Consider the following 72,089-nt stretch of genomic DNA (forward strand, 5'->3'; position numbering starts at 1 on the left):
CTCTCTAAGCACAATTCCAAAGACGAGGAATCCGGCACAGTTCTGGGGAGAGTTCAGCTTTGCAGCCTCAGTGTCTTTGGGTGTAGGTGCCTTGCACCGGGGTCGGAAGGAAGGAAGGAGGGGGTTTTCCTATTGCAAATCCTTGAAACCCACAATGGGAGGGGGGGGGTGTCATGAGCACTCTGGGATGCCCCCTCAAGCATCACATTTGTGCCCAGAATCCTAGGCAGGCAGCCCTGCAGCTGTTTCCCCGGGCATTCTGGGAACTCTGTAGCCCCCTTCACTTCCTCTGATACCCACTGATGGAGCTGCCTTTCACTATATATCACTAAATCCATCCACTCAGGCTGGCAGGGCCTCTGCAGGACCTCAGAAGCCCTTCACATCACTCACTCCCCAGGTCTGTGAACTGGAGGTTGGACAGGAGACCTTCTTCATGCCAAGCAGATGCTCTCTGCCCCTGAGCCACAGCCCCCCCTCTCCTCATCCCAGCTTTCCTTTCAGCCTGCAGACGGTGCTAGTCCTCAGTGCTCTCAGGCAGCCACCCAGCCCTGGGGCCCATCACAGCCAGTGTTGTCTGCTCACACCGGCAGCAGCTCTGCAGGGTCTCAGTCCGAGGTCTTTTGCATTACCCACTGCCTGGTCTGTTTAACTGGAGATGCCAGAGGTTGAACTGGGGACCTGCTGCATGCAGAGCAGATGCTCTACCACTGAGCCATGAGCCTCTGGGCCACGGAAACAGGAAGGGGCGCTTTGCCTTATGCTGAAGACCATTCATCTCTCAAGAGTGCCCATCTTTCTGACTGGCAGCCGCTCTCTTGCATCTACCTGACCTTTTAAACTGACAACTGGACTGGGGCTCTTTTGCAGGCTAATCAGATTCTCTGTTGCTGAGCCCCCTCCCCCCAAGTTGGGTTTTTCTTCCCAACCCCCAAATTGATTCCTATTTATAAGATTAACCAGGCCCCCTCATTCCTCAACCGAATGGGCCAGAGGGCAACAGGAGCTGATCTCCTGCCTCCTTCGCAGGGAAGTCTTTGTCTTGGGCTTCCTGGTCTCTCCACTGCAGTTCGAAGCCCCGTCTCCTTTCCTCCAAGGCAGGAAGTGGGGAAGGAAAATCACAGCTGATGTGGTGAACAGGATTGGCAAGGGCGGAAATTTTTGTATTTTAAAAATTCCTCTCCATGAGTGGGTGTTGAACATGCAGACTGGCCTACTTCACAGGGTTGTTCTGGTTGTTTTTTCCCCCAAGCCTCCCAGTGGGGCACTGATGCTTACAAGCACAGGCTGCATGGGGGTGGGGGGGGGGCTCTCCTCCTTACAGTGGAGTGGCAGTCCCTTCTGTCATCAGGTAATTGGCCTCAGGTAAATCTTTAAGGAAGCTAGGAAGGCCCATTCAGTGGCAGCTTTCCTTCTTAATTCTGGTTTGGGGGCAGCAAAGAGGGCTGCCTGGTCCTAATTTTGCAAACAAACAGGAAAGAAGGCTGAACAATCACAAGTGAAACAATTTGTGATGTTATAAATTCACAATGCGGTGCTGAACACTTCAGTGCTGAAATACATTATTTCACTTCAAATCAAAATTGAATCAATGTGCGTAAAATACGCAGAAATGGGATGATCCTTAAGTGTTTCTGCCAGTTCGCAGATATAGTTGAATTCAAGGATGTGATGCACCCATTGTCAAAACTGAAGACGTGATGACATGCACCCAAGGTTGATATTTTTGCATGTTCCAAGAGAATCTCTCTTCTTTTGGTCAATTGACATGGAACTTTGGTTGTCAGAGAGAGACCCGATTGGCAAATGCTCCTTCCCTGCCAACGAGGCCTCAGTGGGTGGGGCACAGGTGTGAGGGGAACGGCAGGGGCTTCCCTCAGATGGGCACCCCCCCCAGGAGCCTTCCAGCCCAACACACCCCTCCTCCCCCCTTCAGCAGGAAAGGGCCATAAGTAGCTGCAAGCAACCCCCAAACCAGGGAAGGGCCCAAGTAGCCCCCTCCCCTCCCCAAGCACCCCCCACACCCCAGGAAGGGCACTGACAGGTGACCGATGAAGCTTTTGAGGCAAATTAAAGCTTCTATTTAAACAAGGTGGGAAGAAACCAACAGAGAGGAGGGAAAACAACCGCTCGGGAGGAGCAGTTTTAGTAGACTGAGCAGGGAGACATTATTTCCATGGCAACCCTGGACAGGCCTCCTCCCCGGGCACTGCTTCGCTACCTGCAGCCCAGGCTCCCAGGAGGCAACGGGCTTCCCTGGCTTGGGGGGACAACATGCCTTGAACCAGCCTGCATGCAAGCCAACCAGGTAGGGTTGCCAACTCTGGGTTAGGGGATTCCTGGAGATTTCAGGGGTGCAGCTTGGGGTGGGGAGACCTCTGCAGTTTTGGGATGGATGAAGGCTCCCCCACTGAGATTTATTATATTTAAAAGTTTTTATTAGTTTCAAAGAGTTGGGAATGGGTAATAGAAAGGGATAAGAAATGGAGGATACAAATCGATCTTAATCTGCAGAGAGTACTTTCAAAAAATACAAGTCTGCATCTGCTATACTTTCTTAAAATACATAGATTGTCACATATTATAATCTCTTAACTTCACATCATCAACATTTTGAAATTTGTAATATAAATAAGAACATAAGAGGAGCCATGTTAGATCAGGCCAATGGCCCATCCAGTCCAACACTCTGTGTCACACAAGGGCAAAAAAAAAATTATACACACACACACACTGTGGCTAATAGCCACTGATGGACCTCTGCTCCATATTTTTATCTAAACCCCTCTGGAAGGTGTCTATGCTTGTGGCCGCCACCACCTCCTGTGGCAGTGAATTCCACATGTTAATCACCCTTTCTCCATCCCATGCATTATCTTGTAAACCTCTATCATGTCACCCCGCAGTCGATGTTTCTCCAAGCTAAAGAGTCCCAAGTGTTTCAACCCTTCTTCATAGGAAAAGTGTTCCAGCCCTTTAATCATTCTAAATCAAAATCTTTTTGTTAAAACATTTATTGAGTTTGACATTTCCAATAAAGGCAATCTTACAATATAAAAGTCAAAGTTTATTAAAAACAGTAATAAGACCAGCATACAAAATAATATAAGATAATACAATATCAGAACATGGCAATAGACAATTACAGCCATAATTAATAAAATTCCGGACCGAACTAATCCTTCACTAATGACTCAACTTACAGTACGATCTACGCTTTTTAATTACCAGATATTCATAGTTATCTGGTAACAACCATGTAGTTCAAGATTCAGCAATCCACCTCACCCCACTTCAACCAGTGAAAACAGAGTTGGATGAGATCCCCGCCCTAGAAGAGACTGTTAAAGCCATCAAGCAACTGAAAAGTGGCAAGGCAGCGGGAGTTGATGGAATTCCACCAGAGATCTGGAAGCATGGGGGCACAGTACTACATAGCACACTTCACAAAGTACTTGTCACCTGCTGGGAACAAGGCAAATTACCACAGGACTTTCGTGATGCAATCATCACCACCCTATACAAGAACAAAGGGGAAAAGTCAGACTGCTCCAACTACCGGGGGATAACCCTGCTCTCCATCGCAGGCAAAATCCTTGCCAGAATACTCCTGAACAGACTGGTGCCCACCATTGCAGAAGAACTCCTCCCAGAGAGCCAGTGCGGCTTCAGAGCTAACAGGAGCACCACCGACATGGTATTTGTTCTCAGGCAGCTCCAAGAGAAATGCAGGGAACAGAACAAGGGTCTATATGTGACTTTTGTCGACCTTACCAAAGCTTTTGATACCGTTAGCAGGAAAGGCCTGTGGCAAATCTTGGAACGTTTAGGATGTCCCCCAAGGTTCCTCAGCATGATCATCCAGCTACACGAAGACCAGCGAGGCCAAGTCAGACACTGCAACGACCTCTCAGAGCCCTTCCCAATAGGCACAGGTGTAAAGCAAGGCTGCGTTCTCGCGCCAACTCTCTTTACGATCTTCTTTAGCATGATGCTTCAAAGAGCCGCAGTAGATCTAGATGATGACGATGGTGTCTACATCCGCTATCGCACCGATGGCAGCCTGTTCAACCTGAGGCGACTAAAGGCCCACTCCAAGACAATGGAAAAACTCATCCGAGAGCTACTGTTTGCTGATGATGCTGCACTCGTCTCCCACTCGGTATCAGCTCTGCAGCATATGACGTCCTGCTTTGCAGAGGCTGCCAAGCTATTCGGCCTAGAAGTTAGTCTGAAGAAGACAGAAGTTCTCCACCAGCCTGCACCCCAGGAAGATTATCACCCTCCCTGCATCACTGTGGGTGAATCAGTTCTGAAGACAGTCCAGCAGTTCACCTACCTGGGGTGCATCATCTCCTCAGATGCCAAGATCGACAAGGAGATTGACAACAGGCTGGCAAATGCAAACCGTGCATTTGGCCGACTGCACAAAAGAGTCTTTGGCCGACTGCACAAAAGAGTTTTCCCTGCAGCCACTGTGGCCGGACCTGCCTGTCCCGCATTGGTCTTGTCAGCCACCAGCGAGCCTGCAGCAGACGTGGACTATTGCACCCTTCTTAAATCTTCGTTCGCGAAGCCAAGCCGAGAATTCATAGTTATTCATACAACATAAAATACAGGAAAAAGGAGATATAAGTTCACACCAGAGAATCTTAAAAGTCTTGAGTATCTAACCAAGCACAGAATTTCAACCGATATTTTTTTGCTTCTTCCTTAGATTTCCCAGCCAACAGTTGGGATAACTAGTCCAGCTCCGCTGTTTCCAGAATTTTTCCCACTAAGTCCATTCTTGTGGGAATCTCCTGAAGTTTCCATTTCTGTGCCAAATGAATCCTGGCTCTTGTATTAGAATGTGCCAACAAATGTCCCATCTCTTTGAAATAGTCCTCAGGAAATATGTTCAATAAAAAATAGTCCTGGTTTGAATTGAATCTTTGTCTTCATGATTTTCTATAATAGTTTATGAACCATTTTCCAATAATCCTTCACCATCTCACATGTCCACCACATACGATAGAAGGAACCCAACTGTTTAGCACATTATGCGTGTTGTAGATAGGCTGATAGACAGTGCTGGGGAGGAGCCAGTGGTCGTGATGCATGTTGGCACCAATGATGTGGGGAAATGCAGTTGTGAAGTCCTGGAGGAAAAATTTAGGCTGCTAGGCAGGAGACTTAAGGCCAGGACCTCCAAGGTAGCCTTCTCAGAAGTGCTACCTGTTCCACATGAAGGGCTGGAGAGACATGCACAAATTAGAAGTCTCGATGTGTGGATGAGACGATGGTGTAGGGAGGAAGGGTTTAAGTTTGTTAGGCAGTGGGATGCTTTCTGGAACAAGCGTGAGCTGTATAAAAGAGACGGTCTCCACTTGTCCCCAGATGGAACCAAGCTGATGGCACTTAAAATCAAAAAGGTGACAGAGCAGTTTTGAATGGGGGCCTGATTTGTTGAAGAAACCTATGCCAACTGAATCTCTTTCCACATTCTGAGCATTCAAAGACATTTTCCCCCTGTGTGGGTACTCTGATGCAGATGAAGGGACACACTTCGACTGAATCCCTTTCCACACTCTGAGAATGCAAAAGGTTTCTCCCCTGCGTGGGTTCTCTGGTGCTGGTGAAGAGTGCCACTCTGACTGAATCTCTTACCACACTCTGTGCATTCAAAAGGTTTCTCCCCTGTGTGGGTTCTCTGATGCAGTTGAAGAGATGCACTTCGACTGAATCTCTTCCCACACTCTGAGCATTCAAAAGGTTTCTCCGCTGTGTGGGTTCTCTGATGCAGTTTTAGAGTGCCACTCCAACTGAATCTCATTCCACACTCTGAGCATGCAAAAGGTTTCTCCCCTGTGTGGGTTCTCTGATGCAGTTGAAGAGATGCACTTCGACTGAATCTCTTTCCACACTCTGAGCATTCAAAATGTTTCTCCCCTTTGTGGGTTCTCTGATGCAGTTTTAGACTGCCACTCCAACTGAATCTCTTTCCACACTCTGAGCATGCAAAAGGTTTCTCCCCTGTGTGGGTTCTCTGGTGCTGCTGAAGAGATGCACTTCGACTGAATCTCTTTCCACACTCTGAGCATTCAAAAGGTTTCTCCCCTGTGTGGGTTCTCTCGTGCTGCTGAAGATGGCTACTCTGACTGAATCTCTTTCCACACTCTGAGCATTCAAAAGGTTTCTTGCCTGTGTGGGTTCTCTCGTGCTGCTGAAGATGGCTACTCTGACTGAATCTCTTTCCACACTCTGAGCATTCAAAAGGTTTCTCCCCTGTGTGGGTTCTCTGATGCAGCTTTAGAGTGCCACCTTCACTGTATCTCTTTCCACACTCTGAGCATTCAAAAGGTTTATCCCCTGTGTGGGTTCTCTGATGCTTTAGAAAAAGGCCACTGAGACCGAATCTCTTTCCACACTCTGAGCATTCAAAAGGTTTCTCCCCTATGTGGGTTCTCTGGTGCTTCTGAAGATGGCTACTCTGACTGAATCTCTTTCCACACTCTGAGCATTCAAAAGGTTTCTCCCCTGTGTGGGTTCTCCGGTGCTGGTGAAGGAGTGCCACTCTGACTAAATCTCTTTCCACACTCTGAGCATTCAAACGGTTTCTCCCCTATGTGGGTTCTCTGGTGCTGCTGAATATGGCTATTCTGACTGAATCTCTTTCCACACTCTGAGCATTCAAAAGGTTTCTCCCCTGTATGGATTTTCTGATGCCGATGAAGACACACACTGCGACTGAATCTCTTTCCACACTCAGAGCATTCTAAAGGTTTCTCCCCTGTGTGGGTTCTCCGGTGCTGGTGAAGAGTGCCACTCTGACTGAATCTCTTTCCACACTCAGAGCATTCAAAAGGTTTCTCCCCTGTGTGGGTTCTCTGATGCCGCTGAAGATCACCACTGTGACTCAATCTTTTTCCACACTCAGAGCATTCAAAAGGTTTCTCTCCTGAGTGGGTTCTCTGATGCAGCTGAAGAGACGCACTTCGACTGAATCTCTTTCCACATTCTGAGCATGCAATAGGTTTTTCCCATGTGTGGGTTCTCCGGTGCTGGTGAAGAGTGCCACTCTGACTGAATCTCTTTCCACACTCTGAGCATTCAAAAGGTTTCTCCCCTGTGTGGGTTCTCCGGTGCTGGTGAAGGAGTGCCACTCTGACTAAATCTCTTTCCACACTCTGAGCATTCAAACGGTTTCTCCCCTATGTGGGTTCTCTGGTGCTGCTGAATATGGCTATTCTGACTGAATCTCTTTCCACACTCTGAGCATTCAAAAGGTTTCTCCCCTGTATGGATTTTCTGATGCCGATGAAGAGACACACTGTGACTGAATCTCTTTCCACACTCAGAGCATTCTAAAGGTTTCTCCCCTGTGTGGGTTCTCCGGTGCTGGTGAAGAGTGCCACTCTGACTGAATCTCTTTCCACACTCAGAGCATTCAAAAGGTTTCTCCCCTGTGTGGGTTCTCTGATGCCGCTGAAGATCATCACTGTGAATCTCTTTCCACACTCAGAGCATTCAAAACGTTTCTCTCCTGTGTGGGTTCTTTGATGACATTGAAGAGTGCTATTATGATTGAATCTCTTCCCACACTCTGAACATTCAAAAGGTTCCTTGCCTCTGTGTCCTTTTTTTTTTTTTTTTTTTTTGGTCCAAAAACTTTTTTATTGAATTTAATAAACATACAAATAAAGCAATCAATGACTGTATCTGCAATCATTCTTTGTGTATAAGCATAGCATACCAGCAGAACACAAAATATATATATATATACAAAATACAAACAAAACAACACATACATACATTCACACACACATACAAAATTGGCAGCTGAATTAAAAAATAAATACTCTGTCCATATATTAATTACATCAAATTAATAATGTCATAATATCTACCAGGTATACATGTACGCATCTGATCTACAGGACCAAAAGAAAATTTAAGAAATGGAAGCCACTTGTACATCAGAGATTCGTTACTTTCTGAATTGTTTATATTGCATAAACTATCTGCTATCTTGTCCATCGCATAGACCTCCCAGATTTTAGCATACCAGGCTTTAACTGGAGGAATATTGGGAGATTTCCAAAATTGGGCTAACACCATTTTAGCAGCAGCTAGTAAAAGGGATATCAGGGATTTATTGAGAGAAGTAATAGAAATATCTTTCCAACAGTCAAGCAAAATGAGTTCCAATCTTAAGGGTAAACTATAGCCCGTGATATCCTTGATTTTTGCCACAATTACTGCCCAAAACGACTGCACCCTCGGGCAAGACCACCAGCAGTGTGTAAATGTGCCCACCTCTCCACAATTTTTCCAACATTTGGAGGATTGATTTATCGCCATATGGCTTAATCTCTGAGGTGTTAAATACCACCGAAACAAAATTTTTTGAGTTTGTAATTGTATATTCAATGATTTTGAAACATACGAAGGAGATGACCAGATTTGTTGCCAAACATCCTCCTGAAAATTAATTGAACTATTCCTTTGCCAAATTTCTTGATAGGATAACAAATCAACAGCATCAGTGTCTAGCAAACCCTTATAAATAAATGAAATCAGTCCCTTCCGCTTTAAAAAAGGAGAATATAGCAAGTGTTCAAAGAAAGTAAGAGGTCGATTGAAATTGTATTTCTTTAAGAGTGATGTCACCAAGTTGTTAGTTTGCAAGTATTCAAACCATGGGATTTTTGTCCCACCAGTTTTCTCTTCCAAAGATTTTTTGTCGAGCATTTTTCCATTGGACAAAATATCCACAAACCTAGAAAGGTTATATTTTTTCCAAATTGGAAAAGACTTGTAAAAAAAACCCGGTTGAAACCAAGAAACATCCACAAAATGAGATAGTGGAGATATTGGAGGGGCTAAAGAGAGGCGACGTTTGTCCCAAATCTGAAAAATAGCTTTAAGAAAAAGGTTGGAGGAGATAATAGGAGGTCTATTCTTCGGAAATTCCCATAATATAGAGTGAAACGATTTGTTATTTAGATAGGTATCTTCTAGGGCCTTCCAACCTGAATTTAAGTCAGCATCATGGTATCTAATAAGACCACCTAAAATGGCAGCTTCATAAAATTTATGGAGATCCGGAAGAGCCAGACCCCCTGAGGATTTAGAACGAATAAGAGTTGCATACCCTATTCTAGACAAGCCCTTGTTCCAAATATATCTTAAGAACGAACGACGCCAACCCACAAATAAATCCTCAGGAATAAGAATAGGAATGGCTCGAAATAAAAACAGAAATTTGGGGAAAATAAAAGATTTAATAATCTGAATTTTTTCATTCCAGGGAATGAGTGAAGAATTTTTATTCTTTTGCAGGGTAAGAATGTCCTTAATCAATAAATGATGATTAACTTTAAAAATATCTCCCAATTTCAAAGGTATATTGATCCCCAAATATGTCCAATATCTATCAATTTTTTTAAAGTGATAATTAGAGTAGATGGAGTCTTGGAGAGCATCCGAAATTGTGATGGGATAAAGAATGGTTTTGGATGGGTTTACTCGAAGGCCTGATATAGAAGAAAATACAGATAATAAATCAAAGACAGCCGGTAAAGAAGACTTAGGTTTTGTAACAAAAAGCACTAGGTCATCTGCAAACAAAGACACCTTAATTTGTTTCTTTCTAATAGGGATACCAGTGATAATATTGGTATCACGGATAGCATTAGCAAGAGGTTCTATTGCGATCGCAAAAAGCAGAGGAGACAATGGGCAACCTTGCCTCGTCCCTCTGAAAAGATTAAATTCTTCAGAATCCAAATTATTAATAGAAAGAATAGCAGAAGGCGATTTATATAAAGAATGGATTATCTTCAGAAAATTCGGGCCAAAGTTCATTTTCTGCAGTAAGGTTGTAAGATAAGGAACTTCCACGGAATCAAAGGCTTTTTCAAAATCAATAGACAAGATAAAAGAAGACTCAATATTAAATTTCCGGCAGTATTGAATAACATCAAGGACCATTCTAGTATTGTCCGTTAACTCACGGTGTGGGATAAAGCCCGATTGGTCAGGATGAATGCAGTTCCCTATAAAGGTATTAAGCCTAGCCACCAGAGCTGCTGTAAAAATCTTATAATCACAATTAAGGAGCGATATCGGCCTGTATGAACTAGGGTCTAGTAAGTCTTTGTCCTTCTTTGGAAGAAGTATGATTTTTGCCTGTGACCAAGTAACAGGGAAAGAACCAGACTGTACAAACTGATTACAGGCGTCTGCCAAGATGGGAGCCAACAAAATGTTAAAAAATTTATAAAATTCTGGTATAAAGCCATCTCGGCCTGGAGATTTATTGGATTTCATAGACTTGATAGTCTCCTGTATTTCAAGTGCAGTAAAAGGTTTGTCCAAAAAGGATTTAACCTCAGGAGAGACAGGCTTAATAACTGAGTGAGTGTCTAAGAAAGATGAAATAAGGTCTGCTGATGGATGCTGGGAGGAATATAGAGATGAATAGTACTTTTTAAACACTCCTACAATATCCTTAGTGGAATGTTTCAAGGTACCAGTTTTAGAACGAATGGAAGAAATAGCCATTGAGGATACTCTCTTTTTAACCTTCCATGATAGGAGTTTAAGAGATTGAGGAGTTCGAAACCAATATTTTTGTTTTATAAAAGCCATTTGTTTTTGAATCTTGGAGACGTCAAGAGATTCTAATTTTTTTCTTTCTATAAGAAGTTTTGAATAAGTTTTTTTGCTACCAAATTTTTTAAATTTCTCTTCCAATTTGGTAATGTTAGCAACCAAATCAGATCTAATTTTTTCTTTTTCTTTTTTATACGAAGAGGCAATAGCCATAAATCTGCCACGAATTACAGCTTTAAAAGAATCCCAAACTATATGCTGGGGTACTCCACACTCCATATTGAATTGAAAAAATTCTTTAATGTCTTTTTCAATGGAATCTGTAACCGATTTCATAGACAGAAGTTTACTATCCAATCTCCAATTAAAAGAAAAAGATCTGTCAGTAACGCCTGACATATACCCTTCCAACCATGCATGATCAGACCAAATCATTGGGCCAATTTCTACTTTAGAAAAAAGATTAGAAATAGAATCTGAAACTAAAAGAAAATCTATTCTGGAATAAGTTTGATGACGAGAAGAAAAAAAGGTATAATCTCTTTCATTTGGATGTCTGCTTCTCCAAATGTCTGACAGATTATAGGATTGAAAAACTTGAGCTAAATCATTTTGGCCATTCAAATCTTTTGATTGAGACCGTTTATTGGCAGATATAGGTAGCAGGCTTTTTTGAGATCTATCTAAAGAAGGATTAACAACATAGTTGAGATCTCCTCCCAAGATAATGGGCCCTGTATGAAAGGTTTGAAGTTGTGACAACGTATCTTTAATAAATGCAATTTGCCCATCATTTGGAGCATACACCGATGCCAGAGTATAAGGGCTACCATTAAAGACCCCATTGATAAAAATATACCGACCCCTAGGGTCAATTGAGGAATTTTCAAAAGTGAATTGGACTGATTTACCTATTAGGATGGCCACACCTCTTGCTTTGGAAGACCCATAAGCTTGAAATTGATGAGCAAAAAATTTGGACTGGAAGACCCTGGGCTGGTTACCCTTAAGGTGAGTTTCTTGCAAAAAAATTATATCTGGTTTCTGACGAGAGATGGCAGAGGCAACCCGTTTTTTCTTAATTAAATTATTTAGCCCGTTACAGTTTAGAGAAAGAAATTTCAAGTGGCACTCTGCCATAATTGAAAGAGGAAAAAACCAAGGTTATCAAAATTATTACAATTTATAGCATTTAACCCAGGTGCCACCAGGATAGCTCGAGATGAATCCTGTAGATCAAATTTCAAAGGTATGAGGACAGATTTCAAATCAAAGGCTTTAAAAAACTTCCAGCTAAAACCATAATAATTCAATACAGTTATGCTGCCCATAACAAAAACAAAAAACCATAACCAACACCAGTGGTCTAGCATTAACAGACACTAGCCACTAACTCACCCTCCAACTCTGTTAACCCAAACTTGGGAAAACAACAACTACTTACTTAAAAGGTTAAATTTGAAGCGGAAGTCTTCCTTGCTGAAGACACCACACAACTAGCAACAACTACCAAATGGAGCTATTTAAAAAAAACCGAAGTTCTCCATTCTCCCTCTCTGCCAAAAATGCTTATATTTAACAATATCAACCCAGCAAAATTAAAATTTATAAACAAAATAACAGAGCCGAATGTATAGAGAGTTTTATAATGAAAGGCCACACAAAGCTGATTGAATCAAGGCTAAAATGCCTAGAAAGCTACATATAATAAAATCTGTGCCTTTTATCAACTCAGATTAGTGAATTAAAGATAAGTACAGGCAAACTAATATACCATGTGTAACAGCATCGGATCTCGATCACAAAGTTATAGTGAGACTTAAGACACTATGATAAAAATACAATGAAACTTTAAACAGAATTGTGAACACTATTAAATACTGATCTCCCCAAACACTCCCCACCAACTATCCTTCAGCCTCTTATAAGCCTATGTAGGGAGATGTGATAGTAAGGGAAACAAATTTCCAAACCCTCATAATATCATACGGCACAAACTGACACACACATACATTCCCTACCAACCCTCTGTCTCACACACTCATTTCCATTCAAGAATTCACAAAGGAAGGGAAAAGGACCTGACACTTCATTAACTCACAGTAGAAAGAAATATATTGATATAAAGCCCTGATCATACTATTCAAGTTTCTCACTCAGATCTACCCCCCCTCTCACTCTCTCTCACTCACTCCCACACCCTCTCTCGTCACCCAGCCTCCCCATTCAAACACCTACTTCCACTTACTTTTTAAACCATATATTCCAAGTCACTCCACTCTTCCAATCATGCATACCCAATCAACCAAGAAGATTTCCTTTAATGAGTTGATTTAAATTAATAACTCCCTCACATTCATAACATTGCTTTCAAAAAAATATAAATAACAAGGGGGAAAAAAAAAGGGGGGGAACCCCCCAATTTCATATATAAACACTGCTTCATAAGCACCACGTAGGCAAAGCTTATAAGTCAGCAGTTCGGTAGGCAAAGCTTATATGTCAGGGGGAAAAGGACGCCAGGAATCCTCAACAAAAAAAAAAAAAAAAAAGGGGGGGGGAGATTTCTGCATAGCAACAGTTCCAGCATTTAGCTTCTAGAAGAAACAGGCCGATCAGGACGGTTCAAAGGCACACGACGCCATCTAGTATCTGAAGTTATTGAATGAACATGTGAGGCTGCTTCCAGAAGGCCGGTGGGAACAGGAAGATTCATATCGCGGAGCATGCATAGGCCTGAGTCGAGATCTGCAGCTACAAATGACTGATCCTGCACTGTAACTTGCAGCTTGTACGAAGCAACCCATCGATATCTGATGTTTTCCCTGTTCAGGATTTCTATAATTGGCTTCAAATTTTTCCGCCTTTGCAAGGTTTCAGAAGACAAATCCTGTAGAATTTGGACGTTGTAATCTCCTAGAAGAAGAGGATTTATAGCCCGGGCTTTTTGCAGCAACTTGGATTTCACTGAGGCAGAAGAGAAACGGACTAAAATGTCCCTAGGCAACGAAGTTTTCTGTCTGCGCAATGGGCCAATTCTATATACTGTTTCCAGGGCACAGAGATCAGAGTCAGAAAAACCCAATGCCTTCGATAACCAGGAGACTATAAGAGTTTTTAAATCAGAGGGGGAGGCAGAATTCTCGGGGAGCCCACGAATTTTAAAATTCCCCAATTTCAGTTGGTTCTCAAGTGCAATAATTTTATCAGTGGCCCATTCATCTCTTTTATAAAAATACTGAGAGTCCTCCTGCACAGCACTTGCCATGTTAAAAGCAGAATCTGCCGTCTCTGCCACCTTCTCTAAGGACGTTTTGAAACCCTCCAATTGAGCAGAAAGGGGCTGGATCATGGCAGATATTTTGTCAGTCATATTTTGTTCCAGTTTTTGAAAAGCCTCCATTACCTCAGAACGAAATGAAGCTAGGTCTGCTGCTGTGTTTTCCCCTCCTTCCGACGCCATCTTGCTTGCAGGGCTGCTTGCTTTTCCTGAGGCCTTAGCCTTGGGCTTTTTTGGAAAATAGTCTTTAACAGAGTTCCTTGAATTTCTTTTTGATCTGGGCTTTTGACCATCTACTGTTCCCATACTAATTAAAGAAAGAAAAGAAAACAAACAACAACGCTGGGCGCTTGCTTAAGTGGATTTGGCAGGGGTAAGTAAGGAGCTCTGCTTTCAGGCGTCCATTCCCTATGCGTGCGACGCCACGCCCCCCTCTGTGTCCTTTTTGATGCACAAAGAGCTGTGATCTCTTTTTGAAGTACTTGCTACACTTTCTGGATGTACATGCTTTAATTATTCTCTGCTTTGGAAAATGTACATTAAACCTTTTTCCTTTTCTCTTCTCATCCATACGGCTGCCTTCCTTTCTCTTAGGTCTGCCTCGGTTTCTATTGTTTTCTCTCATATCTTGAACTCGATCTGGCAACTGCTGGACAAGTTCTTCACCCTCCTCGTTTCTCTGATCATCATCTCCTGGAATAAAGAGAGAGATCCCTTTAACGCCTGGGAAGGCAGGTAAGGTCCAAAGACATCTCTGTGACTGCGGGTAGAAAGGACTGACGGCTCTTCAGCCTCCTCCAGCTTCCCTGATCTTAACCACCTCCCCGCTTTCCCCAGTGTCTAGTTTTAAGGATACCTCATCCCGTCAAGAGCCACAGCTAAGCTTGCAATGCCAATTACACCCCCCCACACACACACACTCCCAGCTCATGCAGCCAGAAGCAATGCAAGGTTCCAACAACACAGAAAGATTTATTGAAGATGGTGCTTGGCAACTGAAAAGAATAAGAAGTGACTTAAAAATAACCAACCAGACAGTACAAACTAGCTCTCTTCTAGTGCCCTTAGGCAGACTTACAGGTCAAACCAGATGCTAGGGTCTTGCTTTCTGGCTGGCTGGATATCCCAGGAGATGTGGAGACTCATCCAGCAGTGCCCCTTGGTGCAATACAGGAAACTGCCCCCCCCCCCCACTAGGGAATAAGGCAGAAGCCTAGGGTTTTATCAGAAAGGACCAGGAACCCCCAGAAGCAACTGAAGGGCTTTCCCCAAAAGACTCACTGCAACAATGAACCCGCTGCTGTTTCGCATGGCAGCATGGGAAAGAAAGCTTTGAGATCAAACTCCTGTAGCTAGAAGGGAGGGGCCCTGTGAACACAGCACTGGATTCTCACCCAGCCAGCGGTGCAGTAATGCTAAATAAAACAGAGAAACCTAATTGCACAACCTGAAATAGCACGCTGGAGGATGAAAAGCTTATTACAGTGTTCTTGCTCAGGAGGAGTTCCTAACTCTCCGAATCCCAGACTCCAGAATGCCTCATTCGCTCCTTACCAACGGCGTGCATGACTCTACCAAATGAAACATTGCTCAGAAGTTAAGCAAAAAAGCTGCATGGCTGTTCCTTGACTGTTCCCTGGACATAACCATGCAGGATACTCACTTTCAGCCAGCTCACTCGGGAAAGAAATGTGTTCTTGGGATCCCCTTGAGAAATTCTCCAGCCTTTCTCTGGATATGAGGATGCTGTCTTTCTCCAGTAAAGACTCTCTTATACTTCTGTCTTCTTTTGGGGGAGGAGGGGGAGAGAGAGAAATCATTCTTATATGGGGAAGGAAAAAATTCAAAAGTATAAATTCTTCTGGAAGGATAAACCAAAAAAAACCCTTAAAATAAAAGACACTTAAATCGTTAGCACTCATTGGTCTTAAAGGTGCTTTCTTTGTATCTCTCCCATGTGATCCAGGGAACTGGGCAAAGGAAGCTCTGGCTCTTTCCTTCCTTCCCCAGGGGCCAGGAGGCAGAGGAGCCTCAGCCAATAGAAGGAAGAGAAACTTGGCTCAGCAGCTCTGCTGTGCAATTGAGAGAGTGACAAGAGAAAACTCTGTGACAACCAGCCTCAAAAAAGGAAACAACGAAATATAAATAAACAAATTCTATAATCGGAAACACTCTCATACAAAATATCCTGTATTAACACACACTGATGTACAGAACACCCATGTTTAATGTAGAGGAAGGACAGAAATAAAGATAAGTCTTAAATTTCAACAAATAGTCCTTCAACTTTACAGGAATCTACGGTCCAGCAGCTCTTCAGGAAACCACGGAGAGCTCCAAATCCCAAGTAGTCTAGTACAGCAGATAAATCTTGCACACAGCAGTCTTGAACACAGTGATGAAGTAGTGGTTTATATCCCCCTGTTTCACTAGAAGCTTTGACCAGCTTTCATACAGAGCATGGCAAGATTCCGATATTTTTGCACACAATTAAACTACAATCTCCAAGGTCTTGCCAATTGTGCAGTTGAGAGAGCCTGGCAAAATAAGCTCTCCCTCCCCCCTTCCTCCCCAAGGGAGGAGCCTCAGCCAGTGGAGAAAACAGAGACTTTGATCTGTAGCTCCTGTGCAACTGAGCAAGCCTGGCAAGGCAAGCTGTGATGCAGAAGGAAGCATGTTTCACACCCCTGACTAGGCTATAGTTGGAATACTTATGTAGTAACAAGGAAAGGAAAGGAAAGGTCCCCTGTGCAAGCACCAGTCGTTTCCAACTCTGGGGTGACGTTGCTTTCACAAGAGGTACTGCCAAATATCAGGTATTTCATGTGTAAGATAAAACAGTGAGCTTTTCATGATTTTCTGTTGCTGAGCTGTAGAACTGTGTCTCGGTTTTACATCCTTCATAAAACTTTCTATGTTTTAGAAGGGCCGGGATTAGGAAAAGAGAAATCAGAATCTAGCCCATCCAGCGTCTTTCTGAGTATCTCTGTTCTGGCCTAGCCTGACCACAGCATGAAATCTTCAGGGGAGGAGGACTCCTCAGGAGATGGGGAGCCACGCATGGCTGGCTCTGAGTCAGCAGAAGCCAGTAAAGAGGCTGATGAGCTGCAGGCTGACCAAGACTCACCACCACCAGCTGATCCAGAGCCACCACCCAGCCCTGATGCAGCAGGGGAGGGTCACGTGATTAAGAAAGGCTGAGGGACTTGGGAATCTTCAGTCTGGAGAAGAGGAGGTTGAGGGGGACGTGACTGCTCTCTTTAAGTATTTCAAGGACTGTCGCTTAGAGAAAGGTGGGGAGCTGTTCCTTTTGGCAGCAGAGGAGAGGACTTGTAATAATAGGTTTCAATTCACATGCTGGATATTAGGGGAAACTTTTTAACAGCAAGAGTTGTTCAGCGGTGGAATTGGTGGGAGCCTAGATGTTGTGGAAGCAACAAGTCATCCTCTTAGACTTTATGACCACAACACCTGACCCTTTCTTTGTTTGACCTTGGGCTCTGACTTCAGCTTTGTGACTCTCTGGCTTGTGCAGGACCCTTGGACCTCCGGGCTACACTCTCTGGTTTACCCCTTCTCGTAACAACTCTTTGGCTGGTGCACTTTTGGTCTGTGGACTTCTGAGACTGAACTCTGGAATCTGTGTGAGCACCTGAACATGTCTGGCTTGCTGGCTCTCATCCGTACCCTTGCCTCTGGCCAGGACACCATCTCTGATTAGGGGTGATGGCCACATCACTGGCCTCAGTTGCCCCTGGGCAAGTATCTAAAGAGGCCTTAAAATGATGCATTGCTGTGCAATAGTTTGATTCATGCATCATCCCATGCGGAACAATTTACGTACATCCCATGCGGAACAATTTGGCTGTGGAAGATCCTCCTTACCCAGAGAGATTACACTCCAACAGTTCTCCTGCATGACTTCCCTGTAGAGGGTTTTCTGGCCCGGATCCAGCACGTCCCATTCTGCTGTGGTGAAACGGACAGACACCTCCTCAAAGGAAAAGGGACACTGGAAGAAAAAGCAGATTCCCTCATCAGAGATGATGCCAGGCAGAGACTGCACATTGGAAGGGAGTTGTCTGGGGTGGAATAGGATGTATGGGTTGATATGGGTAAAGGAAGTGATGGTCAGAACCTCACTCACCTGGAGCATTGTAGAAACTGCAGGAGCAAAAGCCCCCACGAGAAAGTAAGAGGAAACCCAGGCTGTCCCCTGCTCATTTCCCCTACCTGGACTAGAGGTAAAGTGGCTGTTTCCACACCTCTCGAAAGATGATGGATCAGCATCTCTCCACTGCCTGTTAGGAAGAGAAAGGAGGAAGGCTGTTTGTTGAGACTCTTATTCCACTTGCTTGTTTGTTGCTCACTTCACACACTCCCTTCCCAGGAGTTGGAAACCTTGTGCTGTGCACACTCAACACAACCTTTTGCTAAACTGTGGGAGAGGCAGAAGAGAAGTATCCATGAGCCTCAGGGGGTGATAAATGCTGCCAACATGTTTGAGACTATTGTGTGACGTGAAAATGTTCCCTGTGAACTCTGGAGTTCCAAAGGTCACAGCATCCCTGCTGGATCAGACCAAACGCCCAGGAATCCCCTTCTCCAGCCAGCTGGCAGTGGGCCCGTCAGTCTGGACTGGGGGTGGAAATGATGTCACATGACATGTCACCCTCACATTCAGCCCAAAATCCAGACCCACTTGAGCGCTTCTGGAGAATCCAGGATAGTATCAGAGCCAAGCTTCACCCCAAGGCCCTCCCCCAAATCTCTGGGATTTGAGGCGACAGCCGCTCATCCCTCCTGCAGCACCCTATTCCCTTCAGCGGCCTGCCAGGTTCCCCCGTAAGAACAGGCACAGAAGCAGAATTTTCCCATGGTTATTCGCTCCCTACAAACTGGTTTCCAGTGCTAAGGGCTGTCCCAGAAGGCAGAGGCTCCCTGTATTCACCCGGATGAATAGCTCTGCCCGGGTTTGTCTAACTTCAGTTTTCTTGTTTGAGCCACCCTACGTTCCTCCTATGGAAGGAGGGTGAGACATGAATATTCTAATTAATGGGAGGAACTGCCTTCTATCATTCTGTCTAATCCCCTTTCAGAAGAATCACAGATAGTGGAACTTGTGAATATGTCTAATCCCCACTTTGAGAAGAACAACAGTGAGTGGAGATTCAGTGCTGTGTGTTATGTGAAGAAGTACTGAATGTATTAGCTGACCTGAACTCTCTACCCATCACATTCATGGGATGCCCCAAGTATAAGGAGGCAAAAGAAGCCCTTACCACAAGAGAGGGCATCTTGGGCACTCTCCTGGGCCTGCGCCCTCTGCCTTTCCTCCAAGGAACCTCGTTCTGCCTCAGGGAATGGAGCTTCTCTCTCCAAGGATGGTCCCCACATCTGAAAGAGCAGCGAGTGAGAAGGGGAAGAGATGGAACGGAGAAGAGACCAAGCAAGGGATCCTGCCCCACTCCCAGACTCTGCACTCTTCCATCAGCAGACCCTGGAGAGAGAAGAAATTCTCCAGTAGAGGAGGCTGCTGAAAGAGGCTTTGAAAGCTCCTATTCAGATGATTAACACTTGGGCCAATATCTCTCAGGGAAACTTTAGGATGAGGTCTGATATCATTGCTTGAATTGGACACAGCTGGAGGAAACCCCCTCACCTGCTCTGCCTGCCTCTTCTCCTCGGCCTGACTCAGGAGGAAACCTTCGGCCAAGGCCACCGCCTGGGAACTGGTCTCCGGCCCACATTCCCTGACCCAGCGCTGCATTTCCTGGGGCAGGAGGGCTAGGAACCTCTCCAGGATCACCAGGTCCACCATCTGCTTCTTGGAGTTCCTCTCTGGCTTCAGCCAGTGGCTGCAGAGTCGATGGAGCCGGCTGCAAACCTCTCAGGGCCCATCAGCCTCACGGTACTGGAACTGCCGGAAGTGTTGGCCATGCACCTCTGAGATCTCCATGACCTGAGAAGGTGTCTCTGGCATGGGGCTTTCCCAGCCTTCACCACAACCACCAGCTTGGGTGGGAGGGGGGCCTTTGCTTGCTGTCTTGTCAGCTGCAGCTCCTTCTGGGTCCTGCTCTTCCATTTCCCTCCCCTTCTCCTGGGTCACCTCCGACTGGATAGAGATGCCTTTAGTCACTTGACTGTAAAGAGATAGAGACAGTAACATTATCAGAAGGAAAGTGAATGAGAATTGCCCTGGTAGATAAGAAATAAAATGGTCTTGTGGTTTGTAGACCTGGTTTAATATAATTTTGTTATATGACATAGCAAGCTATTTTAGACATGCCTGCTTCATTCTTTGGAAAAGTTAATTGTGTCTGTTGGGCTCTTTAAGGATGTTACAAGCTTAGCCTCTCATTATATGGGTTCAGTCTGTCCAAGGGGCTCATTCTTAAGGGAAACTTGAGCCGCAAAAGGACCAGGGGGACTGGTGACCGCTTAACCGTTGTCTGTATCTCTTCAGTAGACCTGAGGTCCTAGGCGAGAGCACCTCTTTCAAAAGCCATGGGGTCCCCCTTTGAACTGCAGGGTTCACCTGGTTAGATCTTCAGCAAACATGTCTTTTGGGGAGGCTGAAAACCAGCTCCTCATGGCTCTCGTCACAACTAGAAGGAAACTCTCAGGGCAGTTGCAGGACTGGATATCATGATAATGTAACCACAAGGGCTCAGTGAATTACTCTCAACATTCCACAGTTAAGAAGATACATTGACATATTGATCTCCAGTTCTGATATTTGCGCCTCTATGATTCTCCCCCGAATTAAATCCAAACAAACGGTGACCAGGTAAACTGAGCTTGCTATCTCTGTTTGGTCCTTGCATCTCTTAAGCATCTTCATTACATTGTATGATAGTTTGCTGGTCAGTGGGAACAGGCCATAACTAGCTTCCAGTAACCACTCTGGTTTGGGGTTCGACCCAGGCAGGGCCTAGAATAGCTTTCACCTTCCCAAGCCCGCCCACCCCCCGTCCACAAACCACGGGGGGGGGGGGGGACCTGACAGGTGACTCCTCAAGTGTCAGAAGGACCCAGGCCCATAAAGGCTTCCGTGGAGGAGGGGGGGATCGAACCCGGCTCTCCCAGATAAGAGTCCCTGCACTGAACCACACGACACCCCACTGGCTCTCACCTGGTCCCGGGCAGTTCAGGTGTGCGGGGAAAGGGGGCGGGGGGGTGCAGCAGAAGACGTGCGGGAGGAAGGGGATGGAGTCTGGGGAATGGCCGGGGTCCCTCGACGCTCTTGGCTGCAGCAGCATCCAGGGGGCTCCAGGCGCGCCTCCTCCCCTGCCTCGTCTCCCTTGGGTGCTGCAAGGCCCCCTTTCCTACCTGGCCGCCTCGCCTTCCCCTCCTTCGGTCCTCGTGGCGCTCGGAGCTGCTGCAGCCTTTGAAACCTAGATGGGGATCATCAGTACTTTGGGCTGCCCAACAAGCATAACTTTTGTGCCCAGAATCCTAGAGAGGCAGCCTGGCATCTGTTTCCCTGGGCATTCTGGGCATTCAGGAAGACACCTTCACTTCCTGTGGTACCCACCTGTGATGCTGCCTTTCCCTAAATCAGACCCCTCCCCTTGGTCCATCCAGGCCAGAATTGTCCACTCAGACTGGCAGGCCTCTGCAGGACCTCAGGAGTCCTTCACATCATTCATTTCCCAGGAGGGTCTTTGAACGGGAGGTTGAACAGGAGACCTCAGTTCTGCATGCCAAGCGGATGCTCTGTCCCTCAGCCACAGCCCCCCCTCTCCTAATCCCAGCTTTCCTTTCAGCCTACAGACGGTGCTAGTCCTCAGTGCTCTCAGGCAGCCGCCCAGCCCTGGGGCCCATCACAGTCAGTGTTGTCTGCTCACACCAGCAGCAGCTCTCCAGGGCCTCAGGCCGAGGTCTTTCACATAATAATAATAATAATAATAATAATAATAATAATAATAATAATAATAATAATAATAATAATAATAATAATAATAAAAAAATTTATTTATACCCCGCCGAAGCAGGCTCAGGGCGGCTTACAAGACATGGAGGGTCACCCACTGCCTGATCTATTTAACTGGAGATGCCAGAGATTGAACCAGGCATGCTCTACGACCACTGAGCCATGCTTGCCATCTTGCCAGCTGCAGCTCCTTCTGGGTCCTACTCTTCCATCTCCCCCCCCCCCTTCTCCTGGGTCACCTCCGACCAGACAGAGATGCCTTGAGTCATTTGACTGTAAAGAGATACAGAGACAGTCACATGTCACAAGGGAAGCGAATGAGAATCGACCTGGTGGATCAGAACTGAAGTGCTTCTTGTGGTTTGTAAACCAGGTTTAATATAATTTTGTTATATGACATACCAAGCTATTTTAGATATGCCTGCTTCATTCTTTGGAAGTTAACTGTCTCTGTTTGTCTTTTTATGGATGTTACAAGCTTAGCCTCTCACTATATGGGTTCAGTGTGTCCAAGGGGCTGATTCTTAAGGGGAACTGGAGCCCCAAAAGGACCAGGGGGACTGGTGACCCCTGAACCATCCTCTGTATCTCTTCAAGAGACTTGAAGGGCTAGGCAAGAGCTCCTCTTTCAAAAGTTATGGGGGGGGGTCCATAACATTTAAAGGGACAGCACGCCTTATAAATGCCTTCCCTCCACAGCAAATAATAACCAATAGGGGCAGTTTCTTTTGGGGCTCACAGAATTGAACCCCCCCATTGAATCTTTTTGAAACTTGGAAGGTATTTTGAGGAGAGGCATCCAATGCTGTGCTGCAAATTTGGTGCGTCTACCTTAAAAACAGCCCCCCATTTACCCGTGGATTAATTCTCCATTGTACCCTATCGGAATAGGTTTTCACGCAGGGGAGGGGGAAAGAGGGCACCAGCGACCTCCCTGGAAGGAGCTGCTGCAATACCCACCCCACCCCCCTCTTTCTCCTTCCCTCCAGGCAGGGGGTGGATTGGGGGGGGGTTGCAGGCGGGAGGAGCCCCCCCAATCCTGGCAAGCCCACTTCCTCCTGCCCCCCTCCTCCTGGAGGGCACCGGGGAAAGGGCGGGGGGGGGGGCTTTCCCTGCAGCAGCAGGCTGGGGAGCCTGGGGGGGGAGGGAAGGCTTTCCCTGCAGCCGCCCCCCTCTCCCGTGTCCCAAAGGCGGAGTCCCTCCCTGGCCGCCTCCTCGCTTTCCTCTGCTCCGTCCCCGCCGGCCTGTGCGGGCGCAGCTCTCCCCGTCGGGGCGACGGTCTGGGAGGGGCCGCCTCGCACCGCCGACAGGAGGAAGGGAGGAGGGTGAATCCTCCTCGGGATCCGCCGCTCAGCACTCCGGGACGCCCCCTCGAGCAACACACGTGCGCCTAGAATCGCAGGCAGGAAGCCTGCAAAGCGTTTCCCCGGGGATTCTGGGAAGAACTCGGGAAGCCCCCTGCACTTCCTGTGCATCCCCACCTGCCTTGCGTGAAAATAGACTCCCCCCCCCTTAATCCAAGCCAGTATTGCCCACTCAAACTGGCAGGGCCTCCACAGGGCCTCAGAGGTCCTTCACATCACTCCCTCCCCGCAGTCTTTGGACAGGAGACCTTCTGCCCGCCAAGCGGATGCTCTTCCCTTGAACCACAGCCCCCGCTCCTCAAATCCCAGCTTTCCTTTCAGCCTACAGACGGTGCTAGTCCTCAGTGCTCCCAGGCAGCCGCCCAGCCCCGGGGCCCATCACAGCCAGTGTTGTCTGCTCAGACCGGCAGCAGCTCTGCAGGGTCTCAGGCCGAGGTCTTTTGCATCACCCACTGCCGGTTCTGTTTAACAGGAGATGCTGGGGATTGAAGCAGGGATGCTCTACCACTGAGCCATGGACCTCTGGGCCTGGAAAGAGGGAGGGGCGCTCTGCCTTGTGCTGAAGGACCATTCATCTCTCAAGAGTGCCCATCATTCTGACTGGCAGCTGCTCTCTTTCATACACAGACCTTTTAAACTGGTGACTGGACTGGGGCTCTTCTGCAGGCAAATCAGAGTCTCTGTTCCTGAGCCCCCCCCCCCAAGTTGGGTTTTTCTCCCCCACCCCCAAAGCGGTTCCTATTTATAAGATTTACCAGGCTGCCTCATTACTTGACCCAATGGGCCAGAGGGCAACAGGAGCTGACCTCCTGCGTCCTTCGCAGGGACGTCTTTGTGTATGCCAAGCAGAGGCTCCGCCACTGAGCCATTGCACGTCCCCTGTGCAGAATAGGACTTTGGCAATAACGTCTGTATAGTAGAAAGGGCCATCAAGGCACAGGTAACTGGGAGGGTTAAGCCAGGAGACCTTCAGAGGTGGTTTGCCACTGTCTGCCTCCGCAGAGTGACCCCGGACTTCCTTGGTGGTCTCCCATCCAAGCGTTAACCAGAGCTGACCCTGCTGAGCTTGCAAGATCTGAGGAGATCAGCCGGATCTATCCAGATCATGGCAAGAAGTGCCTTCGGGTTGCAGCTGCCTTCCGGCAACCCCAGCTGGGTTTCAAGGCCAGAGACTTCCAGGGGGCCTTTGCCATCGTCTGGCTCTGCGTGGCCACCCTGGACTTCCCAGGTGGAGGCGGCTCAGCTTCAGCAATCGGGTGAGGTGGGCCGTCCAGGTCAGGGCAAAGGTATGGATGGGTGTGGAGGCAGCAAGAACCTGCAGCCAAATACAGGCACCTGCTTTGTGTGCACAGAGGAACAATCTATAGGCTCAGAACCACACACTATGGTCTGTATGGGAGATCCATGTGGATATGTCTTCCATGTTTGGAGCAGACGACTATAATCTGGAAAAGCAGGTTTGATTCCCCACTCCTTCACATGCAGCCAGCTGGGTGACCTTGAGTCGGTCACAAGTTCTTTCAGAGCTGTTCTCTCAAGAGCAGTTCTCTCAGACCTCTCTCAGCCGCACCTGCCTCTTGGGGAGTCTGTTGTGGGGACGGGAAGGGAAAGGAGGTTGTAAGCCACTCTGAGACTCCTAGTCCTTGGATTTATATCCTAGTGAAGGACAGGATATAAATCCAACACCATCTTCTTCTGTGAGATATGAAGTGGTCTTCTGGACGATTCTTTTTTGCTTTGGAGCTACACAGAATTCACCAGGATCCCAGAAAGTGAAGGTTCTCTGCTAGATATGGGAGAAAACCTACTTACACCTGAATATTAGCTGAATCCTAATTTTATTTTAGGCTCACAGAACCATAAAGTTGGAAGGCGCCTCCAGAGCTTTTCCTATTAAGCACGTTACCAGAAGATTATTCCAGACAGGTCAAAGTGTTCTTAATACAAGCGGTGACCGCAGCTAGAATAATTTTTGTTAAATATTGGAAATCATACAAAACACTGACGAAAGAGGAGCTATTAGCTAAACTTCTAGATCTTGCAGAAATGGATACATTGTCAGCCAGGTTGGAAGATGTTAATGTGTATGAAACTAAGAAAATCTGGGAACCGTTATGTAGTTGGTTACGGTATATTATATGAATTTCCAAAATAAGATAATAATGTGATTTATGACAAATATTGCCGTGTAAAAATATATTCTTGTTTTAGGAGTGTTAAGTGATATTAATGATTAATGAGTTATAAATCGTAATTGCAGAAAAATGTTATGATGACTGATGTTGATTATGAGCATATGAAATAAATAATGCATAAGTACAAATGTTACAAGATTTTATTTCATTTACCCCATCCTTTCCCCTTCCCTTGTAACCCCCATTCCTATTTTTCCTGAAAACCTAATAATGGTAAAGGTAGTCCCCTATGCAAGCACCAGTCGTTTCCGACTCTGGGGTGACATTTTCACAGCGGACTTTTAATGGGGTGGTTCCCCAGTCAACCTAATAAAACCATTTAAAACTAAAGTTGGAAGGGGCCTCCAGAGTCATCTAGTCCAACCCCCAGCACAATACAGGAAGCTCACAAATCCCTCCCTCCCCCACCAACACATCCCCAGTGACTCCTGCTCCATGCCCAGAAGGTGGCAAAAACCTCCAGGATCCCTGGCCAAAGCGGCCTGGAGAAGTATTCTTCAGGATTTCACAAAGTATAGAGCCTGCATCCCGGGCGCTATAAACACACAAAGAGTTTCCCCACAGTTGTCACTTCCCAGTCTTGACGAACCTCAGCCGCTAATACGCCTTGTGACCATGGAGCCCTCCCTTCCCTTTCCTGGTCTTCCTGGCATATTTCTACCATGTCGAAAGAACCTTCTTCTGTGTGCCCTGGGAAGGAAACAATGCCCCAGATGCGGTTTTACTTTCCATGCCAATGGAAAATATATGCTTATCTTCCAGGACCACGACTGAATTCCATACAAGAGATCAGTTCCCCTGGAGGAAATGGCTGCTTTAGAGGGAGGGATTTTTAAACTGAATTTGTACACGATTATTTTATGTGTATACATCACCTTTAATGTAGTTTTAATGTTGAACTGCTTTAATGGTTTGATGTTTGTCACCTAGGGAGAAACTATGGGGGTGGAAAGATGGCCAAAAGAAAAGCTAGGCGGGAAGTCAAAAGGAGTAAAATATTAGCCCAGAGAAGACAGGAAACATTCGAGCAATGCTTCAGGAGAGACAGATGTGAGTCAACGCAATCAACAAAGTGGCGGGGCATTCAGAAATCTATAATCAGAGCTGAACAAAATGTTGGTCTTAACACGACACATTAAATGACACAATCCTAGGTTCACAAAGCTACACACAGCAGCACAGACCATGGTCCCAAATGATTTCTCCAATTTCACTTTGTGAGACATTCTGGACACTGCAATTCTGCCTGCCTGTGTAGAAAAGCTCCATTGATCCAGTCAGCTTTGCAGAGTTTCTTGACCTCTTAAGGCATGTCTGTACTGTCAAGCATGCTATTTCTAAGTGCTGGTTTATCCATACCTTTCTTCTCATTCCCCCCACTCTCCACTCTTTCCCTTCCCCCCTGTGAATGCATAATAAATCCTTCTCTTCCCAGGATGTGTAGCGCAACCCTGTATTAAGCAGTGTAAAGTGCCTCTCCCCCAGATTCACACAGCCATGTCTTATCAGCTAGCAGGGAATGTGTGAGAAATGGAGATGTGAACATTCCTTAGTCATAGAAGAGATAGTAGTGAATAGCCTTTGAACCTTCAGCCCCATTTGCATCCTTATGTTATTCTTTTGAAGTTATCTGTAATCCTGCCTTCTGAAGTAGTCTATAAAATACTATGAAACTTTGTATTCAGTATTCCTTCCAAGGTACTGTATTTTTCGCTCCATGAGACGCACCTAGTTTTTAGAGGAGGAAAACAGGAAAAAAATATTCTGAACCAAATAGTGTAATAAAATATTTAATAAACTATAACAGAATAACATTTGAACCATGTAAAGTGAACAGCAGTCAACAGTGGCATTAAGAACCATTATCACTGTCATTAACAAATGGAGAGACTTAAAGGTTTGAGTACTCTAGTTTTCTGGAAACCCCAAGAACTCATCATCGCTAGAGTCAGAATGTAGGAAGCTCATTTGCTCACAATCACTGACATCACTTTCTTCGCTGTCTTCATATAAGATACCGTCTTCACTTCCATCTAAGGCATTGCTAATGCCGCATGTTTTGAATGACTGTACAACAACCTCCTCCTTCACTGAGTCCCATGACGTTTTCACCCATTCACAAACTTGAGTGATGGTGGGCCTCTTCATTCGTCCAGTAGGTGTCAGATCATGATTACCAGCAGCCATCCATTTGTTCCACTCTTCTCTCATTAAGACCTTAAATGGCTTCTTGATGGAAACATCAAGAGGTTGCAACTGGCTGGTAAGACCTCCGGGAATTACAGCTAGATGAGTCTTCACATTTTTGAAGCACTTTTTTGTTGGTTCGCTAATAGGTGCTCTAAACTGGTCAAGCACTAATAAGGCAGGTTTTTTCAGAAGTCCTCCGGGACGTTTGGACCACACCTTTTCAACCCATTTTCTCATTCCGTTTTCATCCATCCATCCTTCCTCATGTACATGTACAACAATTCCTCGCGGAATCACTTATTTTGGAAATGTTTTCCTTTTGAAAATCAGCATGGGTGGCAATTTGGTGCCTTCGGCACAGCAGGACAACACAGCTGTGCAATGGATCTTCTCATGCCCTGAAGTTTTCACCGTGATGGTTTTAGCATCCTTCAGATCTACAGTCCTATTAGATGGCACATCAAAGGTTAGCGGGACTTCATCCATATTCCCAATCTGGCCAATTTCAAAGCCATTTTTCTTCCTAGCATCAATAACAAGTTTATGAAAGGACAGAATTTTAGATTCATATTCTTTTGGCATTTTTTGCACAATTCTAGTTTTGATCCGCATAGCAAGACTACATCGCCTCATAAATCTGTAGCACCATGATAGTGATCCTGTAAAATCCTGAATGCCTTTCTCTATAGCAATGCGTTTCGCTTCAAATATGATCATTTTTGTCGAGACACAGAAGCCATTATTCCGGTGACGTATGATCCATTCTTTCATATCAACCTCCAACTGTGGCCACTTTGCAGCATGCTCACAGAAAGTGTGCTTACTTTTATCTGCTTTTTGCAGCTGATCCTCCTGTTTCCTCCACTCTCTAATCATTTTTTCAGTTGGAGGAGCCCCAAAATGTCTCTCTGCTGCTCTGTTTCCATGCTCCTTAGCATATTTTACTACCTCTAGTTTAAAATTTTTTTAATAAGCTAGCCTTTTCTGCTTTATCATCCTTGCACTGGTAGAATGAGGTATTTTTCTGCAAGAAATGAAGGAACTGTCAGTATCATTTCTTCAATGTTTACCATTGAGCACTAACCATTTGCGTTGTCACTAAGCGCTGAACATTTGCATTACCACTGAGCGCTGACCATTTGCGTTGTCACTTACCGCTGGCCTGCGCATTATCACTGACCATTAACATGCACTAACCTGCACTGAGCATTGTCTTAAATCAATGAGAACAACATTAGAATGTGTAGAATCTTTTGGGCTCAAGTGCCGTGTTCTACTGGAGAAAGTTTTTCTTCCAGACGTTTTGTTCTCAGCTGCGGAGAACATCCTCAGTGGCGTTGCAGCCGCAGCAGGCGCTCTGACCTTCTTGGCTGCTGTGCATTGAGTGAGGCCAGGGCTGCTGGAGAGCTGCTATTTCTAAGCTGGAGGGGGTGTGGTGAAAGGGCAATTGGTTTGTGGATGTGCCCATTGTTTGGTGGGCCTTCCTGGAAGGGTAGTGATAAGGAAACTGGCTATTGAATATGACCATTGTTCTGTGTTAATTGCAGGGTTGGAAGGGGTGTGAAGATAAGGAAGATGGTTGTTGACTGTGCTGATTGTTCTGTGGAATGTGCTGGTTGTTCTGTGACTTTCTGCAATTTATAGTCTGTAGGGTGTTTTGCAGAGCTGGGAACCAAGATTGGTGGATGAAAATGCCTTCTTCCTTTCTGTTAAAATTGTGCTGGTGTTTGTAAATCTCAATAGCTTCTCTGTTCAGGCGGGTATGATAATGTGAGACCATAGAAAGGACTTCAGTTCTTTCAAAGTGGATGACGTGGTCTCCTTCTTGAAGTGCATGTTCAGCTACAGCTGATTTTCCTGGCTGAAACAAGCGACAGTGTCTCTTGTGTTCGGTGAGGCGGGTGTTGATACTGCGTTGGGTAGTGCCAATGTAGACTGCACCACAGGAGCAGGGTATTTTGTAGACTCCAGCAGCTCTCCAGCAGCCCTGGCCCCACTCAATGCACAGAAACCAAGAAGGTCAGAGCGCCTGCTCCAGCTGCAATGCCACTGAGGATGTTCTCCACAGCTGAGAACGAAACGTCTGGAAGAAAAACTTTCTCCAGTAGAACACGGCACTTGAGCCCGAAAGATTCTACAAACCCTAATGATGTTACCAGCCGTGAAAACCTGAAATCTTTGATAATGAGAACAACAATCAGCCATATTAAAATTTGTAACATATTTAAGACCTAAAAACAAACACGAAATGGACTTTGTGCATCATGCGTACAGTATAAATTAATAATTGATTCCAGTGACCTGACTTTGTACATCATAATTACGGTAATATTGACCACTAAAGTTTAATATGGCAGGTGTTTTGTCATATATTTAATGCTCAAAGTGGAACATCATATGTATGGGGTAAATCAAGATTTAATGAGTGATAAAGTTTATTTTTTTTAATGAATTGTGCCCCCTGCAGCCAGCATTCGTAGTACCTCAGACAAGCCAAGCCGTTGAATGGAGAGTAAAGCGCATGTGCACTGCTGTCCCCGCTGTCTCCTAGGAAATGCCGCCTATTACAAACTCTTCTCCAATCAGCGTGACGATAACACAGCAAGCAACAGCACTCACTCCTCGCTTGCAGCCTTCTCTCCTCCTCTGTACGATCTCCTCCTTCTTGGCCGGGACCCGCTTCTCCACGCTGCCACCATGGAATTGTAAGTTTCCTGCCTGGACCGCTCTCCTTCCATGTAGTCCCTGCTTTCTGATATGGCTGCAGGCTTCCCCACGGCATCATTAAGGTCCCCAACGTGCACTCTTTTTTGCATATTCGCACCATAAGACACATACACTTTCCCCCACACTTTTTTGGGGGGGGAAAGTGCGTCTTATGGAGCGAAAAATACCTGTCCTTGAAGTCATGGAGTTTCAATAAAACAAGTCTTTGATTTAAAACAAAAGCTTGATTATTTCGAAATATCGATGCTTGACAAATATGGCCAAGCAGACGGCTGATGCTGTGCACATTGCACTGGTTACCAGTTGAGTACCGGATCCGCTTCAGAGTTCTAGTACTGACATTCAAAGCTGTAGGCGGCCTGGGACCGACATACCTGAGGGACCGCCTCTCCCCATGTGTGTCATGTTCTCAGGGCGCAGGCAGGCAGGAGTCCAAAGCCAGTCCGAGGTCACAGTTCGGGAAATCAAACAGGAGCCTTGTCACCGCAGCAAAATCGCAAACCAGAAGTAGTGTCCAAAGCCAAAGGGGTCAAGGTGCCAAGGAGTTCAAACCAGTCAGGAATTGGAATCAGGAAAGAGCGTGGATGCAAGCCATGGAATTGACTTGTTGCTTCCACAAGGTTGCCAAGTCCCAGGTGTGAGTTATATGGGAGCCTCAATCAGCCAGCTCCCTGGGTGGCCGTAATACTCCTAGTATTCGGGGCTAAAAGACCAGAAGTATTGGGGCGCCTTGTGTCTGCGTTCTGAGAATCTATATATATATTTGGCCACTGTGACACAGAGTGTTCTACTGGATGGGCCATTGATCTGATCCAACATGGGTTCTCTTATACTTATGTCACCTTTCCGTAGGGCCTGTAAGACGGAGCTGTTCCACAGGCGTTTGGTTGAGGCAGGCGGACGCCCTTTGCTTTACTGTGTATACCATCGGCTATCCTCCCCCACAGTGATCTGTTATTTGAACTATTGCATTTGGACCACTGATTACACTCCAACTTGCACTATGAGCTCGCCCACCTTTGTTATACTGTACTATGTTGTATTGCTGTTTTAACTGTATTTTACTGGTTTTATTGTACTGTATTTGCTTGGTTTTATCTGAATGTAATCCGCCCTGAGCCCATCTGGGAAAGGATGGAATATAAATTCACCAAAATAAAAAAGTAAAATAAAAGTTGTTCCCTAACAGGTGTATGGCTGGATGTTGCTTTTGCCCATTTCCAGGGCTGGCACCTGCGGAAGACCTCACCCAGAGGAGCAGAGCTGTTGTGGGGGCACAGAGAGGGATAGGCAGTCTGGCAAATACAAGTGTCCAGGGCCATGAAGGGCTTTCTGGGTAATAGTCAACACTTTAAATTGAGCCCAATAACTTATGGGTAGCCAGTGGAGAGGCTGTAGAATGGGAATCGAATACATGCCCCATCCAGCTCCCATAATAGCTGAGCTGTGGCATTTTGTCCCAACTGGAGTTTCTGAACTCACAAACTCTGATAACATCTTTAATGAGCTCTGACTATTTCTTAGCAATTTTCTGATTCATAAACACTTAATCTAGGGAGGGGACTGCTGGGAGGGGAAGTGTGCAGTCCCTTTAACAGCATGTGGGATAGTGGGATGTGTTTGAGGACTGCAAACATGGCTAATGTTCCTGCCAAAGTCTGAGCATTTTTAACATTTCTTCCTGTTTAGCATAAAATTTCTGTGTACATTCAAGCTTTTTAAAAGAGCTCTTCTGATGTGCTAAGCCATTACACAATTACTCATGTAGATTCTTAGATGCTGTAAAAGATATCCATGGCAACTGAATCTCTTTCTATTTTCTGAGCATTCAAGGAAGTTTTCCCACTGTGTGGATTGTCTGGTGCAACTGAAGAGTGCTACTCTGACAGAATCTCTTATTCTGAACATTCAAAAGGTTTCTCCCCTGTGTGGGTTCTCTGGTGCAGTTGAAGATGGCCACAGTGGCTGAATCTGTTTCCACACTCTGAGCATTCAAAAGTTTTCTCCCCTGTATGGGTTCTCTGATGCCGCTGAAGATCGCCACTCCAACTGAATCTCTTTCCACACTCTGAGCATTCAAAAGGTTTCTCCCCTGTGTGGGTTCTCTGATGCCGCTGAAGATCGCCACTCCAACTGAATCTCTTTCCACACTCTGAGCATTCAAAAGGTTTCTCCCGTGTGGGTTCTCTGATGCAATTTTAGAGTGCCACTTCGACTGAAACTCTTCCCACACTCTGAACATTCAAAAGGTTTCTCCCCTGTGTGAGTTCTCTGATGCCACTGAAGATGGCCGCTCTGACCGAATCTCTTTCCACACTCTGAACATTCAAAAGGTTTCTCCCCTGTGTGGATTCTCTGATGCAGCTGAAGATGGTAACAGTGGCTGAATCTCTTTCCACACTCTGAGCATTCAAAAGTTTTCTCCCATGTGTGGGTTCTCTGATGTTGTTTTAGAGTGCCACTCTCACTGTATCTCTTCCCACACTCTGAGCATTCAAAAGGTTTCTCCCCCATGTGAGTTCTCTGATGCCGCTGAAGATCGCCACTCCAACTGAATCTCTTTCCACACTCTGAGCATTCAAAAGGTTTCTCCCCTGTGTGGGTTCTCTGATGCCGCTGAAGATCGCCACTCCAACTGAATCTCTTTCCACACTCTGAGCATTCAAAAGGTTTCTCCCCTGTGTGGGTTCTCTGATGCAGTTTTAGAGTGCCACTTCGACTGAAACTCTTCCCACACTCTGAACATTCAAAAGGTTTCTCCCCTGTGTGAGTTCTCTGATGCCACTGAAGATAGCCACTCTGACCAAATCTCTTTCCACACTCTGAACATTCAAAAGGTTTCTCCCCTGTGTGGATTCTCTGATGCAGCTGAAGATAGTAACAGTGGCTGAATCTCTTTCCACACTCTGAGCATTCAAAAGGTTTCTCCCCTGTGTGGGTTCTCTGATGCAGTTTTAGAGTGCCACTTCGACTGAAACTCTTCCCACACTCTGAACATTCAAAAGGTTTCTCCCCTGTGTGGATTCTCTGATGCAGCTGAAGATGGTAACAGTGGCTGAATCTCTTTTCACACTCTGAGCATTCAAAAGGTTTCTCCCCTGTGTGGGTTCTCTGATGCTTTCGAAGATCACCACTGTGACTGAATCTCTTCCCACACTGTGAGCATTCAAAAGTTTTCTCCCCTGTGTGGGTTCTCTGATGCTGTTGAAGATGGCCATTCTGACTGAATCTCTTTCCACGCTCTGAGCATTCAAAAGGTTTCTCCCCTGTGTGGGTTCTCTGATGCCGTTTTAGATTGCCACTATTACTGAATCTCTTCCCACACTCAGAACATGCAAAAAATTTCTCCCCTGTGTGGGTTGTCTGATGCAGTTTTAGAGTACCACTCAGACTGAATCTCTCTCCACACTCCAAACATTCAAAAGGTTTCTCTCCTGTGTGGGTTCTTAGATGGCTGTGAAGATGGCCTCTATGTCTGAATCTTTTCCCACACTCTGAACATTCAAAAGGTTTCTTGCCTCCGTGTACTTTTTGGTGCACAAGGAGCTGTGATCCATTTTTTATGTATTTGCTACACTGAGTGAATGTATGTGCCTTAATTATTCTCTGCTTTGGAAAATGCACATTACACTTTTTTTCTTCTCTCTTCTTAACCATATGGCTGCATTCCTTTCTCTTAGGTTTGCCTTGATTTCTATTTTCTTCCATATCTTGAACTTGATCTGGCAACTGCTGCTCAAGTTTCGTAACCTCTTCATTTCTCTGATCTTCCTCTGCTGGAATAAATAGAGAGATCACTTTAACACCTAGGAGGGCAAGTAAGGTCCGAAAACATCTATGTGGCTGTAGAGGGAGCATATAATCATAGAGTTGAAAGGGACCTCTAGGGACCCTCTGTACAATGCAGGAAACCCACATATATCTACCCCAAATTCATAGGGTCTTCATCGCTGTCAGATGGCCATCTAGTCTCTGCTTAAAAACCTCCAAGGAAGGAGAGCCACCACCTCCCAAGAAAGCTGGTTCCACTGAGGAACTGCTCTAACCATCAGAAGCCACACAGGGTTTCGACAACAGAAAGATTTATTGAACATGAAGAAGAAGAATTGCAGATTTATACCCACTCTTCTCTCTGAATCAGAGACTCACAGCAGCTCACAATCTCCTTTATCTTCCTCCCTCCACAACAGACACCCTGTAAGGTGGGTGGGGTTGGAGAGGGCTCTCCCAGCAGCTGCCCTGTCAAGGACAACCTCAGCCAGAGCTATGGCTGACCCAAGGCCATTCCAGCAGCTGCAAGTGGAGGAGTGGGGAATCAAACCCGGTTCTCCAAGATAAGAGTCCACACACTTAACCACTACACCAAACAAGATGGTGCTTGGCTACTGAAAAGAATAAGAAGTGACTTATAAAATAACAAAGCAGACAGTGTAAACCAGCACTTCTAGTGCCCTCAGACAGACTTACAGGTCAATCCAGATCCTTTTCTCTGCTGGCTGGCTGGCTATCCCAGGAGAGGCGGAGAGTCATTCAGCAGTGCCCCTTGATGCAATCCAGGGGACCACCCCCAACGGGAATAAGGCAAAAGCCTGGGGTTTTATCAGAAAGGACCATGAACTTCCACAGCCGATCAAAGGGCTTTTCTCAGAAGACTCACTGCAACAATGAACCCGCTGCTGTTTCGCACAGCAGCACGGGAAAGAAAGCTTTGAGATCAAACTCCTGTAGTTGGGAGGGGCCCTGTGAACACAGCACTGGATTCTCCCCCAGCCAGCGGTGCTAGAATGCTGAGTGAAACAGAGAAACCTATTTGCACAGCCTGAAATAGCACACTGGAGGACGAAAAGCTTATTATAGAGATCTTGCTCAGAAGGAGTTCCTAAATCTCCAAATCCCAGTCCCCAAAAGGCCTCACTCCCTCCTTAACCAGTGGGCTGCATGATTGTACCAAACTAAATCTTGATTAGAAAGAAGTGAATGAAGAAAACCCCCATGGCTACTCCTTGTCTGTTCCCTGGACATAACCATGCAGGATACTCACTCTCAGCCAGCGCATTTGGGAAGGAAATCTGTTCTTGGGATCCCCTTGAGAAACTCTCCAGCCTTTCTTTGGATGCGAGGATGTTGTCTTTCTTCATCAAAGACTCTCTCACACTTCTGTCTTCTTTGGGGGGAGGAGGGGGAGAGAGAAAAACAATTCTTAAATTCAGAAGTAAAAATTCTTCTGGAAGGATGAACCAGAGCCCCAACAGATAAAAGGGGGATGGATCTGTGAGGCAAGGCATCCTAGTTCCCCTCAAGGGTTAATGTGATAATTGTGGCCTGGTTCATGATTTGACTCTCTCTGCAGCTATCACCCTCATCTTTTTCCTAAGAACTTAAGAGAAGCCATGTAGGATGAGGCTAATGGCCCATCCAGTCCAACACTTTGTGTCACACAGTGGCCATTATATATATATATATATATATATATATATATATATATATATATATATATATATATATATATATATATATATATATATATATATATATATATATATATATATATATATATATAACCACACACACATATACACACACTGTGGCTAATAGCCACTGATGGACTGATGTTTCTCCTATTATAGCTGTGCAATTGAGAGATCCTGGCAAAGCAAGCTCTCCCTCCTCCCCAAGGGAGGAGCCTCAGCCAGTGGAGAAAATAGAGACTTTGCTCTGTAGCTCCTGTGCTATTGAGCAAGCCTTGCAAAGCAAACTGTGATGCAGAAGGAAGCAAGAGAGTGGGAGAAGGAAGCAGATGACAGCCGGACTCTTATGCTGCAAAAAGAGGTACTCTCTACCGTCAGGTATTTCATGTATAAAACAGACCAGTGAACTTTTCATGGTTTTCTCTTGCTGAGCTGTAGAAACTGCACTTTTTAGTGGTGTCTTGGTTTTACATCCCTCGTAAATCTTTCTGTTTTAGAAGGGCCTGCATTACATGTGTGCATTCTCCCTGTGAACCCAATGAACTGGTTCAGGTACAAAGACTAGTGACCCAGGGGGACCCAGCCTTGAGTTCTTGACAGGATCACTTAAAGTGGATTTTTGTAATCCCATCCAGGGGGAAGAGTTTGTTGTATATGTTAGTAAAAGAGAAATCCAGATCTAGCCCCTTCCAGGGACTTTCTGAGCATCCCAGCTCTGGGCCAGCCTGAGCTCAGCATGAAATCCTCAGGGGAGGAGGACTCCTCAGGAGAAGGGGAGTCACTCATGACTGGCTCTGAGTCAGCAGAAGCAGAAAACAGGCTGAGGAGCTGCAGGCTGACCAAGACGCACCTCCACCAGCTGATCCAGAGCCACCACCCAGCCCTCATGCAGCAGGGGAGGGTCGCATGATTAAGAAAGTCTGAGGGACTTGGGAATCTTCAGTCTGGAGAAGAGGAGGTTGAGGGGGGACATGATTGCTCTCTTGAAGTATTTCAAGGGCTGTCACTTAGAGGAAGGTGGGGAGCAGTTTCCGTTGGCAGCAGAGGAGAAGACTCATAATAACAGGGTTAAAATAAGGGTGGGAACATACCTGCTGGATATTAGGGGAAACCTTTTTACAGCAAAAGTTGTTCAACGGTCGAATTGGTGGGAGCCTGGATATTGTGGAAGCAACAAGTCATCCTCTTGTGACCACAACTCGTAAGCCTGCTTTCTTTGTATGACCTAGGACTTTGACTTCATCTCTGTGACTCTCTGGCTTGTGCATGATCCTTGAACCTCTGGGCTACACTCTCTGGTTTACCCCTTCTGGTAATGACCCTTTGGCTTGTGCACTTTCGGTTTGCGGACTTTTGAGGCTGAACTCTGGAATTTGTGTGAGCCCCTGAACATGTCTGGCTTGCGCCTGCTACATGACAGTCTCTCATCCCCACCTTTGCCTCTGGCCAGGACACCTTTTCTGGCTAGGGTGATGGCCACAACACTGGTCTCAGCTGCCCCTCGGCAAGTACCTGGAGAGGCCTCAGAATTATGCATTGCTGTTCTATAGTTTGATTCATGCATCATCCCAGGGGTAGCAATTCACACATTTGGCACTTGTGAAAGATCCTCCTTACCCAGAGAGATGACGCTCCAATAGTTCTCCCGCATGACTTCCCTGTAGAGAGTTTTCTGGTCCGGATCCAGCAGGTCCCATTCTGCTGGGGTGAAACAGATAGACACCTCCTCAAAGGAAAAAGGGCACTGGAAGAAAAAGCAGATTCCCTCATCAGAGATGATGCCAGGCAGAGACTGCACCCTGGAAGGGAGCAGTCTGGGATGGAACAGGATGTATGTCTTGGCAAAGGTCGAGGGAGTGGTATTCAGAGCCTCTCTCACCTGGACCACTCTAGAAACTGCAGAAGCAAAAGCCCCCCTGAGAAATAAGGGGGGAACCCAGGCTGTCCCCTGCTCATTCCCCCTACCTGGACTGGAGGTGAAGCAGCTGTTTCCACACCTCCAGAATGACTCAACAGCATCTCTCCACTGCCTGTTAGTAAGAGAAAGGAGGAAGGGTGTTTGTTGTGACTTCCATTTGAATGTTTGTTTATTTATTTACCTTCAATTTATATCCTGTCCACTCCAAAAGTGGACTCAGGGCACTCAGTTTGTTCCTCGCTTCACACACTCCCTTCCCAGAAGCTGGAAACCTTGCCCTGTGTACACTCCACACAAACTTTTCCTAAATTCTGGGAGAGGCAGAAGAGAAGTACCCATGAGCCTCAGGGGGTGATAAAAGCTGCCAACATATTTCAGGCTTCTGTGAGACCTGAGATGTTCCCTGTGAACTCTGAAGTTCCAAAAGTCGCAGCATCCCTGCTGGATCAGACCAAAAGCCCAGGAATCCCCTTCTCCTGCCAGCTGGCAGTGGGCCCTTCAGTCTGGACTGGGGGTGGAAATGATGTCACATGAGACGTCACCATCACATTCAGCCCAAAATCCATTTGAGTGCTTTTTGAGAATCTAGGGTGGTATCAGAGCCAAGCTTCACCCCAAGACCCTCCCCCAAATCTCCTGGGGTTTGAAACCACAGTCGATCATCCCTCCTGCAGCACCCTATTTCCTACAGTGGCCTGCAAGGTACTCTTATAAGAAGAGGCACAGAAGCTGAATTTTCCCATGATTATTCGTCTCCTACAAACCGTTTTTCAGTGCCCTGAATTCCCCCAGTTGAATAGCTCTGCCCAGGTTTGTCTAACTTTGCTTTTCTTTTTTGAGCCACCCTGAATTCCTCTTATGGAAGGAAGGAGAGATATGAATGTTCTAATTAATGTGAGGAATTGCCCTCTATCAATTAGCCTAATCCCCTTTGAGAACCATCACAGTCAGTGGACATTCTGTGCTGTGTGTTATGTGAAGTACTGAATTCTTTTCCTGACTTCAACTCTCTACCCATCACATTCATGGAGTACCCGTCATATACAAGCAAAAGGAGCCCTTACCACAAGAGAGGGCATCTTGGGCACCCTCCTGGGCCTGCGCCCTCTGCCCTTCCTCCAAGGAACCTCGTTCTGTCTCAGGGAATGGAGCTTCTCTCTCCAAGGATGGTCCCCACATCTGAAAGAGCAGCGAGTGAGAAGGGGAAGAGATGGAACAGAACAGAGAACACGCAACGGATCCTGCCCCACTCCCAGACTCTGTGCTCTTCCAACCCGGTGAGTTATCTGGAGTGAGAAGAAATTCTCTAGTACAGGGGTAGCCAACGGTAGCTCTTCAGATGTTTTTTGCCTACAACTCCCATCAACCCCAGCCATCAGTCATGCTGGCTGGGGCTGATGGGAATTGCAGGCAAAAAAACATCTGGAGAGCTACTGTTGGCCACCCCTGCAGAAGAGGCTGCTGAAGGAGGCTGTTAAATCTCCCATTCGAATGATTAACACCTGGGCAAATATCTCTCAGGGAAACTTTAGCATAAGGTCTGATATCATTGCTTGAATGGGACACAGCTGGAGGAAACCCCTCACCTGCTCTGCCTGCCTCTTCTCCTCGGCCTGACTCAGGAGGAAGCCTTCGGCCAAGGCCACCGCCTGGGAACTGGTCTCCGGCCCACATTCCCTGACCCAGCGCTGCATTTCCTGGGGCAGGAGGGCTAGGAACCTCTCCAGGATCACCAGGTCCACCATCTGCTTCTTGGAGTTCCTCTCTGGCTTCAGCCAGTGGCTGCAGAGTCGATGGAGCCGGCTGCAAACCTCTCGGGGCCCCTCAGCCTCACGGTACTGGAACTGCCGGAAGTGTTGGCCATGCACCTCTGAGATCTCCGTGACCTGAGAAGGTGTCTCTGGCACGGGGCTTTCCCAGCCTTCACCACCACTCCCAGCTTGGGTGGGAGGGGGGCCTTTGCTTGCTGTCTTGCCAGCTGCAGCTCCTTCTGGGTCCTGCTCTTCCATCTCCCTCCCCTTCTCTTGGGTCACCTCCAACTGGATAGAGATGCCTTTCGTCACTTGACTGTAAAGAGATACAGAGACAGTCACATGTCACAAGGAAAGCGAATGAGAACTGCCCTGGTAGATGAGAACTAAAGTGCTTCTTGTGGTTTGTAAACATGGTTTAAAACAAGTTTGTTATATGACATAGCAAACTATTTTAGAGATCCTCCTGAGTTCTCTGGGAAAGTTAATGGTCTCTGTTTGGCTCCTAACGGGCGTTACAAGCTTAACCTCTCATCACATGGGTTCAGTCCTTCCAAGGGGCTGATTCTTAATAATAATAATAATAATAATAATAGATTTTATTTGTATCCCGCCCTCCCCGCCTAGGCGGCTCAGGGCGGCTAACAACATTTTATACATTTACAGTAATGAATAAATAAATTTAACAATAAAAGATTAAACATTATAAAAACCAGTTAGTATATTTAAAATGCATAATTTAAGTTAATTTAAATTAATCTGGCAGTGAGTGATATTCTGACGCTGGTTCTGCCAGTTTAAATAGTTCCATAGTAATGTAGGTCCCTAGGCAGGACCATGCTGGCGGATCCTATATTCACAACAATTCAACAGTCGATGTCAATATATGCTCGTTTAAAAAGGAAGGTCTTGCAGGCCCTGCGGAACTGGTCAAGGCTCCGCAGGGCCCGCACTTCCTCCGGAAGCTGATTCCACAGGGCAGGGGCCACAGCTGAAAAGGCCCGTGCTCTGGTGTTCTGGAGCCTGACCTCTCTCGGCCCAGGGATGGTCATTTTATTTTTTCCGACTGACCTCAGTGCCCTCTGGGGTTCATATGGGGAGAGACGGTCCCTCAGGTAGGCTGGTCCTCGGCCATATAAGGCTTTAAAGGTAATGACCAACACTTTGTACTGGACTCGGTATGTAACTGGCAGCCAGTGCAGTCCGCGCAGCCCAGGCCGTATGTGCTCCCATTTCGGGAGCCCCAACAGTAGCCTGGCGGATGCGTTCTGCACTAGCAGCAACTTCCGGGTCCGGCACAAAGGTAGCCCCAAGTAGAGGGCATTACAGTAGTCCAATCTTGAGGTGACCGTTGCGTGGATCACTGTTGCGAGGTCGCGGCGTTCCAGGAAAGGGGCCAACTGCTTTGCCCGCTTCAGGTGGAAGAATGCTAACTTGGCAGTGGCTGCTATCTGGGCCTCCATTGATAATGAAGGCTCCAGTAAAACACCCAAGCTCTTCACCTTAAGGTAAACTGGAGCCCCGAAAGGACCAGGGGGACTGGTGACCCCGTAACCATCGTCTGTATCTCTTCATTAGACCTGAAGGGTTAGGCAAGAGCACCTCTTTCAAATGCTACGGGGGTCCCCCTTTGAAATGCGGGGTTCACCTGGTTAGATCTCCAGTAAACATGTCTTTTGGGAAGGCTGAAAACCAACTCCTCGTGGCTCTTGTCACAACTTGAAGGAAACTCTCAGTGCAGTTGCAGGACCAGATATCATGATAACATAACCACAGGGGCTCAGTTAATTACTCTCAACACTCCATAGTTAAGAAAATACATTTACATATCCATCTCCAATTCTCATATATTTGTTTCTCTAAGATTCTCCCCGGAATAAAATCCAAACAAACAGTGACCAGGTAAACTGAGCTTGCTATCCCTGTTTGGTCCTTGCATCTTTGAAATACGTTTGCTGGTCAGTGGGAACGGGTCATAAATAGCTGCCAACCATCACTCTGGTTTGGGGTTCAACCCAGGCAGGGCCCAGAATAGCCCCCCTTTTCACCTTCCTAAGCCCCCTGCCCACACACCAGGGGGGGACCTGAGAGGTGACCCCTCAAGCCTGAAGTGTCAGAAGGACCCAGGCCCATAAAGGCTTCCGTGGAGGAGGGGGGGATCGAACCGGCTCTCCCAGAGTCCCTGCATTAACCGCACGACACCCCACCGGCTCTCAGCTGGTCCCGGGCAGTTCAGGTGTGCGGGGAAAGGGGGCGGGGGGGGGGTGCAGCAGAAGACGTGCGGGAGGAAGGGGATGGAGTCTGGGGAATGGCCGGGGGGCCCTCGGCGCTCTTGGCCGCAGCAGCATCCAGGGGGCTTCAGGCGCGCCTCCTCCCCCCCCCCCCCCCGTCTCCCTTGGGTGCTGCAAGGCCCCCTTCCCTACCTGGCCGCCTCGCCTTCCCCTCCTCCGGCCCTCGTGGCGCTCGGAGCTGCTGCTGCTTTTGCAACCGGGGGAGGGTCGCAGGAGGCCCGCCTGCTGCTCTTTCCTTCGGCCCCTCCTGCCCCACCGGCGCAGCACCCCACGCCCGGCAGCAGAGCTTGCACGTCTTCCGTTCCGCAACTCCCTTTGCAAATGCCGGGCCCGGCATGCAAGACTTCCTCCCCTTCCCTGCCGCAGCAGCAGTGCTTTGGAAGGGGCTCCAGCGCCCCCTGGGTCCGGCCTCTGCTCTGCTGGGACTGCAGCTCTCCCGGACGCCTTCCCGGTGGGGCGGGGTGGTTTTGGATTGCACAACAACAACAAAATAATCCTTCCCCTTTTGTGGGGAGAGTTCAGCCTTGCAGCCTCCGTGTCTTTTGAAGCTTGTTGCAGACGACCGGGAGGTTTTTTCCTATTACAAACAAGGGAGGGATTAGAACAAATTAGGAGTCAAGTGGCACCTTTAAGACCAACTTAGTTTTATTCAGAAGGTAATCTTTCGTGTGCTCTAAGCACACTTCCTCAGAGGAGGAATCCAACACAGTGAGCAGAGCCACGCAGAGCTGATAGGCAATGGCCCAGAATGCAAAGTGGTACAGATTTAAGATCCAATGACAGAATAGTAAAATTATCTGGTAGGCAGTGGTTTAGAATGTAAAATGGTACAAATATAAGATCCAAGTGGTACAAAGACTTCTGGGAAAGAAATGCCTTCTTTTTGACCCAGGTTTATTAGCAATAGAATAATTAACAGGCATTCTCACATTCTGACATGTTACTGTTTGATGGTTTCCCATGCTAATGCAACCCAGATCAAAAGTTTTCTGAATTTGTTAATTTTACTATTCTGCTATTGCAGGGGTGGCCAACGGTAGTTTTCCAGATGTTTTTTGCCTACAACTCCCATCACCCCCAGCCATTAGCTATGCTGGCTGGGGCTGATGGGAGTTGTAGGCAAAAAAACATCTGGAGAGCTACCATTGGCCACCCCTGCGCTATTAGTTTTTAACTTTGTACCGCTTGGCATTCCAAACCCCACCAGCTATGTGTGGCTCTGCTCACTGTACCTCATTCCTCATTTGAAGAAGTGTGCATGCACACGAAAGCTTACCTTCTGAATAAAACTAGGTTGGTCTTAAAGGTGCAATTGACTCCTATTTTGTCCTACTACTTCAGACCAACATGGCTGCCTATTTGAATCTATCTAAAGGGAAGGATTAATCCTTGAAACCCCCATGTGGGGGGGGCAGTCATCAGCACTTTAGGCTGCCCAGCAAGCATAACATTTGTGTCCAGAATCCTAGAGAGGCAGCCTGGCAGCTGTTTCCCCAGGCATTCTGGGAAGCCCCCTTTGCTTCCTGTGGTACCGAGTTATGGAGCTGCCTTACACAAAACCCAGCCCACCCCCCCCCCATCCATCCAGGGCAGTATTGTCCACTCAGACTGGCAGGGCCTCTGCAGGACCTCAGGAGTCCTTCACATCACTCACTCCCCAGAACTTTGAACTGGAGGTTGGACAGGAGACTTTCTGCATGCCAAGCGGATGCTCTGCCCCTGAGCCACAGCTCCCGCTCTCATCCTCGCTTTCCTCTCAGCCTACAGACAGTGCTAGTCTTCAGTGCTCTCAGGCAGCCGCTCAGCTCTGGGGTCCATCACAGTCAGTGTTGTCTGCTCAGACCGGCAGCAGCTCTGCAGGGTCTCAGGCTGGGGTCTTTCACATCACCCACTGCCTGGTCCATTTGTCTGGAGATGCCAGAGATTGAACTAGAGATTGAACCAGCAGATGTCAAGTCTGGCTTTAACTCTGGCTCAACCAAAGAGCATGCTGGGTAGAACCAAAGTATAACCAAATGCTGCTAGCAAACCTTTCCCTGTTCCCCCCCTCCCCTCCTTAGAGAATCTCCCTGCTTTGAAATGGTGATGTGTGAAAAGTCGTATCTGAACCTTCTCAGCTCAGGCCCGGGGGAGAGGAAGGAGCCTGAAAAGCATCAAGGCCAGCAAGCCTCTAATCAACATGAGAATGTGTTGGTAACATCTATGTGTGAATGTCCCCTGCACAATTCCTCTACCCTTAGGAATGCCTTTGAAGTACTCCTTATATGCAATGTATCTACTGTATGTCTTTAGTCTTTTCAAGCCTTGGCTTAGGCCGCGAGTATTCAGTATCAATAAAATAGTTTCTTTGTATCTACATCGACTTGTTATTGAATCTTGACAGCTGATGCTCTACCACTGAGTCATGGACCTCTAGGGCAAGGAAATAGGAAGGGGCACTCTGCCTTATGCTGAAGGACCATTCATCTCTCAAGAGTGCCCATCATTCTGACTGGCAGCCACTCTCTTGCATGTACCTGACCTTTTAAACTGGCAATTGGACTGGGGCTCTTCTGCTGGCAAATCAGAGTCTCTGTTGCTGAGTCCCCTCCCCTATTGCATTTCTCTCCCCCACCCCCAAAGCGATTCCTATTTATAAGATTTACCAGGCCGCCTCATTACTCGACCAAAAGGGCCAGAGGGCAACGGGAGCTGACCTCCTGCGTCCTTCGCAGGGATGTCTTTGTGTCTGGGGCTTCCTGGTCTCCCCACTGCAGTTCGAAGCACCGTCTCCTTTCCTCCAAGGCAGGAAGTGGGCTGGAAAAGTCTTAGCTGATGTGGTGAACAGGATTGGCAAGGGCGGATTTTTATTTTAAAAATTCCTCTCCATGAATGAGTGTGGGAACATGCAGACTGGCCTACTTCACAGGGTTGTTCTGTTTTTTTCCGCCAAGCCTCCCAGTGGTGCACTGAGACTTACAAGCACAGGCTGCATTGGAGGGGGGAGGGCTCTCTTTACCCTTACAGTGGAGCGACAGTCCCTTCCATCATCAGGTAATTGGCCTCAGTAATTCACGCATGGTCAAATCTTTAAGGAAGCTAGGAAGGCCCATGTCCAGTGGCAGCTTTCCTCCTTAATTCTGGTTTGGGGGCAGCAAAGAGGGCTGCCTGGTCCTAATTTTGCAAACAAACAGGAAATAAGGCTGAACAATCACAAATAAAACACTTTGTGATGTTATAAATTCACAACACTGTGCCAAATACTTCACAGTTAAAATATATTACTTTCACTTCAAATCAAAATTGAATCAATGTGTGTAAAATATGCAGAAACTGGATGATCCTAAAGTGTTTCTGCCAGTTCACAGATATACTTGAATTCAACTATGTGATGCACCCCATTGTCAAAACTGAAGATGTGACGACACACACCCTCGGTTGATACTTTTGCGTGTTTCAAGAGAATCTCTCCTGGTCACCTTAGTTAATGCAAAACTTAGGTTATGCCAGACAGACCCGATTGGCAAATGGTCCTTCCCTGGCAGCGAGGTCTCAGTGGGTGGGGCACAGGTGCGAGGGGAACGGCAGGGGCTTCCCTCAGATGGGCACCCCCCAGGAGCCTTCCAGCCCCACACACCCCTCCTCCCCCCTTCAGCAGGAAAGGGCCACAAGTAGCTGCAAGCAACCACCAAACCAGGGAGGGCCCAGATAGACCCCTCCCCTCCCCAAGCACCCCCACATACCCCAGGAAGGGTACAGAAAGATGACCAATCAAGCTTTTGAGGCAAATTCAAGCTTCTCTTAAACAAGGTGGGAAGAAACCAACAGAGAGAAGAGGAAAAACAACCGCTTGGGAGGAGCAGTTTTAGCAGACTGAGCAAGGAGACATTATTTCTATGGCAACCCTGGACAGGCCTCCTCCCCGGGGCACTGCTTCGCTATCTGCAGCCCAGGCTCCCAGGAGGCAACGGGCTTCCCTGGCTTGTGGGGACAACATGCCTTGAACCAGCCTGTATGCAAGTCAACCAGGTAGGGTTGCCAAAGCAGCCATTTTCTCCAGGCCAACTGATTTCAGTTGCTTTGAGATCACTTTTCATGGGAAATTACTCCAGGCACCACTTGGAGGTTGGCAACCCTGCCTATATCAGAGAGGGGTCTCGGGCAAGCTGTCCCTTCTGTGCCTCATTGGCTGTTCCCTTTTCCCACCTCTCCAGATCCATCTGAGTAGGGCCTCCTCTAGGTACCACCCTGCCAATGGGCAAAATCAACAACTCACCACACAAGTGCTTTCTTTGTTGTGGCCCCATCTTATGGAAGGGCCTGCCTGGGGAAATCGGAAAGATCTCCTGCCTTTCTGCAAATGATGCACATCTGGATCATTTCCCCTTGGAGTAGAAGCCAGCCTGAACTCCTCCTTCCCGGCTTTGCTCATCATGTGGGACAGTGGGACCCCCTTGCAGGGTTGCCCAGCCTGGGGCAGCTTTTCCTCCCAGCCCCCCCACTCTTCCCCCATCCAGGCACCCCCCAGCCTGGCTTCTCAGGGCCCCATCCTCCAGCTCTCCTGCAAGCAAAGCCAGATCCCACGAGGAGGATGTTGGAGGACTTCAGTCTTTCTCTCCTCCATGTTGTATCCTCTCCAGGAACTGTCTTGGCTGCTTCTTAACCTTTTACTAGCTGTTATGCACAGGAGCAGATAAAAAACTATTTCCATGTTTCCCCCCACCCCACCCCAAATTATGGAATTCAAGGTGCCTTTTAAGTGCCAAGCTGGCACTTAAATTCCCAGAGGTATAAAACTCTGCTGTGGTCGCTCAGACACTTTGTCAGCCAACAGGAAGCTGGGCAGAAAATCAATGGGAGTAAAAAATTAGTGCAGAGAGGAAACAGGGAGCATTCAAGCAATCCTTCAGGAGATTTGCTTGTCTCTCAGGGCTTTCGAATAGCAGGCCTCTCTGAAAGGAGTCGTCACAATGTAAACGGGACCACGGAGGAGAGACTAAGCCACAACAAAAAGAAAAAACTCTCCGTGTAAAATGCAGTTTTAACTTGTGAATAATAACTGTCAAAATACAAAACGAATATTATCAGTGCATCTCACCAAGTAAAAACCTCACAAGTTACTCAGTGCTCCTACTGCCCTTATGTGGCTGAAAGCCTCTAAATAACATTCAGTCCAGTATTAAAAGTAGGTGGTCCAACAGAGAACCGGTCCGCTTTGCAAGCCGTTTCGGATCTCAAATCCTTCTTCCAGGCACCATTCTTGAGTGTTTTGTAGTTTTTCAGGTCCAGAAGTGCTAAAAGAATTCCTAGCTTTCTCTAATTAGCACGCATAATAGCGGGAACGCCATAGTCAGTACTATCCTTATCACCGCTGCAGGCGTCCAATGCAGGCCTGCATTGCTGATAAGGATAGTACTTACTATGGCGTGTGAAGGAGCGGCCTGCTTGAGGAGGTCAAGAAACCATTCGAAACTGAGTGGATCAAGAGAGCTTTTCTGCCTAGACAAGAGACTCGCACTGTCCATAATGACTTACAAAGTAAACTTGGAGAAACCATTAGGAACTGTGGTCTGTGCTACTGGGTTTAGCTTAGGGAATCTAGGATCCTGCAAAGTAAATTTTGTATCAATATATTATGTTAAAACCAACGGTTACCTTCAGCTCTGATTTCAGATTGTGTTGTTTATTAAATGCCCCACCACTCTGTTGATTGTATGCATAGAATCATAGGGTTGGAAGGGACCCCAGGGTCATCTAGTCCAGCCCCATCTGTCACTCTTGACTCACATCTGTCACTCCTTTCAAAGAGAAAAAACTCTCAGTGTAAAATGGAGTTGCTGATTTTGCCCATCTGCAGGCTGGCACCTGCGGAAGACCTCACCCAGAGGAGCAGAACTGTTGTGGGGGCACAGAGGGGGAGAGGCAGTCTGGCGATTACAAGTGTCTGAGGCCAGGAAGGGCTTTCTGGGTAATAGCCAACACTTTCAGTTGAGCCCGGTAACTGATGGGCAGCCAGTGGAGAGGCTGTAGAATGGGAGATATATGCTCCATCTAAGCTCCCATAATAGCTGCGCTGTGACATTTTGTCCCAACTGAATGGCCAAAAGAAAACTCATACTTGGCAGTCAAGTACATTAAAGAAACTACGCTCAATGTTGCCTCATCCAGGTTACATTAGATTAATAATGTCAAAGTATCTACAGGGTGTGTAAGAGCGCACAGAGTCCAAATGGCCAAAAGAAAATTCAAGAAAGGGGAGCCATTTATAGAGTGGAGAATTGTTACTTTCAGAATCCGTTACACAACTCAAACTATCTGCTATCTTGCCCATTGCATATACCTCTCAAATTTTTGCATGCCAGACTTTTACAGAAGGGGAATTAGGAGATCTTCCAGACTGTGCTAGTACCATTTTAGCTGATGCAAGTAAAAAAGATATCAAGGATTTGCTAAGAGCTGTGATAGAAATACTTTTCCAGCGGTCTAACAATATAAGTTCTGACGGGAAATGGCAGAGGCTATTCGGGTTTTTATTATTATTATTATTATTAAATTATTTAGCCCATTACAATTCAAAGATAAAAATTTCAGTTGACAATCAGCCATATTTGAAAGAAGAAAAATGTAGGTTCGTTATAATTTTTACATTTCATAGCATCAGTACGAAATACCGAAGAATCAGCTAAAAGCATACCCCGGAGACTGTAAGTCAAGCCTATGAGGAAGAGTTGCATGTCAGAGATTGCAAACAGCTCTGAACAAAAAGCAAAATAACATCGTACATTCATGCTGCCCAAAACAAAAACTAACATTAACCAACACCAGTCATCTACCATCTACTATTACTAGTCACCAACACTCCAACCAACTCTGTTAACCCAATTCTGGCAAAACAACAAAAATTTCTGTAAAAGTGTAGATTGGAAGCCTCACTACCAGAGACTCCACTTGGGTGAAAATAGCAACAAATCGGAGCAATATATAGAACCAAAAAACTCCATCCCCCCACCCCTAATATGATTGTAACAAGCAATATCAACCCAGCATTTTAGAACTTTGCAAGTGAAATAAAACAATGCCAAACATATAACCAAACATAGAGCCTTTCATTATAACCTTCTAGAGGAACATGAATAATACAATATTAGAACAGTGAACGAGAGAACTCAGAAGCCTATTGCATTAGAATCCTCACCTTTTTCCCACTGAGGTGTAATTACTGATTATAGGTATACTCATACTGCCACCATAGGTAGAATTCCGCCTTTTCCCACTCTCATCACCAAAATTAGCCAGTTATTAGGAGGATGATGGATGATCTTCAGAAGCTGCTTCCAAAACTCCGGTAGGAATGGGGAGATTCAAATCTTGTAGCAATGCTTATTCTGGAGTCAAGATCTCTAGCCAAAAACAAATGCTCTTGAGTTGAGACTTGCAATTTATATGAAGCAAACCAGCGATATCTAATGTTTTCCTTGTTTAGAATTTTGATAATTGGTTTCAACGGCTTCTGCCTTTGCAAAGTTTCCGGTGACAAATCTTGTAGGACTTGCACAGTGTGATCTCCTAACTTTGCAGCACGGGCTTTATACAAAAGTTTAGCCTTAATGAAGCCCGACGAAAAGCGGACTAGAATGTCTCTGGGTACCATTGCTTTCTGCCCACGCATGGGACCGATTCCGTAAGCGGCTTCCAGGGCGCTGAGTTCAGACTCGGAAAAATCCATTGTTTTTGCTAACCACATAGAAATAAGAGCCTTTAAATCAGTAAGAGAGGCTGAGTTCTCAGGGAGACTATGAATATCAACATTCCCCATTTTTAATTGGTTTTCAAGCGTGATCATTTTATCTGTAGCCCATTCATCCCGTTTATAAAAGTACTGTGCGTCATCTTGAGACATACTAGCCATGTTAACAGCAGAATCGGCTGTCTCTATCACTTTTCTAAGGACGTTTTAAGTTCCACGATTTGGGCAGAATGGCTGGATCATAGAAGAAATTTTATCAGTCATATTCTGTTCTAAATTCTTAAAAGCTTCCATTACCTCGGATCTGAAAAACGCTAGGTCGTCCGGTGTGCTTTTCCCGCCTCCCGACGCCATTTTGCCTGCAGAAATAGATGACACTCTCGAGGCCTTAGACCAGGGCCCTTTTGGGAAATAATCCTTGACAGAGCCTTTTGGATTTCTTTTTGATCTGGATTTTTGTCCATCAGCTGATCCCATACTAATTAAAGAAAGAAAAAATAAAGCCGGGCGCTTTGGCGAGTAAGTTTATAGGGGGTAGACTCGGAGCTTTGTTTTCAAGCATTCATCTCCTTGGCTCGCAATGTCACACCCCCCCATAAAACATGCTGAAAACATTAGCACTTATTGGTCTTAAAGGTGCTTTCCTTGTATTTCTCCCATGGGATCCAGAGAACTTGGCAAAGGAAGCTCTGGCTCTTTCCTTCCTTCCCCAGGGGACCAGGAGGGGGAGGACCCCAGCCATTAGAAGGCAGAGAGATTTGGCTCTGTAGTTCTGCTGTGTGATTGAGCCAGTCTGGCAAAGGCAGCCCTAACTCTCCCCTCTTCCTCCCCAAAGCAGGAGCCTCAGCCAATGGAGAAAAGAGGTTTTGCTCTGTAGTTCCCGTGCAATTGAGCAAGCCTTGCAAAGAAAGCTGTGATACAGAAGGAAGCAAGAAAGAGGGAGAAGAAGGCAGATGATAGCCAGTTGCTTGGGGGCCTGATACGAGCTCTCTGGGGGTCTGATTTGTTGACGATATCTATGCCAACTGAATCTCTTTCCACATTCTGAGCATTCAAAGAAGTTTTCCCCATGTGTGGGTTCTCTGATGTAGATGAAGAGACACACTTCGACTGAATCTCTTGCCACACTCAGAGCATGCAACAGGTTTCTCCCCTGTGTGGGTTCTCCAGTGCTGGTGAAGAGTGCCACTCTGACTGAATCTCTTTCCACACTCTGAGCATTCAAAAGGTTTCTCCCCTGTGTGGGTTCTCTGATGATTTCGAAGAGCACCACTGTGACTGAATCTCTTTCCACAATCTGAGCATTCAAAAGGTTTCTCCCCTGTGTGGGTTGTCTGGTGCACCTGAAGATGGCTACTCCGACTGAATCTCTTTCCACACTCTGAGCATTCAAAAGGTTTCTCCCCTGTGTGGGTTCTCTGATGCTTTCGAAGATCACCACTGTAACTAAATCTCTTTCCACACTCTGAGCATTCAAAAGGTTTCTCCCCTGTGTGGGTTCTCTGATGCAGCTTTAGAGTGCTGCTGTGACTGAATCTCTTTCCACACTCTGAGCATTCAAAAGGTTTCTCCACTGTGTGGGTTCTCTGATGCTTTCGAAAATCGCCACTGTAACTGAATCTCTTTCCACACTCTGAGCATGTAAAAGGTTTCTCCAATATGTGGGTTCTCTGGTGCTGCTGAAGTTGGCTATTCTGACGGAATCTCCTTCCACACTCTGAGCATTCAAAAGGTTTCTCCCCTGTGTGGGTTCTCTGGTGCACGTGAAGATGGCTACTCCGACTGAATCTCTTTCCACACTCTGAGCATTCAAAAGGTTTCTCCCCTGTGTGGGTTCTCTGGTGCACCTGAAGATGGCTACTCCAACTGAATCTCTTTCCACACTCTGAGCATTCAAAAGATTTCTCCCCTGTGTGGGTTCTCTGATGCTTTTGAAGATCACCACTGTGACTGAATCTCTTTCTACACTCTGAGCATTCAAAAGGTTTCTCTGCTGTGTGGGTTCTCTGATGCTTTCGAAAATCGCCACTGTAACTGAATCTCTTTCCACACTCTGAGCATGTAAAAGGTTTCTCCCCTGTGTGGGTTCTCTGATGCTGCTGAAGTTGGCTATTATGACTGAATCTCTTTCCACACTCTGAGCATTCAAAAGGTCTCTCCCCTGTGTGGGTTCTCTGATGCAGCTTTAGAGTGCTGCTCTGACTGAATCTCTTTCCACACTCTGAGCATTCAAAAGGTTTCTCCCCTGTGTGGGTTCTCTGGTGCACCTGAAGATGGCTACTCCGACTGAATCTCTTTCCACACTCTGAGCATTCAAAAGGTTTCTCCCCTGTGTGGGTTCTCTGGTGCTTTCGAAGATCACCACTGTGACTGAATCTCTTTGCACACTCTGAGCATTCAAAAGATTTCTCGCCTGTGTGGGTTCTCTGATGCTTTCGAAGATCACCACTGTGACTGAATCTCTTTCCACACTCTGAGCATTCAAAAGGTTTCTCCCCTGTGTGGGTTCTCTGGTGCCGCTGAAGATGACTACTCTGACTGAATCTCTTTCCACACTCTGAGCATTCAAAAGATTTCTCCCCTGTGTGGGTTCTCTGATGCTTTTGAAGACCACCACTGTGACTGAATCCTTTTCCACACTCTGAGCATTTAAAAGGTTTCTCCCCTGTGTGGGTTCTCTGATGCTTTTGAAGACCACCACTGTGACTGAATCCTTTTCCACACTCTGAGCATTCAAAAGGTTTCTCCCCTGTGTGGGTTCTCTGATGCAGCTTTAGAGTGCTGCTCTGACTGAATCTCTTTCCACACTCTGAGCATGCAAAAGCTTTCTCCCCTGTGTGAGTTCTCTGGTGCACCTGAAGATGGCTACTCCGACTGAATCTCTTTCCACACTCTGAGCATTCAAAAGGTTTCTCCCCTGTGTGGGTTCTCTGATGCTTTCGAAGATCACCACTGTGACTGAATCTCTTTCCACACTCTGAGCATTCAAAAGGTTTCTCCCCTGTGTGGGTTCTCTGATGCTGCTTAAGAGTGCTGCTGTGACTGAATCTCTTTCCACACTCTGAGCATTCAAAAGGTTTCTCCACTGTGTGGGTTCTCTGATGCTTTCGAAAATCGCCACTGTAACTGAATCTCTTTCCACACTCTGAGCATTCAAAAGGTTTCTCTCATGTGTGGATTCTCTGATGCCGATGAAGAGACGCACTTAGACTGAATCTCTTTCCGCACTCTGAACATGCAAAAGGTTTCTCCCCTGTGTGGGTTCTTTGATGACATTGAAGAGTGCTATTGTGATTGAATCTCTTCCCACACTCTGAACATTCAAAAGGTTCCTTGCCTCTGTGTACTTTTTGACGCACAAAGAGCTGTGATCTCTTTTTGAAGTACTTGCTACACTGTTTGGATGTATATGCTTTAATTATTCTTTGCTTTGGAAAATGTACATTAAACCTTTTTCCTTTTCTCTTCTCATCCATACGGCTGCCTTCCTTTCTCTTAGGTCTGCCTCGGTTTCGATTGTTTTCTTTCAAATCTTGAACTCCATCTGGCAACTGCTGGACAAGTTCCTCACCCTCCTCGTTTCTCTGATCATCCTCTTCTGGAATAAGGAGAGAGATCCCTTTAACGCCTGGGAAGGCAGGTAAGGTCCAAAGACATCTCTGTGATTGCAGGTGGATAGGACTGATGGCTCTTCAGCCCCCTCCAGCTTCCCTGATCTTAACCACCTCCCCCCTTTCCCCAGTGTCTAGTTTTAAGGATACCTCATCCCGTCAAGAGCCACAGCTAAGCTTGCAATGCCAATTACACCCCCCCACACACACACACTCCCAGCTCATGCAGCCAGAAGCAATGCAAGGTTCCAACAACACAGAAAGATTTATTGAAGATGGTGCTTGGCAACTGAAAAGAATAAGAAGTGACTTAAAAATAACCAACCAGACAGTACAAACTAGCTCTCTTCTAGTGCCCTTAGGCAGACTTACAGGTCAAACCAGATGCTAGGGTCTTGCTGGCTTGCTGGCTGGATATCCCAGGAGATGTGGAGATTCATCCAGCAATGTCCCTTGCTGCAATACAGGAAACTCCTCCCCCCCCCCGCCCCGCAGGGAACAAGGCAGAAGCCTGGGATTTTATCAGAAAGGACCAGGAACCCCCAGAGCCAACTGAAGGGCTTTCCCCAAAAGACTCACTGCAAGAATGAACACGCTGCTGTTCCACACGGCAGCACAGGAAAGAAAACTTGTCTAGTTAGAAGGGAGGGGCTTTGTGAACACAGCACTGGATTCTCCCCCAGCCAGTGGCGTTGTAATGCTAAATAAAACAGAGAAACCTATTTGCACAACCTGAAATAGCACGCTGGAGGACAAAAAGCTTATTACAGAGTTCTTGCTCAGAAGGAGTTCCTAACTCTCCAAATCCCAGTCCCCAAAAGGCCTCACTCCCTCCTTACCCAACGGGCTGCATGACTGCACCAAACGAAACATTGCTCGGAAGTGAAGCAAAAAAGCTGCATGGCTGTTCCTTGACTGTTCCCTGGACATAACCGTGCAGGATACTCACTCTCAGCCAGATCACTCGGAAAGGAAATGTGTTCTTGGGATCCCCTTGAGAAATTCTCCAGCCTTTCTCTGGATGTGAGGATGCTGTCTTTCTCCAGTAAAGCCTCTCTTATACTTCTGTCTTCTTTTGGGGGAAGAGGGGGAGAGAGAGAAATCATTCTTATATGGGGAAGGAAGGAAATTCAAAAGTACAAATTCTTCTGGAAGGATAAACCATAGTCGAGATCATAGTCCACAATCCCAACAAATCTAAGGGGAACACATCTGTGAGGCAAGGCACCCTAGTACCCCTCAAGGGTTAATGTGATAATTAAGTGGCCTGGTTCATGATTTGACTCTCCCTGCAGCTCACATCCTTATCTTTTTCAAGGTGGAGTCAGGACTGCGGTTATTATGGTAACTGAGAACCTGTATCCCCTTGTGTAACCAAGAGGGAAGGGGGATGGGGAGGGTGCTGACAACCTCTGGAAAGTTCCACCAGGGAGGACCCTTGATTGGGTAATTTGGACCGCCTGTCTCTGGAGCGGTAGAAAGTATGATACTAGTATATACGAGAGGGAAGCCAGGCAACCTTTATTGCTTGTGCTGTGCTGGTGTGCTTTGATATTTTCTTGCTTCATTGTGATTTTTTTGTAGAATAATTTAGGCCAGGTTTGTCAAATTCATTTGTTATGAGGGCCGGATCTGACACATATGAGTCCTTAATAATAATAATAACTTTTTATTTATATCCCGCCCTCCCCGCTGAGGCAGGCTCAGGGCGGCTCACAACACATAGATACAATACACAGTAAAACCATAATACACAATAATTACAATTAGATAAAACCATCATTAAATCAACTTATATTAAAATTAACATTATGGACTTCCGGAGTTAAAGCTTGGTGAGCTGACCTGTTTCCCTGTGTGGAGCAGACCAGGATCTTTGTTTTTGGACAGAAAAGGCTTTATAAAGCCTACTGTCTACTTTTTCCAGTAAAGGAAATTGTCTACGGCATGCATGTTTATTTCGAGGGGGATTCACTTTGGCTGACGAACGATCCCAGGAGGGTTTTTTTTTGGCTTTGAAGATTCCCCCGATGAAGAATTGCATTCTATCGCCTACAAAGAATCCTTGGAGTCATTAAATTGACATAAACTCACTAAGGCTTCAACTTCCTATGGACTATAACAACATCTGAGATAAAGTGGACGGTATTATGGGAGAGAATAGATGTCGTTAAGAAGGTAAAGATCCTTATCTACTACTCCGGGTTGAATTTAAGCTTGTTAAAAGGGAAGATCTGGGACCCAGAACTATTTTTCAAAGTGGAAAATCAAGGAGAAGTGGAAGGGGGTAGAAGTGGTTTCTTTGGATTCAAAAGAAAGCAGAAAAGTGCAGAAAAATACTTGCTGTTATGAATTCCTGTGGCTTCGAAAAAAAACCCCAGTCATAACAAAGCTTCAGTTTCTCTCCTCAAAACAGGAAGTGACGTTTTCTGCAATCATTGTGAGACTTCAATGCTAGAGAGTCAGGAAGTAAGTGTGGACTGAAGAGGAGCATCCAAGTATCCGGATACTTGCAAGAGTCAGCAACCATAGAGAAACATTGGAGGCTAATTACAGAAAGGCCAAAATATTTTCACTAAATAATTTGAAAGTGGACTATAAAAAGGTTCAAAATATATATAAACAATCCCCTAAGGGCTAAATAACATGGACTATGTACTTGAAATTGGAAAACAAGCCCTAGAGGGTAAAAGGAAAACTTTTTAAAAAGAGAGGCTTGGAACTTTAAAAATTAATATCTTGAGCTAGGAAGCTTTGAGGACGGCATTTTTAGGCTTGTTGAAAAGGGCAGGCTTTGTTCTGTTAAATGCAACTATCAGATTGGGGATTGAAGATACCAATTAAAAACCCATTATTTGTAATGGGCAATCAGTAATGCCTGAGTAGAAGTTGGAATCAAGAATTACAAGGTTAAGAGCTGCCTTAGTGAGAGCAGGTAAAATGTCTAAACAAGTTCAGGAACAACTATACACTATGGAAACAAGAATATTGAAGGCAATGAGTGATTTAATAACTGGCAGTGAGAAGAAATTAACTAAGGAAATAAAATCCAGTGCTGAAGAGGTAAAGAAAGATTTTAAGAAGGAAACTGAGGACCTAAGGAAAGAGTCTCAAGCAATAGCTAAAAAGACTGTTGACACAGAAGTGAAAATTAGAGATCAAGATGCCACCATTAAGAAAATGCAAGAAAAAGCAATACTACAAGACTGTAAGTTGATGGAGAATATGATTCGGCTAAGGGGATTGCCTGAGAATGAGCATGAGGATGTGAAGACTCATATTGTCACAATTACAGCTGAATTTTTGGAAGAAGATCCCGAGGAGATGGAGCGTTTATGTGATTATGCATACAGAGTCAATTCAGAGCTTGCCAGAAAGCATAAACTACCCAGGGATGTAGTGAAACAATTTTGGAGAATGATTCAACAGGAGATCTCGAAAATCTTGGGTTATAATATTAGAAGAGCACCAGATGTCTTTCTGGTGGGATTACAAATGGAAAGCTTTCCGAAGCAAGACAGAACATTGTTGTGGTATTTGCTTTCAGCTGCGAGAACACTGTATGCGCAAATGTGGAAGCAAGATAGAATACCTGAAAAATGGGACTGGGCCTTAAAGGTTCTTAACTGGAGTGAAATGGCCAAACTTACTAGAATCTTAAATGACAATAATTTGGAGAAGTTTAAAGAAGACTGGAGTAAATTCCAAAGTTACGTGGAAATATAATGGAGAGTGAAGAGTCATTTAGTCATCTATGACAACATTAATTGAACTTTAAATGATAAAGAAGAATTGTGATTACTGAGTTAGTAGGATATAGTTACGTGGTAATTATACATATATGAGCTAAGATAAGAATAAGATAGCTGGAATTCCGGAGTTGATTTTATAACTATGAGTTTTGTGCATAGGAATACCAAGCGAATTATAGAGAAAAGGTTATTGAAAAATTACTCTTTGTATAAAAAATTTATAATGGTGAAAAGATATTTAGGAGTGTTTGACAACATTAATTGATCTTTTAATGATAAAGAGGAATTGTGATATTGTGATACAAGCATTAGTAGAACATGGTTATTTGGTAAGCATATGTACATGAGAGTTAAGATAAGACTAAGATAGGGGGAACTCTGGAACTGAATTAATAATTATGAGTGTTGTGTTTAATAGGTGCTAAGTGATTATTAGAAAATAGGTTAGTGAATGATAATTTTTTTTTCTTTCTAAAGATTTTATAAGTGTGAATTTACCTTTAATATGCATTTAATTTGTTTTAAGTAAAGGCGGAGGTCATGAATAAGAGTGAGGGGGGGAGGAAAATATGTAATGTATTGGAGAAATATATTTGAACTTGTAGAGATGAATTTATTTCAATATATTGCAAAATAAAAAGTTTGGTCACAAAAAAAAATAAAATTAACATTATGGTGCTATACTCAGATCTTCTATAAAATTCAGTGGCTAAACCATTTTCAGCGACTCTATCTTGGCTCAGCATTAAGTGAAGGCCATTTTAAAGAGGAAGGTCTTGCAGGCCCTGCAGAATTGGTCCAAACACCGCAGGGCCCGCACTTCCTCCGGGAGCTGGTTCCACAGTAGTGGAGCTGCAATAGAGAAGGCCCGTTTCCGAGTAGTCTTCAATTTGGCCTCCCTTGGCCCAGGGATATTCAGCTGGTTCTTTCCAGCTGACCTCAGCGCTCTCTGGGGTTCATATGGGGAGAGACGGTCCCTCAAGTAGGCAGGTCCTCGGCCATATAGGGCTTTACCTTGCTGGGCCGAGCCATGTGTGCCTATTTAAGATTAGGTAGCAGAGATATAAATGTTATAAAGGACACCGACAAACACAAAGATTAAAAAAAAAAACCTTAAAATAAAACACACTTAAAATGTTAGCACGTCTTAAAGGTGCTTTCTTTGTATCTCTGCCATGTGATCCAGGGAACTGGGCAAAGGAAGCTCTGGCTCTTTCCTTCCTTCCCCAGGGGCCAGGAGGCGGAGGAGCCTCAGCCAATAGAAGGAAGAGAGGCTTGGCTCAGCAGCTCTGCTGTGCAATTGAGAGAGTGACAAGAGAAAACCCTAAGGTTCTTTGACAACCAGCCTCAAAAAAGGAAACAACGAAATATAAATAAACAAATTCTATAATCAGAAACTCTCTCTCTCTCGGCTTGGCTTCGCGAACGAAGATTTAAGAAGGGTGCAATAGTCCACGTCTGCTGCAGGCTCGCTGGTGGCTGACAAGACCAATGCGGGACAGGCAGGTCCGGCCACAGCGGCTGCAGGGAAAAGTCTGGTTTAGGGTTGGTGCTGTAGCAGTGCGATTCTTCCTCAATCTCCTTTTGTCCTCAAGACCAGCTATGCATGCATCCTCAAAGGAAGAGACAGCCTGGTGAATGGTGTGCCTCCATGCTTTGTGATCTGAGGCTAGGTCAGACCACTGGTGATGGTTGATGTGACAGGTGCCAAGGGATTTCTTCAAGGAGTCCTTGTACCTCTTCTTTGGTGCCCCTCTATTTCGATGGCCGGTGGAGAGTTCGCCATACACGGCAATCTTGGGAAGGCGGTGGTTTTCCATCCTAGAAATATGCCCTGCCCAGCGCAGCTGCGTCTTCAACAGCAGTGCCTCGATGCTGGTAACCTCCGCCCGCTTGAGGACTTCAGTGTTGGTCACAAAGTCACTCCAGTGGATGTTGAGGATGGTGCGAAGGCCTCCGTTCCTGAGGACTGGAAGGTAGCAAATGTCACCCCCATCTTTAAAAAAGGTTCCAGAGGAGACCCGGGAAATTACAGGCCAGTCAGTCTGACTTCAATACCGGGAAAGTTGGTAGAAACCATTATCAAGGACAGAATGAGTAGGCACATTGATGAACACGGGTTATTGAGGAAGACTCAGCATGGGTTCTGCAAGGGAAGATCTTGCCTCACTAACCTGTTACATTTCTTTGAGGGGGTGAACAAACATGTGGACAAAGGAGACCCGATAGATGTTGTTTACCTTGACTTCCAGAAAGCTTTTGATAAAGTTCCTCATCAAAGGCTCCTTAGAAAACTTGAGAGTCATGGAGTAAAAGGACAGGTCCTCTTGTGGATCAAAAACTGGCTTAGTAATAGGAAGCAGAGAGTCAGTATAAATGGGCAGTCTTTGCAGTGGAGGACGGTAAGCAGTGGGGTGCCGCAGGGCTCGGTACTGGGTCCCATGCTCTTTAACTTGTTCATAAATGATTTAGAGTTGGGAGTGAGCAGTGAAGTGGCCAAGTTTGCGGATGACACTAAATTGTTCAGGGTGGTGAGAACCAGAGAGGATTGTGAGGAACTCCAAAGGGATCTGTTGAGGCTGGGTGAGTGGGCGATCTGTTGAGTGGGTGAGTGGCAGATGCGGTTCAATGTGGCCAAGTGCAAAGTAATGCACATTGGGGCCATGAATCCCAGCTACAAATACAAGTTGATGGGGCGTGAACTGGCAGAGACTGACCAAGAGAACTGGCAGAGACTGACCAAGAGGTCGTGGTAGATAACTCACTGAAAATGTCAAGACAGTGTGCATTTGCAATAAAAAAGGCCAACGCCATGCTGGGAATTATTAGGAAGGGAATTGAAAACAAATCAGCCAGTATCATAATGCCCCTGTATAAATCGATGGTGCGGTCTCATTTGGAGTACTGTGTGCAGTTCTGGTCGCCGCACCTCAAAAAGGATATTATAGCATTGGAGAAAGTCCAGAAAAGGGCAACTAGAATGATTAAATCACACCCCTGATTTAGGCTATAGATGGAATACTTATGTAGCAACAAAGAAAGGAAAGGAAAGGTCCCCTGTGCAAGCACCAGTCGTTTCCGACTCTGGGGTGACGTTGCTTTCACAACAAGAGGTGCTATCTAATACCAGGTATTTCATGTGTAAGACAGAACAGTGAGCTTTTCATGATTTTCTGTTGTTGAGCTGTAGAAACTTCACTGTTTAGTGGTGTCTCGGTTTTACATCCTTCATAAAACTTTCTATGTTTTAGAAGGGCCGGGATTAGGAAAAGAGAAATCAGAATCTAGCCCCTTCAAGCATCTTTTTGAGCATCTCTGTTCTGGCCTAGCCTGACCACAGCATGAAATCTTCAGGGGAGGAGGACTCCTCAGGAGAGGGGGAGCCACGCATGGCTGGCTCTGAGTCAGCAGATGCCAAGAAAGAGGCTGATGAGCTGTAGGCTGACCAAGACTTACCAGCACCTGTCAGGCTCTGTAATGTCTATGAATATTAACTGTAACATACTAACCATGTGGACTTTCCTGTCATGTAGTTTCTATGCATATCAAAGAGACAGCCATTAATGTGTAAACATTGTTGATGCTCCCAGGGAACAAAAGAATGTGACCGTTAAAAGATAGCTTGGCCGCAAGGCAACGTATCAGGGGAAAGAGATAAGTTGAAGCCTGTGTGAAAGTTTGCACCTCCAACCCCTTGATGTTTTGGGAAAGGGAGCTTTTGTTTAGAATTGCTTTGATGTAGAATCGTTAAGAGTGACCAATGCCTAGGCATCGGTATTAGTCTCAATCTTTGTATCCAGCTATGAGTTTCCAATAAAGTGTCATTTTGTTTCAAATGAACACTGCCTTGAGATTCCATTGCCTGACATTTTGAGACTAATCCCGCAAAACGGGGTTTATCTGAACCGGCCACTTTGAAGTCGAATGGCTGAAAAAGTTCCGAGGAACGGAGAACCTCCAGAGGAGCCAAAAACTTCCCCGTGGCACGTCCTTGGGCCGAGGCGAGCTACGGGACTCGAGTCTCCATCTTACATCAAAACGCTATTCATCAGCCTGAAGCAGTGGAAGCCAAGAACCTCCACGGCCCTGATGGATGCTGCCCCAGCCCGCCACGAGAACCTCCTCACCCGGCCGAATACGGGAGCTACCAGAGACGACGTTGATGCCTCCCAAGTAAGCCTGCCCGATTCAGAGGAGGAGGTCGAAGAAGGCCCCGGGGAAGAGGGAGAAAATGCCCGACTAGAAGAAAGAATCCTGGGGAAAGTGAAGACTCAAATGAAGGGGTTGACTAGAGATCTCCGCGGGGAGATCAAAAGCAACACCGACGCGAAAGCCAAAGAAGTGGGACGACAAATCGACCGTCTACAGGCCCTGTGGGAACTAGAGCGACTGCAACCCCGAGGCCCGGATCCGTCCGGTCGCCCACCTCCAGCAGGTCCAGCACCGCCATTACCTGCGCCACCGGCCCTCCTCCACAACAGGGGGGCCCCGCACCACGGGAACCAGGGAGGACCCGAGAGCTGGACCTCAAGTATGACGGGGACCCCGAGGAAGTGGAGTACTTCACCATCCAAGCCACCAGCTACATGCACTATTGGGGAAACACGTTCCCTGACGAGGCGAGCAGAGTGGACTACCTGGGGTCCAAGCTAACAGGGGCCGCCCGAAGATGGTACGTTAGCCTGTACGAAGCCAGGGGTCCAGAGCTGGGAAGTGTACATGGGTTCCTGCAAGCAATGCTACGGCAGTATGAGGACCCCCTCCGAGAGACCCCGGCCCTTACGGCGCTGAAAGAGTTGAAACAAGGGAATAAGTCCGTGAGAGAGTACACCGCCGAGTTCTGAACCCACAGCGCGAGAGTGAGGGGTTGGAACGAGGCGATGAAGATCGAAGCCTACCAAAGCGGGCTCCGATCTAATCTACTCGACAAAGCGCTCCACCAAGCTCGCCCAACCACCTTGGTGGGGTGGATGCAGCTCGTGGGAGAGGTCAAGACCAACATGGAGCGAGTGCCCCTACAGCGGCAACAAGAGGGGAGTAAAGCGGGGTGTGAGGCTCGGTCTGGGGCAAAGACTGAGTCTAAGAAATCAACCCAGCCAGCAGTGCCACCGAAGGGTCCTCATCCCGCAAATGTTACCAATGTGGGGACACTGGACACTTGGTGGGTGATTGCCCCGAGAAGCCTAGAGCCCCTTCCTTTACCCCGAAGACAGTGGCACCCAAACCAAAGAAACCATCAGGGAGACCGAAGGAGCCCAGTCGGGGCAACATCGCACTGTCGGCGGTGCTTGACGAGGATTTTACCAGGGAGAACGAGTCGGAGGAAGAGGTGGAGCCGGCGGGAAACTAGACCGACCTTCCCTGAGAGGTGCTGGAAGGCAGGTCAACACCGCACCGGTACCACTGCGGGTGAGAATAACCGAAGAACTGTTTCTGGTCCCCTTGACTTTATTGAACCCCAACTCCAAGAGATTTATGCACACCCGAGCCCTAACTGACTCCGGGTGTACCCGGGAAATTATCACCCCGAGGCTAGTGGAGGCATTAGGATTAGCACGAACCCCCCTGCCCCACCCTCTCTAATTTGAGCAAATGGATCGGACAGTAATGAAGGGGGAACCATGCGTGGAAGAAACCCAGTTTTTCCCGGTGGGGATTAAGGAGCACTGGGATATGGAAGTGTTCGTAATCGCCCCCTCCTCTTCCTTCGACGTAGTGGTGGGGGTAGGTTGGCTATCAAAACACCAGCCGAACATTCAGTGGGGGGAGCAGACTATAGACTTTGATAGCAAAAAGTGCACTCACCACCACTGGTCACTAGAATGGGGGCCCTCACCCTCCCCTAAGAACAAAAGACTGTGTTTAACGATAGAAGAAGTGAAGTCCATCCCCCAAAAATACTGAGATTTACGCAGAGCATTTAGTGAGGAGGAGGCGAATGAACTTCCCCCCATAGGAACACCGACTGTGCCATAGAACTGATACCGGGCCAAGAGTTGCCCAAAGCAAAGCTCTACTCCATGGGATGGGCAGAGAAAGAGGAATTGAGGAAATTCCTGGATAAAAACTTGAAGTGGGGATTCATTAGACCAGCAACCGCACCCCACACGGCCCCAGTACTTTTCAGAAAGAAGAAGGACGGGGGGCTTAGACTTTGCACAGATTTTCGCGGGATAAACGCTATATCCATGTCAAATGCGTACCCGATCCCCCTGATCAAAGACATATTGAGTACGGTGTTGGAGGGGTCCATCTTTACCAAACTAGATCTGAGAGGTGCATATTTTTGGATTAGAATTAAAGAGGGAGATGAGTGGAAAACGGCATTTAATACACCCATTCGAGTACTTAGTAATGCCGTTTGGGCTGCAAGGTGTGCCCGGAGTGTTTATGAATTTCATCAACCAAGTACTGAGGGAATACTTGTACAAAGTGTGGTGGTGTACCCGGATGACATCATTATCTATTCAAAAGATCTACCCTCCCACATAAAGTTGGTGAGGAAAGTACTCAACACGTTGCTAGAATACAAACTGTATGCCAAACTGTCAAAGTGCGAATTCCACCAGGAGGAACTCGATTACTTGGGATTTAGAGTCTCGGGGAAAGGATTAGCCATGGACCCCGTCAAAATACAGGCAGTACTAGACTGGGAACCCCCGAGAACACGTAAACAACTCCAATCTTTCCTCAGGTTTGCAAAATTTTACAGGGGGTTCATAGAAGGCTTTGCTAAAGTTATGCTGCCATTAACTGACCTGCTGAAAACTAAGGGGAAGGGTCCAGAGGCGAGTAAGCCAGGGGCCAAACTAGCATGGTCTCCCAAGTGTCAACAAGCATTCGACAAGCTAAAGCAACTGTTCACGAGCGAACCTATCCTGGCACACCCAAACGAACTCAACCCCTTTGTGGTGCAATGTGACGCTTCCGATGTAGCCGTCGGAGCAATACCGATGCAGCGAGATAATGAGGGTAGATTAAAACCGTGTGCATACATCTCCAAAAAGTTCTCTAACGAGCAGCGCAATTGGTCAGTCTGGGACAAAGAGGCGTTCACAGTAACGTTCGCGCTAAAAACATGGCGCTCGTGGCTAGAGGGGGGCGCGAGTGCCTTTCGAAATTTGGACAGAACACAAGAACCTAGAGGCACTAACTGGGCGCCGAAAATTAACCGCCAAACAGATCCGGTGGGTGGGATTAACTGCCAAGTTTGATTTTACACTCAAACACATACTGGGTTCCCAAAATTTTCTAGCGGACGCCCTCTCCCGGCTACCGCAGCACGAAAGTCAGAGAGAAGAGACCATAGATTCTCTCATTCCCCCCTCGGCAATAGCGGGGGGAGTGAACACGCAGCTGGGGAAAAAGACCGGGTCCTCGGAACCATGGGGGGGTAATAAACTGATCACCGAGACCGAACAGGAGGGGGAGGACCGCCCAGAGGGAATCACCAAAGGGGAAGGAGGGTTTTGGTACTATGAAGGGAAGTTGTATGTGCCCAGAAGTATTGCAGCACTGCCACAACAGTAAAATAGCCGGGCACTTCGGCTACGTGAAAACGCTGCACCTAGTAAACCGACAGTTCTGGTGGCCCCAAATGAAAAAAGACGTTTCCGAATTTGTGGCTTCATGCCCAGTGTGCATTATGGCTAAAAAGAGGGGAGGTAAAACTCCAGGTCTACTTCGCCCCACCACTACAGCCAAGAGACCTTGGTCAGTAGTATCAATGGACTTTATAGTCGAATTACCGGCCTCTCAAGGGCGCACAGTAATCCTAGTAGTGGTGGACACCTTCTCTAAGCAAGGGCATTTTATCCCATGCAAGCAAATACCCACAGCTAAGAAACTAGCTCGATTGTTTTTCCAACACGTGGTCAGACTACACTCATTCCCCGACAAGGTCATTAGTGACCGCGGCTCGCAGTTCGTTGCCAACTTCTGGCGGGAGTTTTGTAAAATAGTGGGTATAGAACAAGGACTGAGTTCCGCCTACCACCCGCAGACGGATGGACAGACAGAAAGTGTGAACGGACTTCTAGAACAATATTTACGATGCTATGTGAACTATCAACAAACAAATTGGGTGGAATTACTCACCTTTGCAGAATAAGGGTACAATAACAGCGTACACAGCTCTACTAAAGCATCACCATTTCAGATCGTGAATGGCTACGAGGGAAAGCCATTCCCTCTACTACCAGCTCCCGAGGGAACAGCGCCCCCTACCGCTAGTCACCAATGGTGGGAAACTTTAGCCGAAGGTTGGAAAGTGATCCAGGAAAACCTGGAAACGGCTAAGCAAGACTATAAAAACATTTGTGATGCAAAAGGAAGTAAGAGATGGGGAGAAGGAAGCAGATGATAGCCAGTTGCTCAGGGACCTTATAGGAGCCCTCTGAGGGCCTGAATCAGCCCCCAGACCGCATGTTCACACCCGATTTAGGCTATAGTTGGAATACTTATGTAGTAACAAGGAAAGGAAAGGTCCCCTATGCAAGCACCTGTCATTTCCGCCTCTGGGGTGACGCTGCTTTCACAACAAGAGGTACTATCTAATACCAGGTATTTCATGTGTAAGACAGAACAGTGAGGTTTTCAGGATTTTCTGAGGTTGAGCTGTAGAAACTGCACTGTTTAGTGTGGTGTCTTGGTTTGACATCTTTCATAAATCTTTCTATGTTGTAGAAGGGTCAGCATTAGGAAAAGAGAAATCAGAATCTAGCCCCTTCCATAGTCTTTCTGAGCATCTCTGTTCTAGCCCAGCCTGAGCTCAGCATGAAATCTTCAGGGGAGGAGGACTCCTCAGGAGCATGGCTGGTTCTGAGTCAGCAGAAGCCAGTAAAGAGGCTGATGAGCTGCAGGCTGATCAAGACTCACCACCACCAGCTGATACAGAGCCACCACCCAGCCCTGATGCAGCAGGGGAGGGTCACGTGATTAAGAAAGGCTGAGGGACTTGGGAATCTTCAGTCTGGAGAAGTGGAGGTTGAGGGGGGCCGTGATTGCTCTCTTTAAGTATTTCAAGGACTGTCGCTTAGAGAAAGGTGGGGAGTTGTTCCTTTTGGCAGCAGAGGAGAGGACTTGTAATAATAGGTTTCAATTAAGGGAGGGAACGTACATACTGGATATTAGGGGAAACTTTTTAACAGCAAGAGTTGTTCAACGGTGGAATTTGTGGGAGCCTAGATGTTGTGGAAGCAACAAGTCATCTTCTTAGACTTTATGACCACAACACCTGAATCTTTCTTTGTATGACCTTGGATTTTGACTTCAGCTTTGTGACTCTCCGGCTTGTGCAGGACCCTTGGACCTCCGGGCTACACTCTCCGGTTTACCCCTTCTTGTAACAACTCTTTGGCTGGTGCACTTTTGGTCTGTGGACTTCTGAGACCGAACTCTGGAATCTGTGTGAGCACCTGAACATGTCTGGCTTGCTGGCTCTCATCCCCACCTTTGCCTCTGGCCAGGACACCATCTCTGGTTAGGGGTGATGGCCACAACACTGGCCTCAGTTGCCCCCAGGCAAGTATCTGAAGAGGCCTCAAAATGATGCATTGCTGTGCAATAGTTTGATTCATGCATCATCCCAAGCGGAACAATTCACACCTTTGGCACTTGTGGAAGATCCTCCTTACCCAGAGAGATTACACTCCAATAGTTCTCCTGCATGACTTCCCTGTAGAGGGTTTTCTGGCCCGGATCCAGCACGTCCCACTCTGCAGTAGTGAAACTGAGAGACACCTCCTCAAAGGAAAAGGGGCACTGGAAGAAAAAGCCTGTGTTGTCTGCTCAGACTGGCAGCAGCTCTCCATGGTCTCAGGCTGAGGTCTTTCACATCACCCACTGCCTGGTCCGTTTAACTGGAGGTGCCAGGATTCAAGCAGGGATGCTCTGCTACCACTGAGCCATGAGCCTCTGGGCGTGGAAAGAGGGAGGGGCACTCTGCCTTGTGCTGAAGGACCATTCATCTCTCAAGAGTGCCCATCATTCTGACTGGCAGCTGCTCTCTTTCATACACCGGACCTTTTAAACTGGTGACTGGACTGGAGCTCTTCTGCAGGCAGAGTCTCTGTTCCTGAGCCCACTCCGAAAAGGTGGATTTTTCTCCCTCACCCCCAAATAATAATAATAAATAATAATAATAATAATAATATTTTATTTATATCCCGCCCTCCCCGCCGAAGCAGGCTCAGGGCGGCTTCCAAAGCGATTCCTATTTATAAGATATACCAGGCCACCTCATTACTTGACTGAATGGGCAAGAGGGCAACAGGAGCTGACCTCCTGCGTCCTTCGCAGGGACGTCTTTGTGTCCTGGGCTTACTGGTCTCCCCACTGCCGTTCGAAGCCCCATCTCCTTTCCTCCAAGGCAGGAAGTGGGCCGGGAAAGTCACAGCTGATGTGGTGAACAGGATGGGCAGGGGTGGAAATCTTTTATTTTAAAAATTCCTCTCCATAAGTGGGTGTTGAAACATGCGGACTGGCCTACTTCACAGGGTTGTTCTGGGGATTTTTACAAGCCTCTCAGTGGTGCACTGATGCTTTCAAGCACAGACTGCATTTATGCCTACAATGGAGCAGCAGTCCCTTCCATCATCAGGTAACTGGCCTCAGGTAATTCACGTGTGGTCCAATCTTTATGGAAGCTAGGAATGCCCATGTTTCAGTGCCAACTTTCCTTCTTAATTCTGGTTTGGGGGCCGCAAAGAGGGCTGCCTGGTCCTAATTTTGTAAGAAAACAGAAAAGAAGGCCGAACGATCACAAACAAAACACCGTGTAAAGCTATAACTTCACAACACGCTGAACACTTCAATACTGTAAAATATTATTTCACTCCAAATCAAAATTGAATCCCTGTGTGCTGAATACACATAAATGGAATAATATTAGTCATTATCCAGTCCATACAAATTCTGAACTTTAAATTCTCACAGTTCTGCCACGATGTGCAACATCCAACTGAAGTGGTCTTTAAGCGTTTCTGCCAGTTTGCATTATAGTGGAATTCAATGGTGTAATCCACCCGTCATCAAAATTGTGTGCTCCCAGTGTTTCAGCAGCTTGGTTGTCAGTTCCACTGGGAGGTTGGCAACCCTGACTGTATCGGGGGTGGGGGGTGGGCAATCAAGGTCAAGCTGTCCCTCCTTTTCTGCTTCCTTTTCCCACCCCTCCAGCTTCATCTGAGTTGGGCCACCCTGTAAATGGGCAAAATCAGCCACTGACCATACACTTGCCTTCTCTGCTATGCCCCCCTCCCCGGCTTTCTGCAAATTATGCACATCTGGATCATTTCCCCCTGTGCAAGTCTAACCTCCTTCTTCCTGTCCGAGTGCCTGTTTTTCTTCTTCCCTGATACCTGCTCAGCATATACATTTGTAAATATACAGATTTTGCAAAACACTCCTATTATACTTTGCCCCAAATGGAGCTGCCCCTATAAAGGTGCCCTGGAATGCCTGAACACACATGAACGTGCCTGATGCTGAATCAGAGGCGCCCCCCCCCCCCCCGGTTCATCGTTGTCACGTTGTCTACTCAGACTGTCAGTCTCCAGGGTCTCAGACAAAGGTATTCCACAGCACCTACCAACTGGTCCTTTTAACTGGAGATGCTGGAAATTGAACCTGGGACCTTCTGCAGGAACAATCTATAAGCTCAAAACCACACATTATGGTCTGTATGGGAGATTCATGGGTATTCCTCCGTGGAAATGCCCTCCATATTTGCTGTAGTGTTCAGGAGCAGATGACTATACTCTGGAAAACTAGGTTTGATTCCCCACTCCTCCACATGCATCCAACTGGGTGACCCTCACTCAGTCACCAGTTCATTCAGAGCTGTTCTCTGAAGAACAGTTCTCTCAGCCCCACTTGCCTCTTGGGGTGTCTGTTGTGGGGAAGGGAAGGGAAAGGAGATTGTAAGCCACTCGGAGACTGCTAGTGAAGGGCAGGGTAGAAATCCAATACCATCGTCTTCTGTGAGATATAAAGTGGTCTTCTGACTGATTCTTGTGTGAGCTTTGGAGCTACACAGAATTCCTCAGGATCTCAGAAAGTGAAGGTTCTCTGCTAGATATGGGAGAAAACCTGAATACATTGTGGACACATTGGATGGATAGCAGAAAAATCCTAATTTTATTTTAGGATCACAGAATCACGGAGTGGGAAGGGGCCTCCAGGGTCATCTAGTCCAACCCCCTGCACAATGCAGGAATTTCACAAATCCCTCCCTCCCCCAACACATCCCCAGTGACCCCTGCTCCATGCCCAGAAGGTGGCAAAAACCTCCAGGATCCCTGGTCAAAGCAGCCTGGAGAAGTATTCTTCAGGATTTCACAAAGCATCGAGGCTGCATCCGGAGTGCTATAATAAACACACAAACAGTTTTCCCACAGTTGTCACTTCGCCGTCTGGACCAGCCTCAGTTGCTAATGCACCTTGTGACCATGGAGCTGGAAAGTAAGAGTTGTGTTGTTTTAACATTAAGCAAAAATGTCTTTAGTCTACTTGTATGCATGTCTCAACGAATATTATTATTTCCTTCTTTATTTTCACTTTTGGGCAATAATCAGATTAAGAAGGATGGGTGAATCGGCATAGGGAAAAAATGAAGCATTGACAGGATCTTTTATTTCTTTAGTCCATCCTTGGTTTTATATTAAATTTAGATGTTTACAGTTTTAATGGCATTTTCTTTTATAATTTAATTGTACTGCCTCATGGCACAGTGTGGTAAAGCTGCAGTGCTGCAGTTCGAGTTCTCTGCTCATGACCTGAGTTCGATCCCAGTGGAAGCTGGGTTCAGGTAGCCAGCTCGAGGTTGACTCAGCCTTCCATCCTTCTGAGGTTGGTAAAATGAGTACCCAGCTTGCTGGGGGGGGGGGGGGGAGGAGCGCATAGATGATTGGGGAAGGCGATGGCAAACCACCCCGTAAAAAGTCTGCTGTGAAAATGTTGTGATGCAACGTCACCCCAAAGACACAAACGACTGGTGCTTGCGCAGGGGACTACCTTCACCTTTTTACTGCCCCCTACTTCCTATTATCTGGGTCCCTATCAATAAATGCCTAATAAAGGTTTGAGTAATCAGAAACCATGGAGCCCTTCAGTCCCTTTCCTGCTCTTCCTGGCATCTCTCTTCCATGTCAAAAGAACCTTCTTCTGGGGGCCCTGGGAAGGAAACAGTGCCTCAGATGCGGGTTTGCCTTGGACAGTGGGAAATAAATGCTTTTATTCACATGCAAGAGGCCCACTTGGAAGGGGAAGGGGAGCAGCTGGCATTCCGGAGCCCTTGCAGGTCCAGGGGGAAGAGACCGGGCTTTTGAGCCCCAATGCAAATGCCCCTCCCTGCGATGGCGAGGGGGGGACCGTGGAGGAAACGGGACTTGCAGGGAGTCTTGGGCAGAATTACAGTCCCCCCCCCTTCGCAAACTAGAAACAGTGAAAGCAAAGAAAGGTCTGCATGGACAAAGAAGCAGCAGCAGCCAACATCAGCTGGAGAAGGAAGGTGAGTTGGGTTGCCAACACACACACACACACCCCACCTCTAATGCAGTTTTAATGTTGAGCTGCTGTAATGGGGGTGGACACTATGGGGACACTATGGGGGTGGAAAGATGGTCTAGAAGGGTCTGAAACAGACGAATGAATAGAGTCTAATAGTCTCTCCCTCAGCCTTCCTTGTGCTGAACTTTACATAAATAGATCTGTTTTAACTCATAATCATCATGATGAGTGTGTTCCCTAGGGTTGCCAGCTCCAGGGTGGGAAATACCTGGACACTTGAGGGGGGTGGAGCCTGAGGAGGGAGGGGCTTCAGTGGGGCAGAATGCCACGGAGTCCACCTTCCAAACCAACCATTTTCTCCAGGCCAACTGATTTCAGTTGCTTTGAGATCACTTTTCCTGGGAGATCTCTGACTCCAGCCACCACATGAAGGTTGGCAACCCTTGAAGAAGATGCCGTTGAAGAGTGACACTGTGACTGAACCTCCGGCCCACATTCCCTGACCCAGCGCTGCATTTCCTGGGGCAGGAGGGCTAGGAACCTCTCCAGGATCACCAGCTCCACCATCTGCTTCTTGGAGTTGCTCTCTGGCTTCAGCCAGTGGCTGCAGAGTCGATGGAGCCGGCTGCAAACCTCTCGGGGCCCCTCAGCCTCACGGTACTGGAACTGCCGGAAGTGTTGGCCATGCACCTCTGAGATCTCCGTGACCTGAGAAGGTGTCTCTGGCACGGGGCTTTCCCAGCCTTCACCACCACCCCCAGCTTGGGTGGGAGGGGGGGCCTTTGCTTGCTGTCTTGCCAGCTGCAGCTCCTTCAGGGTCCTGCTCTTCCATCTCCCTCCCCTTCTCTTGGGTCACCTCCGACTGGATAGAGATGCCTTGAGTCACTTGACTGTAGAGAGATACAGAGACAGTCACATGTCACAAGGAAAGCGAATGAGAATTGCCCTGGTAGATCAGAACTAAAGTGCTTTTGATTTGGAAATCTGGTTTAATACAATTTTGTTATATAAAATATCAAACTATTTTAGATATGTCTGCTCTGTTCTTTGGGAGACTTTACTCTCCCTGTTGGGTTCTTTAAGGATGTTACATGTTTAGTCTCTTATTCCATGGGTTCAATCTGTTTTAGGGGCTAATTCTTAAGTTAAACTGTAGCCCCAAAAGGACCAGTGACCCCTTAAACCAGGGGTGGGGAACATTCAGCCCGAGGACCATTTACAGCCCTCCAGATCACTTGATCTGGCCTTGGGGATTGCTGGGCTGAGCCAACGCTGTGGTGGCCTCCCTGACGTCCAGCGGGCCGGCGAGGATCATGGGGCCCAGCTGTGCTGTGCAGTGGCCTTCCCAGGGTCCAGCTGGCCAACAGGGATCGTGGGACTCAGCCATACTGTGCAATGGCTTCTCTGGGGCCCAGCTGGCCTGCCAGGACTACTGAAAGGCCTGGAAAAGTCACTGTCACAGTTTAGGTAAGTTTGCCCCTCATTTCTTTATTTCCCTTTCTTTCGATTTCTTTCCCCCTTTTCTTTGTTTCTCTTAACTCTTTCTCCCCATTTTTATTTTCCTTTATTATCCTTTCCTTCCCATTTATTTTCCTTTCTTCCCATTTCTTTATTTCCCTTTCTTCCCCCCATTTATTTTCCCTTAGTCCCTTCCTTCCTTCCCTCCATTTCATTTCCCTTTCTTCCCCCCATTTCTTTATTTTTCCTTTCTCCCTTCCTTTCTCTCTCTGTTTGACTCTTTCTTCTGTGGAGCCTGAGTGGTGGGCATTGTGAAG

At 46.6% G+C, this 72,089-nt stretch overlaps 2 pseudogenes; both read right to left on the reverse strand.

The window, feature by feature from the left end:
* Positions 1–5,593: 5,593 nt before the first annotated feature.
* On the reverse strand, positions 5,594–49,799 carry LOC132574417 (zinc finger protein 658B-like; annotated as a pseudogene).
* Positions 49,800–50,497: 698 nt separating this feature from the next.
* LOC132574418 (oocyte zinc finger protein XlCOF6-like) lies at positions 50,498–53,986 on the reverse strand (annotated as a pseudogene).
* Between the last annotated feature and the right edge of the window lie 18,103 nt (positions 53,987–72,089).

The sequence above is a fragment of the Heteronotia binoei genome, chromosome 6 (assembly GCF_032191835.1).
Source record: "Heteronotia binoei isolate CCM8104 ecotype False Entrance Well chromosome 6, APGP_CSIRO_Hbin_v1, whole genome shotgun sequence".
Classification (NCBI taxonomy): Eukaryota; Metazoa; Chordata; class Lepidosauria; order Squamata; family Gekkonidae; genus Heteronotia; species Heteronotia binoei.